At 40.3% G+C, this 72089-nt stretch overlaps 1 protein-coding gene and 1 pseudogene across 1 annotated transcript; one reads left to right on the plus strand and one right to left on the minus strand.

The window, feature by feature from the left end:
* Positions 1-10537: 10537 nt before the first annotated feature.
* Positions 10538-11186, minus strand: LOC102914792 (cell death-inducing p53-target protein 1-like; annotated as a pseudogene).
* A 14206-nt stretch (positions 11187-25392) lies between these two features.
* Positions 25393-42587, plus strand: Ccdc195 (coiled-coil domain containing 195). Its single transcript, XM_042260464.1, has 3 exons — positions 25393-25624; positions 36857-37082; positions 42455-42587. The coding sequence occupies exons 1-3, from the start codon at positions 25393-25395 to the stop codon at positions 42585-42587; spliced, it is 591 nt and encodes a 196-aa protein (XP_042116398.1).
* Positions 42588-72089: the final 29502 nt, after the last annotated feature.

Below are 72089 nucleotides of genomic sequence, written 5' to 3' on the forward strand. Positions count from 1 at the left end.
GAAGACATATCATAGGACACAGAAATGTCGTCCATCCAAACACTTACACACATGACAGAATAAGACCTAAGAAATAAAAAAGCGCTCTGGAGGCTGAGGAGTTGGTAAGGTGAGGTTGGCTGTGGCTTGTTCTATTGCTCTGATATCTCAGTTTCCACCCCAATATCTGGCTCTGGGTTTTTTATTAATAAGACCCACATTTGGCAATTCATCCTACATTTTGTGAATTTTCCACCCTGCTTTTGTGGGCCCCACATCTCTCCATTAATGGGATGTCTCATTATTGTTAAGCATTTGATTGCTCCCTTAAAGAGACTACCAAGAACTATATTTTACTGTGAACAATATTTAAAGACTATGTGAGCTTTGAGCTAAATCTTTGGCAACAGACTTTTCTTAATTAAATTCTTAAAAAAAAAATAAAATATAAAAGCAAGACAACATGACCTTAAAGAGATGGCAACTCTTTAACCTTTAGATTGTGAATTGTTAAAAGTCTAGCTTTTACAATAATCCATGTTCCACATCTTCAAAAAGGACTTAAATAAACAAACAAATGAAGCTATCAATTCAAACCTAGATGAGAAATTCAGCATTTTTCTTTCATGCAAAGTTCAACAAAAAGACAGATGCTAAAGGACAAACATTGAATCTGGACCAAGAAGCTCAACAGCTCAATAAAACTCAGTGGAAGGGCCCCTAGTGGATGAACCAGACAAGGGAAGAATGGGGGGGGGGGGTGGAAGACGGGGCTGAGCAACAGTCAGAAAGCATAGAAGAAAAAATAAACAATCCTGAACACAGCGTTCAAGACCTCTGGGTCACAATTAAGAGACTCAGCTCACAAGTGTGTCACAAACAAGGTAACTTGGATACAGACTAAAGCCAACTCAGTGAAATCATAAAAAAGTGGCGAATCTAGGAAGGGACACAGACATCAAAGTACAGGAGACATCTAGAACCTTAAGCAGGCTCAACTAGCAAAGAACCTCTCCACATCGTAGCTACAACACCAAGAGCACAAAACACAGAGGAATATTCCAAGCCGTGAGAGAATTTTTAAGTCATTTGCAGAGGCAAACCTATCGCATGAACATCAGTCCTCTCACCGGAAATCCTAAAAGCCAGAAGAGCATGCTCTGAGAAAAAAGTCAATCAGTAGTATCAGTTTCAGCATGGCATTGTTTCAGTGGAAGGAGAAACAAGGACTTTTCTGTATAAACATTAACTAAAGCTATCTGTGACCACTAACCCAGGATTGCACAAGACACTTAAAAATAGTACTTCCTTTATTTGTTGTGATATATATATAATAATTCATACACATATATAAGTATATATATTATTTAAGTATCAGAACAAATATTATGTGAAATGTATAGTATATAATTATATATTATATAAATATATAAATAGAAACAAATATATATAACTAAATATGTAAATACAACCTGCTCAGCGCATATAATGTTATTTGTATGCATATGAATTTGAGAGAGAGCAAAGAAGGAGTACATGGAAGAGGCTTTAGGGAGCAAAAGGAATGGGAAAGTAATGTAATTATGTTTAACTTCAAGAATAAAATTATATTTAAATAAAAAAGTAGTTACTCCACAGAGACAACAACAATCATCATGGAAATGACAGAAAATTTTTTAAAAAGGAGAAGGAGAAGGAGGGATAAGGAAATAGAAAGAGGAGTAACCCAGGAGTAAGTGTGTGTTTCCAGTATAATAGATAAACAAATGAGAATTATAAAAGATCCAAGCATTATACAGTCAGTCAACTAGCAAGCCTATAAAAGGAAAAGAACAAAAATGAGTAACTATCTCTCAGGAGCTTGGCAGAATAACAGAAGAGAGAATAGAGCAGCTGGGCACACCACATCTACAATCAGAAAACAGAAACTGATGAATGCATGCTGCTCTGTTCCCTTTCTCTGTTTACACAGCTAGGACCCTAGCCAGGAGAATGTACTGTGTATGGTACAGGTTGGTACTCCCCCTATAGTATGTCCAGAGACCCACCCCCAGAAAATTCTAGATTCATTAAATTAAAATTTAACATTAACCATCGCACTAGAGACAGAAGTTGGATGCTCATCATGATAGATGCAGGAAAGGCCTCTGACCAACTTAAACATCCCTTCAAGCTAAAAGGCCAAAGGAACTAGGAATACAAAGAACACAGCTCAGCCTTATGAAGGCTATATAGAACAAAACTACAGTCAATATCATAATATAGGAAAAAATAAACACAATTCCTCAAAATCAAAGCTGTCCACCCCCTCTACTCCTATTCAGCATAGCACCAGAAGTCTTAGTTAGAGCAACAAGACAAGATAAATAACAATGATACAAATAAAAAAGTAAGAAACAGAATTATCCCCAAGGGACGACAATAAGACCCCATACTTATTAGTCCCTAAGTACTCTACCAGAAGACTCTAAGATCTCATAAATGCTTTCAGAAAAGTAGAAAGATACAAAATCAACACACAAACAGCAGTAACTTGTTTATACCAATAATGAACAGGCTAAGAAAAAAGGCAGAACAAGAAAGCTTTTCGCAACAGCCTAGATAGATAGATAAATGGATGGATGGATGGATGGATGGATGGATGGATGGATGGATGGATGGATGGATGGATGGATGGATGGATGGGTGGGTGGGTGAGTAGGTGGAAGAAGAAAGGAAGAAGGAAAGAAAGAACCCAGGGATGAGCCTGTCAAAGGAGGTGAAGGACTCTCAGTGCAGACTTTAATATACTTAATAATGGAAGGTACTAGGAAATGGAAAGGTATTCGGTGTTCATGGATCAGCAGAATAAGCTTTGTGAAAATGGTGATGTTACCAAAATCAATCTGCCAATTCAATGAATTTTCTATGCAAACCTCAATGGCATTCTTCACAGAAAAAAAAACCTAAATTCATGTAGCTGTACAAAATATTCCCAAATGGCCAGTGCAATCCTGAAGTAACAAATGTGAGTGGATCTGAACACGCTGTTTCAAAATACACTGCAGATATCGAGGAAGGAAAACAGCCCAGTACTGCTGCACAGGCCAGTGGAATAGAACAGAGATCCTGAAATCAAGTGATCAGCTGTGGGCCTCTGATTCTCAATAAAGGCAACAAAGCATGCATTAGAGAAAAGACAGCATCTTCTGCAATCAGTGCTGGGAAACCTCTTCAGATCTTGCAATACATACACTTGACACTCATTAAACAATAACTTCCCATATACTTCAGCCCCTAGCAACCACTCTTCTTCTTTCTATTTCTTGAGTTTCACTGTTTTAAGTACCTCACGGGGAATAAGTCGATTACACATCATATATATTATAGATCCCATTTCTGTTCAGCAAGATCAGAAAACTGCAGAGATTCGTTCCACAAAAATATAGCAATACTTAGCAGTGCTGAACCACACAGTTAAAAATGGTTAAGGTGGTAAATTTTATGTGGTTTTTGCTGTAACAAAAAAAATAATTTTAATAAAGGGATTTCTTTGCCAAGTCTAATAGATTTGGGGGGAACCTGATATAATTGTTTCAAAGGTGCCAGTTGTGGAGCTGTGGAATCCAAAAATGAGATAAAAAGACAGATACATTTTACCTTGCAGACTGATGAGTCACTCCAGAACCAGTGGGGAAGAAGGACCTTTTATCCACATGAGTAGAGCTGAGAAAGTTCACAGACAAAGTCAGACTCTGCAGAAAGCCTCCTGATGTGAGGAATAATGAGTGTGCTCTCTGGTGCTGGAAATACAAAGGGTTAGAATTTTATCTCCTAAAATGACAACAAAAAAATTTACATTTTAGGTTTTAGACTTGTTAAAAAAAAAAAAAAAAAAAAAAAAAACATGTGCTTAAAAAAATAATAGCTGAGGTCAGAGGTTTAGTTCTATGAGTAAAGTTCTTGCATACCACACAGGAAACCCTGGGCTTAATCTCCAGCACCATATAAACCAAATGTGGTGGTGCACACCTGTAATCCTAGCACTGGAAAAAAGGAGGTAGAAGGGTCAGAAAATCAAGCTCATCCTCAGCTATGTAGTGCATTTGGCTGCAGCCTGGGCTACATGAGCAGGTACTATAGTAAATAAATGCTTAAATGAGAACTCTACCTATTATCATTAACATAAATCGAATATGGAAACGGCAGAAAACATATTCTAGGACAGTTCATCCATTCTTGTCTTTTGAGTTTCACAATCTAGCTCTTGGATTTTAATTATCTCCTTGTTGTACATTAATTACTCCTGCTCATAAATCCTAGAGATTGCTCTTGGAACGAGCAGCTCATATTGACCCAGTTCTGTCTCCACAGGGTAATCAATCTTTGAGGAAAAGCAAGATCAGTGTGCCACTAGCCAGAAAGGTAGTCCTAATGTAAAGCACCCCATGATGATTTTGTAATAACAGGTCTACTGTCTCTGGGTAAATGTGTCTGTGTGCTGCAAGTATAGACGTCACTTTATCTCACCAGCTTTCCACACTGCCACGGTGTCCCTGAAGAATGTCAAGGGAAGAGCCGTTCTGTGAACTTGCCAAATGCACCTTAATAAATCTGAGTTTACTTTGCTGGAGAAATTTCATTTGGCTCTGCTCTATCAGTGTCTCATGGCCTCACTTCTCTGTGCACACTATTGAGCTATAAACAGTGAACATGCAGGATTATGAAATGGAAACTGGAATCCATCCAGGAAACAGACCAGTGTAGTACTCTAGGCCAGGCCATCCTTGAATTACAAAGTGCAGACTCCATTGAGCATGACAAAGGAGCCGAACAGCTGCATTGACAGACATGGTCCTGAAGTAAGCACTCTTTAAGGGTTGTGAATAATGAAGAGGGAGTTTGTGGAAGAGGATTTTAAAGCAATGCTATCAGAATTTGCCTTCATGAAGTTTATTTTTTTAGTCAAGAGGATAAACACTACCTACAGGATTCTAAAATGGAGTAATAAAGTGTCAAACTTTATGGTATCTGTTCTGTTTTGGAATATAATTCAGAGGAGGAAAAGATCATGTTGATATACAGTGTCGAAAAGGGTTAAATAAATTTAACGGAATTTCCAGTGGATGTAGTAGGGGAAAAAAGTTAAATAGTGGAATTTGATTGAGAGATTGCTCAATGGGTAATGCTCTTACCACACAAGCATGAAGGCCCGAATTCAGATCCCTAGAGTTCATGGAAAGCCAGGAGGGGTAGCATCTGAAATCTCAGTGCAGAGGCGTCCTCAGATGCTTGAGGGACAGAAAACCTGGAGTATGCAGCACAGGAGCAAACAACAGAGACCCTGCCTCCAAAAACGGGGATGTCGGGCATTGTCCTCTAACCTCCATACACACATGATGGCATGTGAGAGCCCACACTCTCACACAGGAATGTGCATACACACACACACACACACACACACACACACACTAATAGTAAAAATAACCAGGGTGAGCCACCCATATGCTTCAGTATATATCCAATTACAAATATTTTTCTCTATTTGCTTTTTATCTTACTTCTGTCAATTTTTACATTCCTGTAACAACCTATCATCATCTCAATTTTTAATATTTCTAAGTTGGGCCTGGAGAAATGGATCAGTGGTTCAGAGCACACACTGTTTTTACTGAGGGCCTGAATTTGGTTCTAGTACCCACGTCAGGCATTTCGCAACCACCTGCTACTCCAGTGTCCAGGAAATCCAATAACCTCCATGGCCACCTGCACTCCCATGCGCATACCCACTCACAGAGTCACAGGCACACACATAATTAAAAATTTTAAAAACAAATCTTAAATTGCTGGCATCAGCATGGCTCACCCTTAAGAAACTACAACCTGGGTGGTGGTGGTGGTGGTGGTGGCGGCGGCGGCGGCGGCGGCGGCGGCGGCGGCGGCGGCGGCGGCGGCACACGCCTTTAATCACAGCACTCAGGAGGCAGAGGCAGGTGGATCTCTATGAGTTCGAGTCCAGCCTGGGCTACAAAGTGAGTTCCAGGAAAGGCACAAAGCTACACAAAGAAACCCTGTCTCTGGGGAAAAAAAGAAAAGAAAGAAAGAAAGAAATAAACTTCAACCTGGCCAATATTAGAGTTTAATATTGGTTTATAGTTTTGGGGAATAAATTCTACATGATGGGAAGAAAAATCTTAAATGTATGCCAATGAGTTTGACAAATGATGATCACCCTGCTTCAAGATATATAACACTATCATCACCCCCAAAACGTAGCAAAGATAATGTAACACCTTCCCAGGTTGTCAAAAAAAACCAGCTGACAGTCATAATGGACTTTCTAGATAGCTCAGAGCAAGAGAGTCAGGTGAAATGCTGGATATTCTCAACTTTCCACCTAGCATCTGAAAAGCAACTAACCATGAGCAGAAAAGTCTCTGTTCTGTGCTCTGACAGATACAGATGACCACACAGAGCCTCGGGAAGTTCCCCAACAGTAGGCCGACAAGAACAAAGGATCTGCAGGTTCAGGGCTCAGGCTACAGCACAGCAGTGACACTCTAAAAGCCATAACTTTCATCTGTTTTCTTGCTGTTTCATCTATCAATTGAGAAAAGTCGTCTGGCATCTGTCGTGGCAGATGAATTCATAAATCAATTGGTGGTAGAAGGTATTTAGGTATTTTTGGCATTTGGTACAAGGTGAAAGAGCATTATTATCATGACTATTTTCTATGTTCAGGCCCAGGAGAACACTCTCCCTTCTTGGTACTACGTTCCCCCAGGGTAATGGAAGTTATTTAATATATAGCTTCTGCAGACTCTAGATCTGGTAATTATAATGCCACATGGCTAGTAAGTCTCTGTTGTTGAGATAAGAAGGAAGAGTGTTAGGCCTGGGACCTAGAAGAACCTACAACCACCAGGACACCCTAGTCACCTTGTCCAAGAAGAGGAAGCCACCCTAGAATTCAGAAAATGTGGAAGAGGTGCATCCATCCTTTACCAGACTGATGTTGCCTACTGACTGTGTCAGGGATGCCCTGACCTGAGTCAACCAAGCAGAAGACACGGGCACTGCACCTACAACCAGGACAGGTATACCAAAAACTGGACAGTCACCCAAAGGCAAGCCTCTTTACCTGGCCTTGTGTACAGCCTCAGGCACAGTAGGAGGCTCCCTGCTCTGTTGAACCCACACATCTGAGCAGGCTCCCTTGCCTTCAGGTCACCAGCAGGCTGGAAGACACCATTTGTGCACTGACAAAGAGAAGGTAGCCTCTTATTTTTCACTTTTGACACAAGGTCTTGTGATGTTGCCCAGGATGGCCTTAAATTTTATAATTCTCATGCCTCAACAGCCTTCAGAGTACAGCAATTAGAGACTCTTTCATCCCTGGCTTCACGTTCCTATCCACAAATTCATTTCCCCCCATTTTAGAACACCGTGTAAGCAGAATTATACTGAATCTTTGTTGTAAGGCTTATCTTATTCAGCATAAAATTTCTGACATTCATTCAAGTGCTTGTATGAATCAGCAGTTCGTTTTGTTTTATTTTGTTTTGTGTGTGTGTGTGTGTGTGTGTGTTGTTTGCTTAGTGCTGTACTAGTCCACTGCAAGAACATATTGTACTTTATCTTGTTAATAATCACACAGCTTGTTTCCAGTTCAGAGTTGTTATTAGATAAAACTGCAATAAACATTGGCTATAGTCTTTTCGTTCCTTTATGTCAGGACCTAGAAGTAAAATCACTGGGTCAAGTGACAAATTATACATCCATCTTAGTTTTACAAAAACAGTCAGACCTTTTTCCAAATTAATTGTTTCATTTCACAGTCCTAACAAGAATGTAGGAGAGCCCTGTTTGTCCCACAGCTTCATCAACACCAAGGCTGGCAGTCTCCACACATATAAATAGATGGTTTCTGTCTTTTGCTTCTCTTCTTAATGATGTTGTTAGATCCTGGACCAAAAGAAGAGAAAAAATAACTCCACAGATTACACCAGCATCCCATGACAATACAGAACAGAGAAAGAAAACAGGAAAACAAGCGACAAATATTCCTAACAGTCTTTAATTAGATTTTACTCTATAACACCTTTGTGGATAGCCATTAATTTTATGTGTTTCTGAGAGCATGTTGAGGAAGGCATATTCGACAACTACTCAGACACATGACTTCTATTTATTTTTGCTTCAAAACAAAAAGCCAGAGAATCCTGTGCAAAGACTTATTGGCAAAACTGCATTTCATCAGGGAATGCTGGGGAAAACAGGATCGTGATTCAGTCATTAAGAATCATTACTACTTATTTGTCCACATTGTATTCAACCACTCTCAATGTCTGAAAATATAGCAAGATGACAAACTATGACATTTAATCTTGATTCTATGTTTCTGCTGAAAATAAGGAAAGCCTGGATGTATGAGAATCAACATTGCACTCAGAGGAAAGAGTCATTTTTTTATCTGAGATAAATACAAGTAAAAATTTCTCTAATGATGTCCAAAATATCTCATCAGGAAAGATTCCACTTGTCTAATTTACCAGTGATTTTTCTAAGGAAAAAATTATTAAATATTTTTCTAAATTATTGTACTGTGTCATCAATTTCATAGGTTAAAAACTTCAGGAAGATCTGAGTGTCCTATCCTCAGAGTTTATGGGTATCTCATTTGCTTTATGATAAGATCAATACATTCACTAGAACACAACATCTCTTCTGGACATTGATCCCTTGATGAGAAATGAGGCCCCTGAATCCATGTCTTATGTTTGTAAACAGAACCTGCATATTAATTCTTACTCTAGAGCAAGTTCTGGGCTTCCAAGAACCCACCAGGAATATAGTAGACAGAACATCCAGAATTCACTAAGCCCACCACACCTCTGTTTGTCTCCCCACCCAAGGGCTCAAGGACTTTCTGTCCTTGTTTGTGAAAATAAGTAGTATCAATTAAGTTAGAGATGTGAGTCTTATCCTTTCCCTGCCCTCAGAACACTCCAGCAGCTGCACACACACAGACTGAGAATAGACAGACTGATGGGAGGCACATCTAGTAGAGGCAAGCCAACATGCCACAAAGTCACACAGTTAATGACCAAGACTCTAGACAATAATGATGTGTTTTTCTCCTTAAATCTGGAGTTGACCTGAACCTTGGTTGAGCAGATGAATAGTTATCTATACAAACCCATGGCCATTTGCTTAATTTATAAACATGTCCAGAGACTAAGCATTTGAATTAAATGCAAACAAGAATAAACTGTTAATTTATGGGAGGCACTTTAGTACATCACAAAGACAGTGAAAGTCTGTATATCCAGTTAACTTTAGCTTATACATCTCCATAATCATTACCAAAATTTCATAGAAAAGCCCACTGAACCAAAACTAGAACAAAATTAATTAAAAGTAAACCAGAAGTGAACCAAAAACCAACTCTTTTCCCTGATTTTTAATCCTGGATATTGCGCTTTTTTTTTTTTTGAAGTTAAATATTTTTATTAGACTTTTATTCCTGTAAAAGTCTTGTGTGAAAAAAAATGGTAAAACAGCAAGGAAACTCTTGAAAGGGGAGCTCACCACCTTCACAGCTGAGATGGTTCGTTTTCCCAAGGCCAACCTGGTTCAGAGCCTGAGTGCCAGTCAACTATGGCAAAAAGACTGGCACCTACTCCAGAGACCAATGACCCTACAAGGAGGCTCTTCTGATCGGCCCTCTGTCAGTGAGCCACCAGGCAGAAGTTTCACCTAAACACAGCACAGACATAAAAGTAACCAGGACAGGCTCATGGGCATTCATTCCTTTTGGCCCCAGAAGATGTAAGGGTTCACAGAGCACATTGACTGACTCAAAGTAAGCTAGGTGAGAATAAGGGCAAGTTCTTCTTAGCTACCAGGGCTTTAACTAGCTCAGTGTTGTTTTTGCCTTATACTAGGGAGCTCTTGGGTAGCTCCTGGACAGTGGTAGAAGTCCTGGGTTTCCATACCTGAGAGTTCTGAGGCCCAGAGTTGACAGTCATTATTTCTTTCTTAATCCACCTTTGGCACCCCCAGACAACATACTCCACATAAACCCAGGCCTTATGTCCCTGTCTTGCTTGGGTCCACTTAACTCTAGGTGATGCCCTGACCTCATTCCAGCAGGTCAGAAGCAACTGTGGTTCCAGGCACAACCCTCACTGTAGGCCCTAGTCTGGGACCTATTAATGCTCTGGGTGCTTTTGTCCCAGGAAGAGGAAGGACCAGGCCTGGACCTTATGCAGAAAGGAGGAATGAGGACCCCAGTGAGAGACCCTCTCCAGCTTATCTTCTGGATTACAAATGCCCAAGCAACACTCAAGATCAGTGCCACCCCCATGCCAACCCCTGGCTCTTGGCCTTAAATCCAATGGAATTTTTGCTGGAAGAGTTGGATGCTCAGGGAAGGGCAAGGTGAGGACAAGATTTCCAGGGGACAGTGGCAGAACCTCCAACCCTAAGTGGGGTCTGAGGGTTAGTGACCACTGAGCATGGGGGCAAAAGCACATGGGGCCAGACTGATAGATGGGGGAGTCTAAGTCTAGCTCCGTTAACACAAGCACTTGTATGTGTAGATGTAGGCTTTGCAGCTGGGACACATGTGCGTCACATCCTTGAAGTCACTGATGAGGCAGGGGATCCAGCAGCAGCCCAGATCACACCGCATGAAGCAGCAGAAGAGACCCAGTACAAAGTTCACCAGGCCAATCTCATAGGAGATCTTGGTGGTGATTGCCTGCTGGCAGTGGGGGTACACTGTTTGCATGGGTGCACCTTCAAAGATCTCTCCCTGTAGCACTGTCACCGTGGTGGCTGCCCCTGATGGGACCAAGACTGTGGCCGTGTGGCCCCCAAGGCCAGGATAGAGTCCTGGTGGGTAGGGTCCTGATGGATAATAGCCCATAGGTGGGTGAGGGCCTGGAGGAGGGTAGAAACCTGCAGGCATGTAGGCTCTATTTGCATTCATGTGAGGGGGTACAAAGCCAGGCTGAGGCATTGGATGACCCAGTGGCTCATAAGGTGGGCGAGCAATGTCAGCAGAGGGTAGTAGCATGCCTGGTGGCGGCTGCATCATCACTGGGGAGGTACAGCCTGAAGTAGGTGGGGCTTCACTTTATCCTCCAGTGGGGCTATAGGGCCTCCAGGATAAGGAGGGAGTGGTTAGTTAGACATCTTTGCTGCTGATACTCCTGGACCTCAGATTCCTAGTACATGGAGAATGAAAGCAGGTGAAGTAATTCAGCTACTGGCTGAGACAGGGATCCAGGAGGCTTGGAATCCAGGAACCCAAGGATGGATAAACACAGAGACCCACGCAGGTCCGGCCGGGTGCTCCCGAGGAGCCCCTCTATCGGCGGACTCGGAGCGCACACCAGTTCCCCCCACCCAATCCTGGATATTTCAAAATGAGAACTCTGCCCAGCTTGTCAGTGTGTATAACAGCCCCAAGGCCAGATGACCCCACTGCCCTGTGAAGCCATTGCCATGTCTGGTTGTTTCTCACACAAGATCTACGAGACTAGAAACTGTCCAAGGACTTCTAGCCCAGACAGACTGTGTGACACCTCATCTCAGTGACAGCATCAGCTTGGGCTCTGGAGTCAAATGCTTCCCCCGTTTGTGTTATTCCTGCTTTCAGAAGAAGCAGATGCAGGGCCTGTTTGTAAGCACACTAGCCGTCCCTTTCAAGAACTGAATGAGCGGGCATTCTTATTGCCTTTTCTACCAGCAGAGTATCTGCTCTTTATTTTTTTAAAATAAATTCAGAGAAAACTGCTGCTCCATTTTGCTTTGTTCAACACGCCCTAGTAGCCTAGGGAACGAACAACTTTCTTTGTTCTAATACAAAGCAGCAGACAAAATTGCAGTTCATTTCGAACAGTCTCTTGTAGAAACCAATGAAAGAACCAAGTGTAATAGTTCATCTCTTCTTTTTGGGATAAGAGTTCTGTGCCACAGCAGGGATTCAATCAGAAATCTCAATTAGACAGTTCATCCTCAGATAAATCTAAGGGTGTCTCAGCACTTAAAATAATCAACCATGGTTAATACTTCTTGAAAAGAAAGTCTGTTTTCCTACTACAAGCAGTGAAGTTGTCCGGCAAACAGGATCCTTGCAAAGAGAGCATAAAGGGATGGCTGCTAAGTTTGGTGTTGAAAACTACTAAAATATTACCTCTAGCAGAAATTCCCTTCTTGACTCTACATTTCATGAGCTGCAAAAACTATCCTAAATCCTCCCTTTCCCTCAGATTTCTTACCAGCTACTTATCGTCTACTCCAATCCACTCTCTACTTTATAGCCCCAAACACATTTTTTAAACCTTAAAAAATGAATAAATACAAACAAACAAATAAAAGCATTTAAGACAATCACCCTTGGGAGGTTTGCAAGGCCTTTGACAATCTGACTGACTCTGACTATCATCTCCAAAGAACATTCTCTCAGTAGTTTCTTCCTAATGTTAATCACCATCTAAATTTTTATGATTTTATCTGTTTGATGGTTGTGGTAGTCTGAATGTAGTTGGCCCCCATAAGCTCATAGGAAGTGACACTATTAGGAGGACTGGCTTTGTTGGAGTAGGTATGGCCTTGTTAGAGGAAGTGTGTCACTGTGGAGTTGGGCTTTGAGGTCTCACATATTCTCAAACTACACCCAGTGTCTCAGTTCGATTCCTGTTGTCTGCAGATCAAGAAGCAGAACTCTGAGCTCTTTCTCCAACACCATGTCTGCCAGCAGGCCGCCATGTCCCACCATGATAATGGACTAAACCTCTGAAACTGTAAGCCACCCCATTAAATGTTTTCCTTTGTAAGAGTTGCCATGGTCATGGTGTCTTTTCACAGCAATAGGAACTCTAAGACAGAGCATAGCAACAACTGTGCGCATCCTATCAGTTGAACTCCACCACATAGTTACACTTGTTACACTCAGGGACAACTTGGAACAGTTTGTCTGTGAACCAAGGAGGAAAATTAAGTAAGATTAGTAAATACATTTAAATATATTCATTTGAGGTATAGATTTCCATTTGAAGATTGTTATGTCAGTTCCAGAACTTTGTCAATACTTTTTAATAATTTTATTTCCTCTTAGGGACATGGGTGCTTTGTAATTCCAATAGGGTCAGCTTCTTTGCAGTGGGAACGGAAATCTCTGCTCTTGGTAATTTACTGTCTTGAGAGACTAAGAGCTACATGTCTCTGCTATCTTATTGTCAACCTTCAACTTCTCATTCCTTTATAATCTTTATTATTTTAATAAACTATATGGTTTACTAATACTATTCTTCACATATTCTTTCAGGCATGTTAATTAAAAATATTTGCCTTCTTGTCCCTTTATTGTTTAATCTCATTACAGGTATTTTTATTCTTTTTCATCTCTTGCCTTTCACAATAGATTTCCCCAGTTTTCTCCTTATTTCTTATGCAGGCAAAGTCAAAGTGAGGTATTATGGACTCATGTTAAATTCAGCATATGTACAATTATATGTATGTGTGTGGGAGAGAAAGACGGAGACAGTTGGAGACAGAGAAAGAGACAGGTACAGAAACAGCACAAGCCTCTTCATTGGTGGGTTTCATTACTGAGTGACCCCAAACAGGTGTACATACCATACATTGGGTCATGCCATATCTGCATGGCCATGGCCATTGGATGCTTCCTAAGTCACAGGTCCTGCTGTTGAAGGAACGGTTTCAAGGACTCCATCTAGAGTTTTGATCTCAGCTTCCATGTGAGCTTTCCTATAAACTGCCAGGTCGGTTGTCATTTAATTAATTTTTAATAAATTAATTTATTTGTTAATTTAATTATCTATTATTGTATGTGAATGGGGGTGTTGTCTACATGTATGTGTGTACTACATGCATGTCTGGTGCCCTCAGAGGTCAGAAGAGGAAGTAAGGTCCTCTGGGACTAGAGTTATAAATGGCTGTGAGCTATACCATGTGGGTTCTGGGAATCAATTTTAACTTGATTTTTAGCTTCAAAGTTCTGTCACCCATTTCTCTTCATGGTCTTTCTAGAACCATGTGTCGTTCCCTTTAGAGTAGCTTTGAGGACAGTGCAGAGAAAGCGTTTATGTTCATTCTGTTGTGCTGGGCTGCAAGAACTGGGACATTGCTGTCTTCATTCCTGTGGTTCGGTTGTCTGTGCCACTTGGTTTTTTAATAATTTTTTAAAGTTTTTAAAAATTACAATATAATTACATCATTTCTCCCTCTCCTTTTTTCCTCCAATTCTTTCTATGCATCCCCCTTTCTCCTTTCAAATTCATGGCCTCTTTTTCACACACACACACACACACACACACACACACACACACACACACACATTTCTGAATACATAAATACAAACTCTCAATCTATTACCTATGTGTATATGATCACAGGGATGACCGGTTGGTGTTAGATGGCCAGCTGAGGGGGTTTTATCCCTGGGGAGACTATTTCTCCTGTATGTAGTTCTTTGTCTAAGATTGAGGCCCCAAAAACTTTCTCCCATTTTAAGCCTTTCCACTGTAACCGACATTTAGCTAGATTGAACTACTCACCCCTCAACAAAGCCCCGTTTTAAGCAATGCTGTGAAAAGAGTCCATAACGAAGGTAATAAAGGCATGATATAGACCTACTTTCCTGGGGTTATCTTTTGTTTTCTAATTACCAGCATTTAACCTATGATGGTATATATTTTATTTCTGTAGTTTAGAACACATGAATCTTGTTGTGTTTTTCCAGTGCTGACCTTTACATGTTTATCAGATTTTTCTGCATCTGTATCTTTCTGTAAATGTATGGAATAAGTCATACCTGCATTTTCCCAAAGCGAGAAAAGACACTTAGCACTTCATCATCCTAGAATATTTAATGTCACAGTTATGGGATTTTAGTTCCAGATAAGTTGCTATTACTTTTTTATATTGCACACCAAAAATTAATACAATAGTTCAGCATCTCACTGGTTTAATTACCTGCCAATTCTTACAACTCAGATTTTACTCTATTCTGATTCAGTTTTTCAATTGTTGCAATATATCCTTAACTCAGTCTTTCTCAGAACACTTGTAAATGATAATCTTTCAGAGTCTTAGCAGGTCTGAAAATCCTTTTTTTTTTTTTTTTTTCATCACTGTCTCATACATAAATGAGTGTTGGGCTGGATCAAGAATTCAAAATTCAAAATTACTTTATCCCGGGACTTGGAGGATCGTTTCTTTTCCTACAAGCATCCAGAATCTTGGGATTCCTTCTTCACCTGGAGCTTTTAGGATTTCTCTTAAGGGTTCTGACCATGAACACATCAAGAGGCATCTACATATATAAACCCTTGAAGGCATTTGTCCTACTGAACACACAGAGGGTTATGTCATTCTTCAGCCCGGTGAAGCTTCCTCTCTTGATTTCTGGCCTCTGTTGTAACTGTTAGTTACCTTCTGCAGCATGATGAACTACTCGAAAATGTCATGGCTTAAAATGGTGCTGCTTTGCTTCTCTCTTCCCCAATCCTCTAAGCTACCTGGTTGGCTGCTTCTGGAAAGATGATGGGACTTCTGGATTCTATCCCAGCGCCTAGTAACAGAAAGACATGATTAGGCTTCCAGAAGATCTGCTGCCTTCAAATGATCTAGACCTTACCCAACTTCTGATTGTGTCTATGTCCTTGTGCTGGTGCTCATGTGTTTTGTTTAGGAATTCTCAATAGAAAGGAATTAAGTCGCCAGGCGGTGGTGACGCATGCCTTTAATCCAAGCACTTGGGAGGCAGAACTCTGTGAGTTCGAGGCCAGCCTGGGCTACAGAGTGAGTTCCAGGAAAGGCGCAAAGCTACACAGAGAAACCCTGTCTCAAAAAAAAATAAAAAAGAAAAGAAAAAGAAAAAAAGAAATGAAGGAAGGAAGAAAAAAAGGAATTAAGTCAATGATTGATGCTTAAAATACATGAATAAAATTTCAGGTTAAACGCCCTCCCTCCCTTCATCATGGCTACTGTAATTTGAGGATAATCTGTAAGATTCTATTCATGTATATCCCACTAATCCTATCAGAAGCCATTTAGTTAACTAATATTCATTGAAACTTACTGTGAGGCAGCTACCTTCCTCACATTTGTGGATCCACAAGACCGACCAAGCCCACAATCACAGTGTCTATGTTCTACTAGAAAAGGTACATAATGAGTAAATAAACAAATAAGCTTTCTGTCATATGGACCTTCATCAGGAAGAAAAATAAACCAAGGTGAAGAATCATGGTATGACAAGGACAGCTATTTTAAACAGTGATGATCTCTTTGAAGAGTTCACTGCCCAGCAGAACACTGAATAAAGCGAATGAACAAAATATGACTTTATTCCGGTTATCAACATGGTACAGATGTGTCTCCATTATTAAATGATATAACCATGTCTTTAAAAATAACTTAGAGTTAAATTTCAACACAAAAAAGTGATGACTATAGCACATGGAACTCTAAATGTCTATCCAAAGCCATTCTATTAAAAACATATATAATTACATGATTGTAACACTACTAATCAAAGAAAAAGAAGCTATCAACTTCAGAGTTGTGTATGTTAGGCAAGCATTTTGCAAAATGAGCCACATCCTCAGCCCTTCAAAAACTGGGAATCCAAATTCTGCAAGATATCCACATTTTAAACAACAGGGAAGGGGTTCAAGGGAGGGTAACTAGAGGAGATTAAATGGAGGAAGCAGGGGAAGTGATGTAATTCTATTGTAATTAAAATTATATTAAAAATGAATCCGCTTTCAATAAGAAAATACCACAGACAGGGTCTCTCATTAAAGACACTGAATTTCTTACAGGTTTGGAAGCTGTAAAGCCACTATTAAGGTGTTGGAAATTTTTGTTTTTGCTGATGATCTCTTTTTTTTTTTATGTCCTCATGTGGCCTTTCCTCATTCTGTAGACAGATAAAGGAGGCATGAGCTCTCTGGAGCCACTTCTAACATGAGCATTAATCCTATAAGATCAGAGCATCACCCTTATGATCTCATTGACTTCCTTAAAGGCCCTATGTATTTCCACATAGTACAGCTATACCAGGAGTTTGGGTTTCAACATATATATTTGGGGGACATTCAATCCATACGAGCTTTACACCTAGGAAGTGCCACACATGCAATTTCAGCCCAAAGATATCAGTCTGTAAAGCTCATTCATTTTCTATCATGACACAAAATAGCACCCAACTGAAAAAGATGTCTAGCAGATAAAACAAAACAGTGTATTTAAAATGCTTTGTATTGCATTAGTGTACTGCACAAGCATAAAAACAGTGATATTACTCCCAAGATTGTTGTTATTTCCCATAACTTAAAGTCTCTTGAAGCACTGGAGTTTCATTTCATACTTTTGTGTATGATACATAGGTGTTAAGAAGTAAGAGACCAATATAAATCAATTTAATATTTAAGGAAATGCTAATACGCAGCAGGTTGGCATGATAGTCTCTGGGTAGGGGTAACACACACACACACACACACACACACACACACACACACACACACACACACACACTGCCTGGGTCCCCTACCCTCCTACATGCAGCTAAAGAAGAGATTTGTCCTTTATCTCTCAAAGGTCTCAACCTCTAATATGGTCAGAACAGTAGATAGAATTTCAACATATGAATTTAGTCATGGAAGAGGAACAAACATTTAGTCCATTACGTATCTCATAGGGAAAATGAAGTTACCTACCTCCTGGAAGTCTCCAATAGGAAGCCATGAGACTTAATCCATCCCCATTAACTTGTTTTATAGGCTTTCTGCAGTATACTGTAAAAGGGTGAATAAGTTGCCTGTTGTTTAAAATGTGGATATCTTGCAGAATTTGGATTCCCAGTTTTTGAAGGGCTGAGGATGTGGCTCAATTTGCAAAGTGCTTGCCTAACATACACAAGGTCCTATGTTCAGTTTCCAGAACCCGATAAACAAGGCATGGTGGTATGTGGTAGCACACACCTGTGGTCACAGCACGCAGGATTTGGAGGTAGGAGAATTGGAAGCTCAAGACCATTCTTAGCTATATGGTGAATTCCAAGCCAGCCTGAGCTACATGAGACCTCATTGGAAAAGGGGACAGGTGGGGCTGGAAATAATAGAACTTCATTCCTTCATGGTAAAGCCTAGTTGGGGCTCAGTAGCTGTCTAGCTCATCATTCCCATTAATTTATCTTATTCGCCTTGTTTCTGAGGACATTTGACTCATGCTTTTTCCAATGCTTATATTTTAAGCTATGGCCTCAGATCTCCTCACTTTCCTATTTTATCCCTTCAATATTTTTTCCATGTGTGTCAGTCTCAGAGTGGAGACTGAAACACTTATTCTTTATACAAACTCACTGCAGGTCACAGCTGTCTATCACTGAATACTTGTTCTTTCCATGCCTATGTCCAAAGAAGTCTCTTTAAATGCCAAAAGCTGCCCAAGCCAAGACCATCTCACATCTGGCTGCACAGGGAGATAGCTAATCTCTTTCATGTGAATTGACCCAGGCCAACCTTAAGCATCTCTTCCGCTGACTTATCCCCAGGTCATGGACATTGTGTCCATCAAACGCTTGCTCTTTCCATTTTCTTTTCCACATGATCGCTTTGCCACTGTGTAGACTTCAAATGTCTAAATGACAGCAGAATGGCAAACTGTCAAATGTGGTCCTGAGTCTGCACTCACTGCAACAGCAGATGCTTCTGGTCACCAGGGAAATCAGTATGACAATAGCTGTGTATCAAGTTCAAGGTCACAGTGAATCCTCAGCAATGACCGTACAAGTAGAATTTCTCAGGAGCTGTTTAAATATTTTATGGCAGAAAGATAAGTGTCTGCTTGAAAAGGAAGACATACAATTTCATGCAAGCGACTTTTTCCTACTGTGTCATCGAGGTTAAGGCAATTGGATATCTCTGTGTGGAAGTTGATGTGACTGAATGATAATGATCCAGTCAAAAGCCCTATGTTCTCTTCTGAACTTGCTTGTCTTCTGTTAGTGATTCACCTGGAAGGTTCTGGCAGGTAAGGAAACCTCTAGTCAACCTTATTCCCAGGATTTTGTGAGGCATGATTTATTTTCAGTAAAAGGAAATTTTACAGCATAATTTATTTGAGGCAAGTAGGAAGAAAGACACTTTTGGTTTCAAATCTCTCTCTCCACTGAAAAACCAGACATCCCAAAGCAAGGAAGTGCCCACTAAAACTTTGCCTTTGGATCTGAAAGAGCTGAACATCTACTCCCTTCTCATGGAGCTAACTTATGCTAGAGACTGAGGGCAGGAGGCTCACTGAGTAACAAAGATAAGGGGATTGGCTCTATGGGTATCTGAAGGTGACATGGACATCTATACTATAAGATATCCACATGCTTAAAAATAAATAGCTCGTGGGCTGGAGAGATGGCTCAGTGGTTAAGAGCACTGGCTGTTCTTCCAGAGGTCCTGAGTTCAATTCCCAGTAACCACATATTGGCCCACAACCATCTGTAGAGAGATCTGGTGCTCTCTTCTGGCGTCCACGCATACATGCAGGCAGAACACTGTATACATAATAAATAAATAAATACATAAATAAATAATCTTTAAAATAAATAAATAAATAAATAAATAAATAGCTCTTAATCATAAGATCCTAGATCTAAAGATCCTATCTATCTAAAAATAGATAGATAGATAGATAGATAGATAGATAGATAGATAGATGGATGGATGGATGGATGGATGGATGGATGGATGGATGGATGGATGGATGGATGGATGGATGGATAGATAGATAGATAGATAGATAGATAGATAGATAGATAGATAGATAGATAGATAGATAGATAGATAGATAATAGACAGACAGTTAACAGATCAGTAGAATCTGCATGTCCAGTGTTTGTAGAGTAAGATGTAAACACTCTCCCCTCTCCTCCCCCCTCCCCCTCTCTCCCCTTCCCCTCTTTCCCCCCCTCTCCCCCCTCTCCCCCTTGGAACTTCTAGCCATGGATCAGTTCTCCCACGTGCTCAAGGAATACAAAAAAGACGTTGAAACAACAGGAGCAGACAATTGAGAGGTGGGCTGTGGGTCTCCAGCCAGTGGCTCCAGCCATCTTGCAGTCCATACTCAGGGGCCCTGATATTTGCATCTTGTCCAGAAGGCTGGAGGAGTAATTGGTGCTGCTGTACTGCCTGACCTCACTCATCAAGCCCCTAAACTGGTATCTGCCATTTTAGAAGGCTTGTTTCTTTTAGTCTTTGCTAGCTATTTTATATGCAAAAATGTTTTTAAGGTGGTGGGAGTGGGAGGGCCTAAAGAGCCCTGGAGGGGTAAAGGGAATTCCCTGGATTCCTTTTTAGATGGCTTTGCTTTATATTCAGCATTTAACAAATATCACTCTCTCAAAAAAAAAAAAAAAAAAAAAGATGTAAGCACTCAGCTACTATTGCAGCACCATGCTTGTCTGCCTGCTGCCATATTCCCCACCGTGACAGTCATGGACTCTCACCCTCTGAAACTGTAAGCCCCAAATAAATCTTTTCTTCTATAAATTGTCCTGATAATAGTGTCATTTCACTATAATAAAAAGTAAATAGGACAGGTGACATACATGTATGCATAAAAACCATACAAAATCCTATCACACAGAGACAAGAATGATTTTCCTTTGGGATATTTCTTTTCAATCTTTTTTACAAAGTTTAGGTTTTACTCTATATACCATTGGGTACTACATTTTTCATTCAGCATTTTGAGGTCCAGAATACTGTTTTGTTGTATAGCTACATTTTAATTATTTATTATCATTGTTTGAACATTTAGATTATTTCCAAGGCTTTGCTATTGATTTGTAGTGCATCCAAAAATTTTAGATGGAATTTAATACTTTACAGTTAAGAACTTGTGCATATGTAGGTGTATGTGCTATATATACATGGGCGTTGTGCAATTATGTCTTTATGATTCCACAGTATACACTTTACTGACTGAACCAACTCCCTATTCCTAATGAAACTTCTTTAAATGCTTGATATTTATTGCTAAATTGTTCATTTAAAAAACACTATATGGGCTGGAAAGATGGCTCAGAGGTTAAGAGCACTGACTGCTCTTCCAGAGGTCCTGAGTTCAATTCCCAGAAACCACATGGTGGCTCACAACCATCCGTAATGAGATCTGGTGCCCGCTTCTGGCCTGCAGTCATACATGTTCTATACATAATAAATAAATAAATCTTTTTAAAAAAACACTGTAACTATCAAGTCTGTGGAGGGTTTTTTATTTTCTTTTCCAAAATTTTTACTAACTTCTTAGGCCCCTCCAAAGATAAGTATTTCATTACTTTAATATCCCAAATTACCCAAAAGTCTGGACTTCTTCCACATTTCTTCTCATGTATTTTTTTTCTCAGAATTGTTTTTAACTTTATCTTGACTGTGAACTCATGAATATTACTGTATGGTCATCATGGTTTTGTATTGTGTTGACAATCTAACTAGATAAGTCTCTGGAAAAAAAAAAAAAAGGCTTCACTAGCAGACGCTGCATAATGATTGTCTCCAGATGACCCTCAGAATGATTCTGTCAGTTTTTCAAGTCCCATTGGGATTTTGGTTGGGCTCTCATGAAATGTGTGAATTATTTAAAATCTACAGTCTTCTTGCCAGGAACAGATTCCATTTTCTCGTGTTCTTTTGTAAGCCTGTAAAATGCTAGCATTTTCTTCACTGCACAAACATCAAACACTATAAAGAAAATCCTTTTGTGTTTTACATGTGAAGAACTCTTGTCACTGGGAGACTTTTCAATTGTTTTTTCTACATAGCTATTGGTAGTACTTAGGAAAATTACCGACTTTTTAAGTATTTATTCTGTGGCAGAATAAAATTTGGGATTCATTTTTTCCTGTTTGTAGAAATATTATCAAATTGTCTATGACTATAACTCTCTTGTAATTTCCAATAGTTATACATTATTTTGTGTCCTATGTTGTTGCTGAAAACAAAGTGAAATATAATTTCAGTACTGGATATAATTTTACTGCTCACTTGTGTAGAATATTTTCTAGAATATTATTTCCTATAATACAATACAGGTTCTTGTGGTGGTATTGTGTTCTCCAAAATATTGTGCACCCTAATAAACTTATCTGGGGTCAGAGAAGAGAACAGCCACAAGACATAGAGGCCAGAAAATAGTGGCACACATGCCTTTAATCCTAGCATTCCAGAGGCAGAGATCTGCTTGGATCTCTGTGAGTTCAAGGCCACACTGGAAACAGCCAGGCATGGTAACAAGAGCCTTTAATCCCAGGAAGTAATGACAGAAAGCAGAAAGGTGTATAAGGCATGTGAACCAGGAACTAGGGCTGGTTAAGCTTTTAGGCTTTCAAAAAGCAGTTCAGCCAAGATGCATTTGAATAAGGACACAGAGACTTCCAGTCTAAGGGAACAAGATCAGCTGAGGAACTGTAAGGTGAGGAAGCTGTGGCTTGTTCTGCTTCTCTGATCTTCCAGCGTTGACCCCAGTATCTGGCTCCAGGTTTGTTTTTATCAATAAGACTGTTTAAGATTCATGCTACAGGTTCTATGATAGATGTCTTCAGAAGAATGTCTTTGCAGCTGGATAGCCTAGTTCAAGAGGCCTATTGATATATAGTGCATTTAAAAAGAGTGTCTACAATGCACTCAGTACCCTTGAAACCACATTAAACAACAAACAGCTGAAGAAATAGGCAATGTTGGTTCTGGAGAATAGAGACTCGTGAAACCTGCTGGCGCAGTGGTACTCAACCTTCCTAATGCTGTGATCCCTGGTTCCTCTTGTTGTGCTGACCCCCAACCATAAAATTATTTTTGTTGCTACTTCACAATCGTAATTTTGCTACTATTATGAATCATAATGTAAGTATGTGTGTTTTCTGATGTTCTTTGGCGACCCCTGTGAAAAGGTCATTTGACCCCCCAAAAGGGCCAAGTCCCACAGTTTGAGAACCACTGTACTAGAGCAAGAATTTCATAAAAACAAAGGTTAGATGCGTTACCAACTGTTTCCAAAAAGACTGTCTGAAAACAAGCACACAGAGGGTAGCTAAAAAGCAAGATACAGCTGGAGCTATAACTCAGCTGGTAGACTATTTGCTTAGCATCCATGATGTCCTATGTTTGATCCCTAGAACCTTTAAAGCCAAAGGTGGTAGTGTAATCCCAGTACGTAGAGGCAGGGAAATCAGGAGTTCAAGGTCACCCTCAGCTACATATAAAGTCTGAGTCCAAACTAGGCTAGTGACATACAGCCTCCATACCAAAAAACAAGTAACAAAAAAAAATACTCTCTTAAAATAGAAGTACTCAAAAATGGGGTCCATTACAGACAAACTGTGAAACAGATCTGATCATCCAGTGGTGGTTAGACTAGGCCACCATTCGAATCCCATTTTACTTTATGGTCATTTCCATTATCCACTTGTGTACTCTCTAGAGAGCCTCATACTAGTGTTTGCTAAAATTCATTCACATTAGAATAGGAAAAAAACATGTCAGGACAGCCTACTTGTTTTCATAGACTAAGTTTTGAATAAATATATTCTAAAATTTGAACATATAAAAGGATTTATTGGTTGGGACTATATCTAGTTAGTAGAGTGTTGCTAGAGTTTTCCTGCCTTGCCCACAGTCAGGACAAATCTCTGTCACCCGCCAGTCCCACAGCCACTCAGACCCAACCAAGTAAACACAGAGACTTCTATTGCTTACAAACTGTATGGCCGTGGCAGGCTTCTTGCTAACTGTTCTTATATCTTTAATTAACCCATTTTTATAAATCTATGCCTTGCCACATGGCTGGTGGCTTACCGGCGTCTTCACATGCTGCTTGTCCTGGTGGTGGCTGCCGTGTCTCTCCCCTCAGCCTTCCGATTCCCAGCATTCTCCTCTCTCCTTGTCCCACCTACTTCCTGACTGGCAACCTATTTCTTGCCTGGTCACTGGCCATCAGTGTTTTATTTATATAGAGCAATATCCACAGCAGTAGAGTGCTTGCCAACCATTCACAAGGTCCTGGGTTCAATCCCCAGTACTGGTAATACATAAATGAATAAAAGGTAAATTTGGGGTTGGGGATTTAGCTCAGTGGTAGAGCGCTTGCCTAGCAAGCACAAGGCCCTGGGTTCGATCCTCAGCTCAAAAAAAAAAAAAAAAAAAAAAAAAGGTAAATTTGTTTGGTAAAAAAGAGCAATAAATAAAACTTGGTTCATTCATCCCTAGCTAGAGTATTGGGTCAGTCAACAAATGTCTATTAGGATGGACAGAAATTGTCAACATACAGAGGAAGAAGAAGAAAACAGTGTTCTAATCAATTTTACTCAGTTGAGAAGCTCATTTATGTTCATTGAATTTCTAAATATTGCCATTAGAGACTATGCTATTTAGGACTGTACTTTTCATTCCCAACAAAGAAACCTGTTGAGAAAATGGGTAATGAAAGCTGTAGCTGCCTTATGCCTTTCCCATTCAAGATTAATGCTCATCTGGATTTTCTCATATTTCAAAATCTCCCTGGAAAACCTCTGCCAAGAAAACATCATAAAAGCCAATAACAGCACAAATGTATCTGTATGAACAGAAACCTGCCTATCTTGAGGAAGCTATACACAATTACCATTAACACATGTCAAAGATATCCCTATAGTTAGTTGATGTGTCACCCTGTGGTTGATGTCAGCTTTTCCTAACCAACATATGTCAAAATTAGTAATTTGCCCCAAAATGCAGATCTACAGTGTATTTTACAAAGCAAAGAATTGGCCAGGCTGTGGTGGCGCATGCCTTTAATCCCAGCACTCAGGAGGAAGAGCCAGGTGAGTTCAAGGCCAGCCTGGTCTACAGAGTAAGATCCAGGACAGGCAACAAAACTACACAGAGAAACCCTGTCTCAGAAAACAAAAACAAAAACAAAGCAAAGAATTGTTCGTGTGACAGTTTTGATGTACTTGCAGCAGCTGGTGATCATGTGACTATTTGATCCCTAATGTGGCAACAGAAAAGACTGAATGGCAATCATGATGGTGAATTAACGATGGAAACAAGAAACTCTGTCCTTTACTGGGAATTTTTTTTAAATATTCCATTATCTCAGACATAAACAGCATTCTATGTCTGTTGATTGATATGAAATGAAGAATAGAAAAGTACTGTTCTGGAAAACAAAACCCAGGATGAATAAGTCATGAAGATCCTTTACCTCCTTGGACAATCTTACCCAGGTGTTGAAAGATGGTACAGGGAGGCATGAGCTCCATTGTTCAAGTGGCATATATTGTTCATGGGCAGGATGCCCCTGTCCCACTGAGTAGATTATGTATCTGGCTCATGAGAAAAGGTTGGTCTGGGAGAGGAGGTAATGGAAGCTGGCATCCAACTCATGCAGGTTATCCAAGAAATGCGGGCAGAAATCAACAGACTACAGAAAGAGAATCATGCTCTCCGTGTGAAGCTGACTTCCAATAGTCAGACAGCCTCTGGATCAGAGAGAGAATCCGAAGACGAAAGGGAAGAAGCAGTGCATGGGCAATCTCCGGGGGCCCTTCCTGGTGGTATTCCCACTGGGTCTACACCAGCTGTGCAGGAACAAGGTACCGGAGCATGTGTGGTGTTTAGAGCTATGCTTACCTTTTCAAGTATCTCCCAAATGACTGATTTGTTGGGATGCTACAATAAACTCATCATTTGATACTTGCAGTGATGGCTTTCAGCCTCTGCCTCCTAGTAGACAAACTTTGAATCCCTAGTCAAATTTTCCTTTAGGTTCTCTAAGCCATATATTATTTCAAAAACAATAAAATGATTTCTGAGTATACCAGAAAAGATAAGAACAGATATGTAAAAATCAGTCTCATTCGGAAGTTTTTTCCACCTTCACTTTAACTATATACATTCTGCAAATGTGGTGCATGTTGATTGGCTTGATCATTTATTAAACTGGAATAACTTTTTAAGTGGATTAGTTTATGGCTCAAAATCAGATAAATATGGTTCTTGATGATTTGTTACTCAGCCACTTGACTCTGGGCTCCATTCTAAACCCCTTGAATCTTCTCTGCCTGGAAGTACTGCAGTGCATGCTTCTATGCTAATGGCAGCTATTTGCAATGATAAGTAGTACCTGAATGTATGCAACAAATAACAGGCACCATCTCTTCTCCTCTTTCTACAATGTGAGCATACATTACGCACAATTCAACCCAGATAGATAGATAGATAGATAGATAGATAGATAGATAGATAGATAGACAGATAGATAGATAGACAGAGACAGGTAAATAGATAGAATATATGTATATATATATATACATATACATATATATTCATATATTACCTTAAGATGCAAGGTCAGTGTTTACCATATTTTAAAAGTCAAATATCTCATTTTTCACAGGAGAGACTTAATTCCATAATTACTTAAAAGGTAGCAATCATCAGTAAGTAACATATTCTACATTTCAGTTGTCAGTGATCATCTACAACAACATACTCAAATAAAAATGATATACATAATTAACTACTCATAGCTCTTAATCAAAGATTTCAGGCAGTGCCAATTAGACATTGGCAACAGTTTGATAGTGGAACATGTCACATCTGCTGGTTGATCTTATTAGAGATGTCTCTTTCTAGTGATGAGGGAGAGCATTTCAAAGCTGCAAATACATTCCTATCCAGATCTGAGAAATTCTGTCTACTGAATATCTGAGAAAACTACAAAGGAATAGTCTATAAGGTTAGACCTCCTTATTGGAAAACAGGAAGAAAAGATATGGATATTTGTAATACATCTTTACTACAGGTTTTCTAATTCCCTACAATGGTGACCATTTTGTACTGATTAATTCTTCGTTGTCGAGGTCAGTCTAGATGTTGTATGATCTTCAGCATCTCCATGCTCTCTAACAACCAGTTGCTGTAGCACCCACCTGTCCAACCCGGTTACAACCCACAAGTTGTCTCCAGCCAGGCAGAGTGGCATATGTCAATGACCCCAGTAAGTGAGAAGGTGAAGCAGGAGAACCATGAGTTTGAAGCTAGCCTAGGCAACACAGTGAGTTCAAGGTGAGGCTGGGTGAGAGTGAGAATCTGTCTCAAACAACAACAACAAAATGTCTCTGAGCGTTGTCAAATGCTAGCTGGTGGATAGTGCCCTCCCTAGCCATCACAAGCCACTGACTGGCTCTAAAGGTAGATAGTATTGCCTCAATTCTCTTTTCTACATTGCTCATCGAAATAACAAAGCAAGTAGAGTCTTTGTATCTTAGCACCTTACCCTAAGAGAAATACTGCACCATTCAAAGCATTACTGTTTGTACTCTCAGGACGTAAATATTATTAAGTTTGGAAGATGTTAGAGCAGTCGTAAGATCTAAACACACAGTTGGAACTGCACTTCTTCAGCATGTAAACAAGAACTTCCAGTAAAAGTATTATCATTAAGTTTGAAGACTGACTGAAATACCTGTCATGAAAAATTAAGAACCTTTTTCTAATTGTCCCAACAAAACACAAAAAAAAAAGTAATGTAAAGGTCTGCTCGAGAGTCTGGTGGGATGTCTTTGAATTATATTTGTCAGCAAATGGTCAGCCCTGAACACATGCATACAAGTGGCACTATTACAAACTGAGGCATTTGTAGTTGTGTATTAAGAAATATATATGGCCGGGCGGTGGTGGCACACGCCTTTAATCCCAGCACTTGGGAGGCAGAGGCAGGCGGATCTCTGTGAGTTCGAGGCCAGCCTGGGCTACCAAGTGAGTTCCAGGAAAGGCGCAAAGCTACATAGAGAAACCCTGTCTCGAAAAACCAAAAAAAAAAAAAAAGAAAAAAGAAATATATATGTATATACACATCCATACACATCATATATATACAGTGTATACATAACAACAATTATGAATTAATTTAATTACAAAATTAATATAACAAAAATTAATGAAAAAGGAAGCTATAAATTTCACATATTAGTCAGGAGGGCTATATGGGAAGATTTGGAGAGAGGAAAGGGAAGGGAGACGTGATGAAATTCTATCATAACCTTAAAAAAATAAAAGAAATAATTTTAAAAGATATTTGTCTTTTATGTGCTATGCTTTTGCAAGAATAAGTGACTGAACTAGGGAGAATGTGGCTCTGAGCATGAAGATATCTGGGTTAGAGTTCTGGTTTTTGGAACAGTTGTTCAGTGTTGGGCAAGTCATATCAAATTGCTGATCTTCGCACCTGTTGTACAGCAATATCATAGGAATTGCTAGCTTCCTTAAAGGGAGGCTCGTTAAGACCCAGAAATTTCCAACTTGAAATATTTCATCCCAGGCTCATTAAGACTCAGGAAGTAAACAAGTCATAAGTCTTAGGAAGTCCTTAAAACTTATGAGATCTACAAGGGTCCTCTCTCCCCAAGTAAGAACTGTTGGGGAAAGAGGAATATCCTATTTTGCTTTCTGTTGCTTTGATGAATACCATTGTCTGTGGTGATATTATGTTCCCCAATATATTGTGTACCCTAATAAACTTATCTGGGGTCAGAGAATGGAACAGCCACTAGATATAGAGGCCAGAAGATGGTGGCACACACCTTTAATCCTAGCATTCCGAAGGCAGAGATCCATCTGGATCTCTGTGAGTTCAAAGCCACACTGGAAACAGTCAGGCATGGTGACACACACCTTTAATCCCAGGAAGTGATGGCAGGAAGCAGAAAGGTATATAAGGCATGAAAACCAGGAACTAGAGTCTGTTAAGCTTTTAGACTTTTGAGCAGCAGTTCAGCTGAGATCCACTTGGATGAGGACACAGAGGCTTCCAGTTTGAGGAAGCAGGATCAGCTGGGGAATTGGCGAGGTAAGGTTAGCTGTAGCTGGTTCTGTTTCTCCAATCTTTCAGCATTCATCCCAAAACCTAGCTCCGGGTTTGTCTTTATTAATAAGATTATTTAAGATTCATGCTACAATTGTCTAAAGCAATTTGAAGAGGAAAGGGTTTATTTGGCTTACACTTCCATATTACTGTCTATCATTAAGGGAAGCCAGGACAGGAATTCAAGCAGAAACCTGGCAGCAAGAACTGAAGCAGACACTGTGAATAAATGCTGCTTATAGGCTTGCTCCCCCTGGGCTGCTCAGATACTCTCTTATACAGCCCAGGCCCACCTATTTAGGGATGGTACTGTCCACTGTGGCCCAGAGTCTCCCACATCAATCAACAATTAAGAAAATGCCCATAACCAATCTGATGAAAACCGTGACTCACTGAGATTTCTCTTCCCACATATGTCTAGGTTTGTGTCAGTTGACAGCTGAGGCTGTGATCAGAGGACTATCCACCCTGTCAAGTTGCCCACTAGTCATGCTAACAGCTAACGGTTGCAGCTTTCATGAGCCATCACCAATGCTGGGGTGGGCTTTTCACTGATCCAGCTGCCTTGGGGTCAGCCAGGCTTCTCTATGTGATCCCAATGTGCTCTTTGGTTCCACAAGATGGACTTTGATAGACTTGTTTGTTTGGGGTTTGGTTTGGGTTTGGGTCCCCTATCTGGGGTGAACAAACAGTCGTTCACATCTCCTCAGGAAAACTCACACACTACTCCCTCACATAAAATCCATGATTATATCCTGCTCTCCAGCTAAAGGTTTTTAACAAATCTAAGTTCTCTGGTGAAATATGTAGTCTTTTAAGAACAGAATCATATCATCTACCATAGAAATAATTTGGCCCTTGTATAATAAAAATGAATAAAATTGTATCATTTTCAGGAAATGAATGGAACTAGAAATCATCCATTTAAGTGAAACAAGCCAGACTCAGAAAAGCAGATACAAAGTGTTTTCAATACTATGTGGAATCTAGACCTTTAAAAAAATCATGTGATGTGGAAACAGAAGGGAGTCTGTTTAGAAAAAGGAATAGGGTCTATGGGGTGGGGGGAGACAAGCAAAAGCAAGGAACAAGTTGGATTCAATACATATGAACTTATTAGAATCTCATAAGGATTGTTTGTTTTTTTTAATAGTTCAAATTTCTCTTTTATTTTTTATTTTTTTATTTAAATTAATTAATTTATTTATTTTTCTGTTATCAGCTTGATACAGTATAAATTCTTATCTTAATAGTGAAATGTTTCATTGAGACTTGCTCAGTAATTGAGTAAAACCAAAACTTATTATAAGCCACAGTCATCCTAGGGTCCACCATGTTATATATAATAGCCTCCATGGTTCTGTGGGTTGCAGTCTGATTGTTCTTTGCTTTATATCTAGAATCCACTTATGAGTGAATACATACCATGTTTGTTCTTCTGGGTTTGCGTTACCTTACTCAGGATGACTTTTTCTAGTTCCATCCATTTGCCTACAAATTTCATGCTGTCATTGTTTTTCTCTGCTGAGTAGTACTCCATTGTGTATATGTACTACATTTTCTTAATCCATTCTTCAGTTGGCGGGCATCTAGGTTGTATCCAGGTTCTGGCTATTACAAATAGTGCTGCTATGAACATAGTTGAGCATGTATCTTTGTGGTATGATTGTGCATTCCTTGGGTATATGCCCAAGAATGGTATGACTGGGTCTTGAGGTAGTTTGATTCCTAATTTTCTGAGAAACAACCATACTGATTTCCACAGTGGTTGTACAAGTTTGCATTCCCACCAACAGTGGAGGAGTGTTCCCTTTGTTCCGCATCCTCTCCAACATAGACTGTCATTAGTGTTTTTGATCACAGCCATTCTGACAGGTGTAAGGTGGTATCTCAGTCATTTTGATTTGCATTTCTCTGATGACTAAGGATGTTCAGCATTTCCTTAAATGTCTTTCAGCCATTTGTGATTCTTCTTTTGTGAATTCTCTGTTTAGCTCTTTAGCCCATTTTTTAATTGGATTGTTCAGTATTTTGATGTTTAGTTTCTTAAGTTCTTTATATACTGTGGAGATCAATCCTCTGTCAGATGTGGGGTTGTTGAAGATCTTTTCCCATTCTATAGGCTGTCTTTTTGTCTTATTGGCCATGTCTTTTGCCCTGCAAAAGCTTCCCAGTTTCAAGAGGTCCCATTTTCAAGAAGAAAAAGAGGGACCAAGAGGTCCCAGTTTCAACAAAGTAATGTATGGTAACTGCTTCTTCAAGTATGTTTGAGAACATGTCGCCCAGACACCTTGGAGATTAAGGATAACCCTGATGGTTACTGACCTCCATTTGTTAACAGTAGCATGCCAGCTAAGCCTTTTCATTTTCACAATCCTCTTCAAGCTGGTGTAGTACCTACTTTACAGGAGTGGCTCTGTGCAACACTTATTGTCCTCCTGAAATTCATTTAGCTGACTTTGAAGATACCTTAAAATTTATGAGCATGAATGTAGCCATTATGAGACCATTAGTTATGCTCCTTGTGAGCTGCCTGTTTTTTCTTTATGGTTCTTAGTTGTTGTTTGTTTGTTTGTTTGTTTGTTTGTTTGTTTGTTTGTTTTTAGAGACAGGGTTTCTCTGTGTAGCTTTACACCTTTCCTTGAACTCACTTGGTAGTCCAGGCTGGCCTCGAACTCACAGAGATCTGCCTGGCTCTGCCTCCCAAGTACTGGAATTAAAGGCGTGTGCCACCACTGCCCGGCGTTAGTTGTTCTTTTGCAGAGCTGCCAGCTTAAGTCATGCTGGGATCAAGAAAAATGGGCCTTGGCGGTTTGTCTTCCTGGAGTTGTATCCATGCCAGTGGATGCCCACACACTCCAGAAGAGAATTTGACATTGTTACTGCCATTGTTGCTGTTATAGCAGAGGCAGCCACAACTGATACTGTTTCTGGGATTACCATTTCATAATTGCTTACTACAGCTAGCACAGTGGAGACCCTGGCAACAAAAGTAACTACCACAGTTAGTTAATCTTTCATTCTATTGGGCATGATAAATTTAATTCAGTAGTTATATACATCTCGATTGGCTTTGAAAATTATAAATTTATAAACTCAAATTCCATTTACTTTTGGGATACCATCTTACAAAGACTCCAATTTGCAGTAAGGCTCGTTAAGGAAGGGAATGGCTCAGTTGCCTTTAGCCTACTGGCTATGGGTGGGTTAGGACTTCTGTTGGTCTTTTCTGTGTCAAACACACAGATTGCAAGCCCAGTGCCACTTTGAGATCTTTGGCAGCAGTTAACTCTACAGCTCACACGTGATTGAGTCTGTATGATAATGAGTATTCAGAGACGGGTAATACCTAGGGGGTGTTCACCAACCTAAGACAGAGCACCTGTGTGGCCCGGGCAGGCGTCTCCATGACAGGTAAGGTGACCTGCTGACGTCCCATACAACCTAAGTCAGAAGCTCATTTTTTAGTAAAAGGGGGACCTGTAGGGCCCTGCCCCCATTTTGGGTAACTGTTGCCTTGCTTGCTGACTTTGACCTTGATATCCTCCCTATGCTAATTCCCTGCTGGGTTCCACTCTCCTGAATGCTTAAGGTAAGTTCCTTGTCTGTGTATCCTGCATAATGGGCATTAACAGCTTAGATGCAAGATTGTAAAACATCGGTAGTGAACTTCTGCCCTCTGAGGTTCTCCCATTGTACTGTAAGCCTGTATTTAAGATCTCCCTCCTTCAATAAAGGACATTCGGCATTAACAAAAAAAAAAAAAAAAAAAGCTGGGTGGTGGTGGCTCACACCTTTAATCCCAGCACTTGGGAGGCAGAGGCAGGCGGATCTCTGTGAGTCGAGGCCAGCCTGGGCTACAGAGTGAGTTCCAGGACAGGCTCCAAAGCTACACAGAGAAACCCTGTCTCAAAAAACCAAAAAAAAAAAAAAAAAAAAATGAAACTCATTTTTTTTTTTTTTTTTTTTTTTTTTTTTTTTTTTGGTTTTTCGAGACAGGGTTTCTCTGTGTAGCTTTGCGCCTTTCCTGGAGCTCACTTGGTAGCCCAGGCTGGCCTCGAACTCACAGAGATCCGCCTGGCTCTGCCTCCCGAGTGCTGGGATTAAAGGCGTGCACCACCACCGCCCGGCGAAACTCATTATTTTGAACACTGAGTACACGATTTTTTTTTTTTAAAGTATTGAGACTTGAGAGACAGTTCAGTTGTAAAGTGCTTGCCTTGTAAGCCAGACGACCAGAGTTCAAGCCCTGGAATCTATGTAAAAAAAAGTCTCGTGTGGTGGAGTGCATTGTAAAACCAGCACTGGAGAGACTGTGGCAGGTCTGTGGGGCTCGTTGCCCAGCAAGCCTAGCTCACCTGGTGAGTTCTAGCCTGTCAGAAAGAAAGAGAGAGAGAGAGGGAGGGAGGCAGGAAGGAAGATAGGGAGGGAGGGGAGAGAAACAGATGGACAGCATCTGAGGAACAATACCCAAGATCATTCTTTGGCCTCCATATGTACACACACACACACACGTACATATACACATACACATGTACATATACATACACATACAGCCACACATGTGCACATACATGCACACACACACACACACACACACACACACACACATATACACAAACACACACACACACACACATACCACAAATTGTGGAAAAAGTCAGTTACACCAGATATCTTCCAAGGCCTCTTCCAACAGTAAAATTCTTGTTTCTATGAATGTGCTAACGTATATTCGACTCACCTGTACTATAAGGAGAGTGACAGACCTTATCTCATAGGCTCTGAAAGGATTAAATAAAACAATACAACCAAGATCAACGTGAATTTTTCAGTGATGGCCATCAGAAAAACAGTAGCTATGCCAAGAAAATATTACTACTTGACTTGCATACAAGTTTTTATTGGAGGTTTTCATGATACATTGCCAACATCATTTGAAATTCAAACTTGCAACTGGACCCTAGAAATGTATTACAAAGGAATCTTGGAGTTCATCCCATAAAAATCCCTTTATTTTAACAGATAAGACTATAAAACGCAAAACATTTAAGAAAGCAACATCCCCAATACATCTTTGAAAACAGAATCTTACAAAACTACCCTTGATAACTAGATATCATAAAACAGAAATATATGCCTTTCTTCAAGACAGGAATCAACGCACAGGACCTGCAAACAAATCACTGGGAACCACAAGTTCTTCCAAATGTTGTGTGATAGATACAGTGATAGAAAACAAAGGAGACCTTTTATGAGTTAGAGTCAGCTTCTTCTTTGGTTGCCTGAGGTCAAGAACTGAGCTACAACTCGGGGGTATACTTGTTGGCTGATAAACAATGTATATCACATAATGAGTCTACAGAGTGCCTACTCAGAATGAATTCTCCTTGAATAAAACATGTTTGCAGAAACATCTGCATTGCATGGGTTTTGATGGATACAAAAATCTTTTTTTTATGTTTTTTTTTTTCAAGATAGGGTTTCTCTGTGTAGCTTTGGAGCCTGTCCTGGAACTCGCTCTGTAGACCAGGCTAACCTTGAACTCATAGAGATCCGCCTGGCTCTGTCTCCCAAGTGCTGGAATTCAAGGCGTGCACCACCACCACTGCCCGGTGGATATAAAAATCTAACCAGCACTTTTGAGAATGCCTCCTTGTCCTTTCTGCTCTGTGCAGCCTCACATCGTGGCTACTATGAGTGTTATAATTTACAATGAGGAGGATGAAAGAAAAATCTCAGGGAACTCCCAGCACTGCAGGGTCCTAATTCTTTTCAATCTACTCATATCCTTTACTGGCAAGTAAACTGCATTTGGCAGTGAGCTTTGAAATTGGACTAATGATCCTGTGATGCTGTGTTGAATATTTCTTCCCTTGTGTTGAAAAGGAAAAAAAAAAAAAAGGATAATTTGTGACCGAGGAGATGAGCAAATAGCTTATTTGGTAATCGATCCCATATTAAGTGTAGGTCTCAAATAAAAATAAATTCAATTTTGCTATCATCAGCATAATTTCCCCTGTGGTTCCCTAGGACTTGGGATGGATAGATAGTTTTCTAATTCTTTTGAACAGAAACTTTTATGTTTCTGTTTCAAAAACTGGTTGTGACACAATTACATATGGTATTCACAACAGCTCTTGGAAGAACTTAAAGACAATTTATGAACAGCATTTATAGTTAATCATGTCAGATAAATTTGCACATATCTGCCTTAAACTCTTACCTAAAAATGCATCTTCTCATCTTGTAAACTATGCAAGGCCAGGTCAGCCTCCACTTTTTTGCAATGTCATAACTCTGTCTTCTTCCTGCAATGGCACGTGGCAAATTTAAATCAGTAATTGTGGTTCTGGCATTCTCAAAACATAAACCCATTGCATAGCTTTTATGTTTTTACATTTCTGGGCTAGCTAATAACAAAGTCATAACAAGCAACATAGCAGAAAGTGCCTTGAAAAATGAAAATCAACACATGAGGTAAATGCTTAGGTGACAACTGATATCCAAGCAGAAGTCAAATGACCAGCCTCAAGTCACCGAGTTAAGAGGGACTCAAAGAAATCAAGACGACTCCATAAAATAAAGTTCTTTGAACCACAGTTCTCAGTTTCAAAAAAAAAAAAAGATTTTGTTTACTTCAAGGGAAGTAATGTATTGGAAAACAGGACAGAAATTGAACTGCAAGTCCTCAGGAACTAAAGCCATCTATTTGCCATCAGGAAGAAACACTCAGTTGCCCATATAAAGCACTTCTGCTTGCTTCCATGTTGTCTTGTTCTTATATCTCAGTGAGCTGTCTCCTGTTGACCAAATAAAGCCAAGTCATGCAACCACAGGCCAGTTAGGAACCACCAGCTGAATTACTGTGGCCATCCAGGTGACCAACAACAGTGAATGAACCCATTTTTCTGGAGTCTAGGGTGAGGAGACCTTCAAGAATTTCTATCTCTAGAAGTTCCACGATATCCCTATTTTAAGGACTTGTTTTATAATTTGTTTGTATCTGAGCCTCTGTTCATTTTATTTTTTTTTTTATTTATTTATTTATTTTTTTTTTGGTTTTTCGAGACAGGGTTTCTCTGCGTAGTTTTGCGCCTTTCCTGGAGCTCACTTGGTAGCCCAGGCTGGCCTTGAACTCACAGCGATCCGCCTGGCTCTGCCTCCCGAGTGCTGGGATTAAAGGCGTGCGCCACCACCGCCCGGCTCATTTTATATTTAAAATTCTACTTACTATTTAACAGTATATATTTATGAAGTAAACCATGATGAATTTTATACAATTTTACAGACATGATGCTTAATATTGTCAGTATAATTAGTATTTATATCTCATGAAACACATTTTCAGTTTTATTAACACATAATAATTGTACATGTTTATGGGGTATAGCATGATATATCTATATATATATATGTGTGTATATATATATATATATATTATGTACACTGATCAAGTTAGGACAATTACCATTTCTGGATATTCATTATTACTGCATGTTTGAAGCATTTGGGCTCCTCACAGTGTTCTAGTTAACCATAAAATTCTACAATAATCTATTATGAACTAATTCTATGTTCCTGAAGCGTTTTCTCTGACCACACAGTCAAATGACCTCATCTCCTCTTCCATATGTCTCTATCCCTTGCTTTCATCAGTTTTGTCTTCCTGGAATCTGTCATCATCTGAATTACATCATGTGTTGCTTGCTTATGGTGTGTTTTCTACATAAGCCACACACCGTAAGCTCTATGCACGCAACATTTTCATGATGTCCACTACCTCCTCTCTTGAAAAAGTGTCCAGCATGTGGCTATGATCAGCTAATACTTGTAACACAAATCAGCAAATAGGTATCTTTTTTCAACATCAACCAAGTATGATCAACATAATTTTTCATCTCTAAGTCTGGTTAAGGGTAGAGTATTTTTCAACTTGAATTTTGTGCTTCCTGTACAGGCAATGTCATGATTGTTAGACGCTACTCCATTTCTCCATCAGCTCACTCATGTGCAGCAAGTGACCCCTGGAAAGCTAGAAACAGACTTCCAAACATCACTGGAACATCATCGGCACATTCTGCAACTAGAAATCAAGACAATGAAGAAAAGACATTGACTGCAAATGGTTACAACAGCAATAGCTCTAGCCAGAGAGCATCTTCTGATCACAGTTTTGTTTGCAGGTAATGCTCACTGTGCCTCTGGTTAATTTACAGGCACCGACTGAGGGATCATCAAGCATCCTTCTAAACAAGTCAGGATGTAATCACTGGAGGTAACAAAACCAGGGAACAAATAATTTCCATCTCATTGATGCCCATCTGGGGAATTAAAAGAACAACTTTTAATGAGGTCAAATGGCACCTTCCAACAGATGTCTGTAATGAGCAGAAAACTTAGTCTTTATTTCTTCCTCAAGCATTAATCATACTCTGAACCAAGTACTAACACAAGACGTTGCACAATAGGCCATTAGATGATGAAGAGGACACACAGGCAAACTGACCACTCAATAGTATAGTATGTCTCAGGGTGAAGAAAAGCTACTTTAGGAGCTAAACACACAATTCTTTTCAGAAAGAGAAAGTTCCTCATGAAGGCAAACGTCTTCAAGGGATTTGGGAGAAGATTAAAAGAATAAACTGTTTAGGCATAGTCCCAAAGCTCCAAGAGCCAAAGCAAAAGTGCCCCAAAACACACAAGTTGGTATTTAAAGAATGTCCTGACTTTTTATAAAGTGTCCCCCACAGTCCTATATGTTGTACACTTGGTATCCCAGATTGTGGCACTATTTAGGAAGGCTGTGGAAACTAAAAGATGGAACCTAGCTGGAGGAAGTGAATCACTGGGGTCAGTTCCTCGTCTCTTCCTGTAAGTTCTCTTTGGTCTACTTGCTGGGACGTGAACAGCTGTCCCTTGTCATACACCCCTGCCACCAAGATGTCCTACCCATGTAAATGTATAAACTGAGGGCATCACCACTCCAAGGTATGGTTGCCGAAAAGGTTTTTATTGTAGATATGAGGGAAGATACAGCCAGAGGTGTCTGCCTGAGTCCAGAGCAGGGGGAGAAACTATTAGATTGAACATGGCCAGCAGACTGGACTGGGCCGTAAGGGAGGATGGGGAGAGTGGGAGAGAAAGACAAAGGGTGACAAAAAGAGAGGGGCAAGAGAGAGGGGACCAAGACAAGAAGACAAAAAAGAGGGTGTACAGCTGATATAGTATAAGGGAATGAGATGCTGGAGGAGGGGAGACTCTAAGTTAGAAAAATCTAGAGCAGGGGCAAGGTAAGAACTGAGAAGAACCACAGGTACTTGTGGGACTGAGGAAGCCTAGAGGTCAGCATGTGCTTCGCTATGCTAATTGGCACCACAGATAGTGTAAGGAAATGGCATCTTTGGGAGAGGGAAATAGGTGCTGGAATTTGGGGAAGTGAAACTTTTCTTTGAACCTGACGGTAAAGATGTTCTGCCCACCAACACTTGACAAGAACCTATGGACTTAAACCCTCTAATAACTGTGAATCAAAATATATCTTGCTCCCTTAAGTTGTTTCTGTCACTTATTTGGGTTTTAGCTACAAAAAGTAAATAGTAGGAGTTGGGAGAAGCCTAAGAAGTAGAGGAAGTTGAAACAACTGACCGAGAAGCTTGGGGTCTTGAGGATGAAATACAGCTAGCAGTCACTGCATGGGTAGAGTCAAGGGCCCCTCCAGAGCAAGAGTGTCTACTATAAAGTCTACCACTCAGGAGTATGACTTCCCCCAGCTCTTCCGTCCTGCCCCCAGTAAAGCTCTGACTCTGGCCATGTCTCTACACATCTGTCTTGCATGAGTCAAGTAGAAAAATAAAGAAAAGGGAGTATGGGTTTCGTGACTGGCTTATCACAGTGAGGGGGGTGCAGTATTGCTGAAAGAATACATGAGTCACAGCATTTAGTGGTGGCAGGAAATCAAATCAAGAAATAACCACACGCCTGCACGAATTCTTCTAAGTATTGGAAAGAGTGCAGACTTCCCACTGGGTGTGGGATGCAGAGGCCAAGGCACTTCAATTTCAAAAGACAGAATGAAAATGGTGTGTCGCCTGTACAAAGTTCCACTAGAGAACAGAAAGTTACCCTGAGTCATAAAGATGGTTGGATTTAGTCAGACAAAGAAAAGTGGAAAAGTTAGACCCCATAGAACAATAAAAGGCATAAACTTGGAGATAGCACAACTTAGGGAAAAACTGTAGGAGTTGGAAAAAATGAAGGTGGACAGCCAACGGAATACATCATGGAGGACTCTGGGGAGAAGCTATGCAATACTTACTACCTTGCCCCCTTAATTATTGAAAATCTGGTTTTGAGAAATGTCTTGAAAATTTTAAAGACACAGGTCCTCAGTGATTACAAACACCAGTGAATTCATCAATGAGAGTTTAGTAAGGGGAAGGTCTTTTGTGTCTGCCCTCCATCCTCCCTAGGGGTAAATGTCATCATGAGTTCGGTTTTGATCCTTTCTGTCTATGGTTCTCTACTTTTGCTACACTCCTATCCACCATTCAACGAATGTGCCCTGAGGTATATCACCTTCTGGACAGGATTTTGGGCCCTGCTACACAGTAGGGAACAACTGTCAAAAATCCCTTTTGGAGTGTGTTTCTTCAGAAAACATAATTGATGAACAAAAATGCATAAACTATATATTATGTTAGCAACTACAGAGGGAAATAAGACAATAAAAGGAAGTGAAGGGTTGTAAGAGTGACCATTGCTAAAACGCTTGGTACTGTAGCCAAAACCAGGGAAGGGAGAAAGGGAATGAGCCCAAAGTATCTGAGAGGAGAACTCCCCAGGTGTTGAGAATAGCTGGATGCAAAAGTCCCAGTTAGGGGGATCAAAACTGCTGTGTTTCAGGAAGAGGTAACAGGATGAGCAAGCTCAAGGAAGAAGCTTAGCATGGCCAAGTACTCTCTTGCTTAATCTGATCCTTTTTTTTTAACAGATTATGTAGAAAGCTCTATTGTGAAAAGGCTGACGAGAATAGCAAAATAAGAAGAGCAGACTTCAGACTATAAAGTCACTGTAGATAGGGTTTCTAGATGCATCTCACAGTTGGAGACAGATAAGTCTGTTAACAAGTCAGACATGGGATATGGAAACAGGAGGTACACATTAAACAGTTGAGTTCCTGCGACCATGTATCTTCAGAGAAGAGGAGGAAAGAAAGATAGATAGAGATGGGCTATTTTCTTTTAATAATGCAAATTAACTTATACCATATACACATATGTAGTATATGCAAATACACACACATATGTATGTATATATGTATGTATGCATATATAACATTCGGTGCTTTTACAAAACTAGTTGATTATTATTCATTGCAAAAAAAATAATAAAAGGTAAAAGCATATAACTTGACCATTATAAAATATACTTGCAAAAATTTTTAAGTAAAATATGCCTGTACTGTACAAAGTATATTTTATACTTTGGCGTATACAGAAGGAAAACTGTTGATTACCTTACTAGCTGAATGAATGACTACTCTCTAGATTTTGATGGCTATCTTGTATCTATATATTTTGAAATTATATAATGACTGTTAGAATATTTAATTTTTGAACTTAAGAGGATCCATGGTGCTGAGCATTACAGTACTATTAGCTTTCCCATTTCAATTTGTTATAACAGTTTGGGGAGCCAGCCAATGTTTACAAAGTATTGTCTTTCTGAACCAAAACGGTTTCCAGCTTCCAAGCTGCCAGCTAATAAACTCTGGAGAACAGAAACCAGTTTGAATTACAAGTTAGTTAAATCTGAACTATTGAGTGTGGGGTTGTATTAAAAGAAGTGTGGGGTTGGCTTAAAAACAACATCTGGAATGGCACAAAAATCTTCTAGTGACAGACAATCACTTAATAAGAATTAATATATTTTATTATAGTTCTTTTAACTCTATCTCTTACATACTCAGGAATTAACTGGTAAAATGGAAGGTCATCATCCTTCTGATTTGGAAAGTTCACTTCCTTTCTTGCAACTTTCAGGGTTTTACAAAGATAAATTGAGGACCAACTTTTTTGTAGCTGGATTTTTAATATCAGACATTAAGCCTAATTTGCTTGTGATATTTTCCATTATTATACCATGAAAGTAATCCTTCTTCAGAACAATGCTTCAATCAACGTGCCTAAGAACCCAAGCTTTCCAAAATGAAAGTTGGAAATTTTAATTTTACTTTGATATGGAAACTCAATCTTTTCTTTCTATGTTTAAAGGATAAGTAATTTCAGGTTGTTAATAAAATTAAGGAATTGGGTCCAGGTAGACAATGAAAAGCAAAAATAAAGATGTTGTTTTATTGAATTTACTGGTTGGAGGGCCATTGACTAATCTCATAGGCACTTATTGCCAAATTCAATGATCTGAGTTCCATCCTCAGAACCCCCAAGGTTGAAGGAGAACACAGAGTCCCAAGTTGTCCTCTGGCCTCCACATGTGTCCCATGGCATACAAATGCATATATATGTACACACAGACACAAATATATACAATAAATAAATGTAATAATTTTTACTTAAATTTATTGATTTGAAAAAACAGACCTATCCTAATAAAAATAATCTGTACTTTTCCACATTGGTGTGGTTAGGAAGGGCAGCCTTTGGAATGAGATGGCTAAAATCCTAGCTTCGTCACTTTCGAATAGTGTGTTCTTGGAAAGAGTTATTAATGTGTCATTTGCCACAGTCTATTCTTTGGTGCAATGGGAGTCATTACAGCAGTTACCTCACAGTGTTTGTGGAGCACAGGGAAATAGTTGAGTGTGCAGGTCATGAACTGGCAGCGGTGGTTACTATTTTATCGATCCTAGCCCATGGAAGCCCTGGTCCACCTTCTTCCCAAGGGAAGGTGCAGATGTGTTCTGAGATGCAGGCCCTGAAATGCCATTCTGTGAAACTCCACCCTTAACCACCACAAAAGCAAACAACAGTGAAGACAAGGCAATCCTTTCAAACACTGCTCTTTAGACTGAGTCTTTAGAGAAATTTCTCCTGGGGAAGGTCAGAAACCTACATAAAACTGGGTGGGGGGGAGGTAAAAGGAGAAGGGAGCTAAATGGAGGGATCCTGTCCCTCAAATGACACCAGCTGTTGCTCTTTTCCCTTGTCCCTTTTGTGGTTAACACACAATGGACATTCTGTGATCTCAGAGTCAAAAGAAGTAGATTGATCTGTAGTTAATATGTGCTTCCACAGTTGGATATGTCTGGCATAATTAAACCACAGAACTGTGAGACTCTGCCTAAAACAGCATGATATTCAACATGACTTTACGTTTTTGTCAGCATTATACACAGGGCTTAATTAAAAAGCCAGTTCCAATATATATTCTCACGTTATTATTAAGCAACTAAGAAAATAAGTATTATGATACATTGAAATGAACTTTTAACACTGCAGGCAGTATTCAATGACTGGAAAAACAGAAAATGTTACGTATTAAGTTTCACTAAAATGTCTTTTTTTTCTCTCTCTCTCTCTTAATTTGTTCCATGTAGGGAGAAGACAAAGACAGTCAGTTTCCAGTTACCTAGGGATGGGTCATCAGTTCCCCAAAATTTGCATCCTTTGAAGTACTCAACAAATCAGACCACAGACCAGCTAAGCATCATTGCAGAAAAAGATGTGTGAAATGAGGAGTAGATGCCCAGGAGACTGGCACAGCACAGTCTGTGTTGGTGACCTTCCTAAGGAAGAATTCGGCCCAAATGTCCAGTAAGGCACACAAAACCTCAGGATTCCACTACTGAGTCCAGGAGTAGGAATGATCGTGTTGTCTTGTTGCTGAATGTGAAGGGCAAGTGTGTGTGCAGTGTTTAGCAGGTGACACTAGAACTTGTGTGTGCTGAGTGTGCAGCACTGCACTGTGTACCATCTGGAAACACTACCAGGTCACTTCCCAGATGAGGTCCCAGCAAACCTAGAAAAACTATTTTGGTTCATGGCAAAAAGGAGGAGGAGGAGAAGAGGAGGAGAAGGAGGAGGAGGAGGAGGAGGAGGAGGAGGAGGAGGAGGAGGAGGAGGAGGAGGAGGAGGAGGAGGAGGAGGAGAAGAAGAAGAAGAAGAAGAAGAAGAAGAAGAAGAAGAAGAAGAAGAAGAAGAAGAAGAAGAAGAAGAAGAAGAAGAAGAAGAAGAAAGTCATGGAGATCCTTACAATTCTTGCTGTATTGATAGCTCATTGTTACTAGCCGATTTCTTCTGTGATAGATACTCGTTGATTAGCAGTAGCCAGTCACTGGCATGTGAGCGCAAGCAAATACCCCAAAATACACTATGGACTCAGAACCACCATAGGCAAAGACACCACAGCTGCTTATGAAGAGAAAAGAAATTCAAATCATTATCACTCAAGGGTCTGAAATTCTCAGAGCACCCCAACTCCTGAGCTTTTGGTCAATAGACTCTCTCTTGTTCTTGTTTATAATAACTTTATTTATAAAAACACATGTCATTTTTCAAACAAAGATTTTGTTTTAAAATTGGCAGTGTTAAAATGCAGATCCATAGGCCCTGACTCAGATCTACTGGATGGGTAGAAAACGGAAAGGAGGTTGGAAGTTTTCCTTCTTAAATAAGTATTCCAGGGGGATTTCTGTTGTAACACTGTTGTTGTTAACACCTAAGACAGAGAGGCCCATGGTTCTCCAGTTCCAGCAGCGTGTTGAAGGAGAAGCAATAGCCAGGCAAAGGTAGGAATGATCCATGCTGATCCTGTGCAGAGGTCTCCAACAGTCACAGCTAGACTGCTGGAATGGAGAGAGAGCAAGCAGCAAACCGGAAGTGGAAGCAACATAATAGCATCAAATGTTCCCTTTATCGTTTTCATTCGGGATTAACAATATTCACTGTAACATAGCAGACTGGAGACCAGGACCAGGTTACAAGCGGAGGGGAAGGTACAGATGAGATATAAAAACACATCCACCAAGGAATAAAGACACACTGAGTAGAAGCTAAGCTGTTAACTATGAAGCTGCCATGAGTTGTTTTAGGGCATACTTACATTCACTGCATCCTTAGAGTCTCACATTTAGACTGTATTTGTTTTTGTTTTTTAAGAGTGAGAAACATTACTCAAACTCGGGACTTTTTAAAAGCAATGCATGACAGCCACTCACGTTCTGTCAAAATTAGGAAATTACAGTGACTAGCATAATGCCAGACTCAATAACTAGTGTGTGGCTATTATTTTGTTTATGGTCATTACCCCAAACCAAACTGACTGTTATATGAGTTTAATGTCACTGCAAAAGCAAGCAAGTAAACAAACATGCATAAAAAAGCCCATGCAGTCATCAAAATCTAAACTCTAAAATTAAACCCTCTCTTCCCTGACTTGCTAGAGTACTGAGTATTAAGATTTCTGAGAACATTTTTATATATAATGAGTGACAAGTGACATGAAATGACTTTCAGCCATACACTAACCAGTGAGTTATATTACAGGGTGTTATGTACCAGGCCTCCAGTAATCTGTATTTAAGTCAGAAAATCAAACGCCTCCAGGCGGTAGTGGCACATGCCTTTAATCCCAGCACTCGGGAGGCAGAGTCAGGCGGATCTCTATGAAGTCAGGCGGATCTCTATGAGTTCGAGGCCAGCCTGGGCTACAGAGTGAGTTCCAGGAAAGGCGCAAAGCTACACAGAGAAACCCTGTCTCGGGAAAAAAAAAAAACGAAAATCAAATGCCTACCAGGGACAGACAAGTAATGGAAATGAGTGTGGACTCCAGAGCAGACCCACATGAGCCCCACTGAAAGGGACCATGGTTGGTCATCTTTGTTACATGGTATTGCCATTTGGCCCCTTTGTCAAGAGGTGTTAAAGAATCTAGGTTCTATGCACAATCTTCTGATTCATAAGTACTGACATGTTCACTTTTTTAAGTCTGTGGAAGTCAAACACAGTATGTGTAGGAGCCAGATGTAAGCTCTAGGAGACCAGATTTCAACTCTGACTTAAACATAATTTCTCAAGCACAGATCCTAAAACAGAAAGTAGATCAGGAAGCTATATTTAGAGGATGCCAAGAGGATAAGGAAGTTTGGGGTTCAGAAAAAGATGGGTGCTAGGAGAGACGAAATCCTCTTGGACAGTGAAGCTCGGCGCCTTCACAGTCTAACTCAGAGCCGGGCATATGTCACCAAAGAGAAACAGAAGGTAAGAACACATGAACAGACTTTGTTTTAAAACTATTTCTGAGCTGAAGATGTGGGTTGCTCAGTAAAGAGCTCAACTAACATGCACCTTTCTGGGTTTCAGTACCACAGAAAGCTGAAAGCACACACCTGTGATTTCAGAACTCAGGAGATAGAGGCAGGTCCATCCCAATCTCAAGGCCATCCTGAACCATGAGATGCTGTCTGGGAAAAATACGTATACTACTGGTCTTGCTCAGTTTAAGGTCATTGTTCAAGAAGGAAAGATGATGGACAGGAACACTTGCAGACATGTTTAGCTTTTGTCAAATGCTGCCAGATGGGAATATGTTTGGAATATGTAGCCTGTATAATAGATTTGGACCTCTTCTATGGCCACTGTGCTAGGCTGTACATAAAGAACAAAAAACAACTACCTGGAGACTTCTCTCTCAAAATATTTTAGCTGCAGACAACGGAGAGGACACTTTGAAGGTTAGTCCATATATACAAACATACAAACATGCTGTCCCACTAACTGCTAACTCAGTGATGCTCCTTCCTAAAGAGACCGCCTCCTGATGCCCGCGTACTAGTTAACTTAAACATTCTCCATTCATTCAATCTGTGTAGAAAACACATACAGCCCAAGAACACTCTTCCTCCTCGTGTTGGAATAAATAAAAGGCCAGGTGAAGATTTTCCTGTGGTATCTGTCTCTGTCATTAATGCCACAGACACACCAAGCATTCAGTGACTACCACAGCCTTTTTCTAAAAGGAGAGAGAATGAGAACAAAGACTACTTTTACTGGGTTTCATATTTCTGGTTAATAATTTGGAATTGCTCAAACCCAACTGGAAGCGGTTAACTTGCAACACCATTCACCTTGAATTCAGAGAAAGAGTAAACTTTCTGTTGATGAGGATTTTCTAAAATATGATTCCCTGTGGAAGTCATATTTCCAGTCACATCCTCAATGGCCCCTTTTCTTCCTCTTTTTGGTTACTTCAAAATTATTTTTTATTTAAATCTTTGAAGAATTGTATACATAAGTACTGTATTTACAGCATTTCCATCTCTCCCTTTATCTCTTCCATTCCTCCTGTATCTCCTGTACTCCCTGTCAAATTATTAACCTCTTCTTTATTACTGTTACACACACACACACACACACACACACACACACACACACACAAACGTGCATGCTGTCAACTGCTTGGTCCCATGTTGTGAAACCCACGCAGACACTCATCTCTGTCTTAACATCCCAAGAAATACACCAACCATCTCCTGCAGGGATGGAATTTAGGCCTCAGTCCCACTCATTCATCTCCAATTCTGAGCACAATTCATCCCTGGATCCACATCTTTCCTTTTCTCCCTCAGTCTTAGGATGTTTAGTTTTGGCACAGTTGCTACAGACTAAGAACTCTCTCATGATGGAAAATTGGGGAGAACAACCAAAGCTTTCCATGTAGAAGAAAATGCTGGTCTCTGAAACACCCTTCATTTTTGAGGTAACATTTTGTCCAATGTCTTAGTTTCGTCTCCTGTTGCTGTGATGAAATATCCTGACAAACACGGCTTAAGAGGAAAAGGTTTTTGTTTTTTTTTTTTTTCATTTTTCTTTATTAAGAAATTTTCTACTCACTCTACATACCACCCACAGATCCAATCTCCCCCCTCCTCCCACCCTCCAGCCCTCCCTCTCAAGCCACCCCACATCCCTACATCCCCCAAATCAAGGTCTTCCATGGGCATCAGCAGAGCCCGGCACACTGAGCTTAGGCAGGTCCAAGCCCCTCCCCACTGCACCAAGGCTGCACAAGGTGTCACACCACAGGCACTGGGCTCCCAAAAGCCTGCCCATGCACCAGGGATGGTTCTCGATCCCCCCGTCTGCGTGCCCCCCCAAACACTTCAAGCCAAACAACCATCTTCCATATCGAGAGGGCCTAATCCAGTCCCATGGGGGCTCCACGGCCACTAGTCTACAGTTCATGGGCTTCCACCAGTGTGGCCGGTCATCTCTGCACGTCTTAGGGAAAGGGTTCTAATCTGGCTCATGGTTCAAGAGGGTGGTCCAGCATGGCAAGGAACCCAAAGTGAAAAAATAGGCTTGAAATAGCTAGTCACACTGCATCTGCCATGGAGACAGAAAGAGAAACGGATGCGCATGCTCAACTCTCCTCTCTTTTATTCAGTCCAGGATGGCAACCCCAGAGAATGGTGCTGCTCAGTTTGAGCCTGGGCCTTCCCATCTCCCTTAACTCAATTAAGATGACTCCTCGCAGGTGTGTCCCCCGGGAGAGCCTGTCTCCCAGGTAGTCTTTGATTCTGACAAGGTGACAGTTAATAGAAGCCATCACATCCAATCAACCCTGTTCTCTGCTACAAGAGATTCAGCACTGAGAAGTAAGAGGACAATGGCCGCACAGGAGGAAAACCTCTGTTCTCACCACTATACCTTTCAACACGCTGGAAGTAATCTGCTAAATGGCAAGAGTTGATGAGTATCCAAGAAGTAAGCCAATTACCGCCTGTCCAGTTCTAGTACCTTAGCAATTATGTGAATGGCTTCATATTGTCTGCACATATTGTCTTGTTTCATCTCTGTCATAACCTTTGCTTACGGTCACATCTGGACTGATCCTGGGGCAAGCTGTTGCTTCATCGCCACACATATTTCTTCCTTCTTGAAACAGGAACTCCTGTGGTGATATTTTATTTGTGCTGAAATGTGATATTTTATTTGTATGTTAATAAATAAAGTTTGCCTGGAGATCAGAGGTCATAGCCATAAATAGAAGTCAGGCAGTGGTAACCCACGCCCTTAATCTGATCACATGGCTGGCAGGAGTCTCTGTGTGTTCAAGGACACAGCCAAGCATGGTGACACACACCTTTAATCCTAGTACCAACCATAGAGACCTGGAGGTCTGTATAGACAGGCAGTGATGAGGAAGTGATGTGACTGAGCTTAGAGCCAATGGGAAGGCAATAAAGGTGCAGGTTAGACAGGAAGAGGTTCTCTTGGGAAGCTACAGGGCGGTGGTAAACTAAGGTTAGTTGGTGGCTATTGTTCTGATCTGTACAGCTTGCACCTCTGTATTTGGCTCTGTGTTTCTTATTTAATAAGACTGTTTAGAAACTTGTCTACAAACTCCCCCTGGCATTGACTCTATCCTGTTCTAAGCCTACTTATTTGAGTGGTCTTCCCAAATACTTGCTCCTTGGTCTTTCCACGTGCCTTCCTTCTATTTCTAGGGCCACACTAAAGGTTGGCCTCTAATCCAGAAACTCAACATTTAAAGTTACTCTTCCACAAGCTGTTCTAAGAAAAGCAGCATTCTGAAAGCTGGAGCTAAGATGAAAAGGTCTCAACATTCCCAGAAACTTCATGTAAATCAGTGGCTTCCAACCCTGGGTTCAACATGATGTCAAATGAACTAAGACACACTTGGAAGCCTCACTGTCCAAGTCCCACCTTCCAGGAGTTGATGTCAGCCTCTCCAGAAGTGGACCTTGGCTGGAGTAACCTTTGTGTTCCCTCCACCCACTCCTGACGGCAACATTCCAGCTGGACTGTAATTTAAGTTGTAAAGGTGAGAGGTTGCTAAGAAAAGCCTTACTGGTCATCAGTCTTGCAGAGGAAGGTACATGGGATTGAAACCAGACAGCCTTCTTCCTAACACATCCTTAAGGTCTTAAGCAACATTAACAGGTCCCTTTATGTCTCAGATCCTTGGTCTATAAAGCAGAGATATTCTGGCATTCTCTACATCTCAGAGACTTAATGAGCTAGATTATGCAAAATACTGAGAGTATCCTACCCCTAGGAAGTACTAAAGAGGTAATTTTCCTGAGAGAAGTAACATTAGGTACAAGATGTGGTTTTCACCTTCAAGGATAATAAAAGCAGAGATGCATTCAGGCTCCAAACCCGAAACAGGGAGTTAGAAACACCCTGTTTACATTGCAGAAACGCCATCTTCTGTTTCATGGTCCAATACCCTTTCTGCAGCTTAAATCCTACATAAGATGATTTCAGCCTTTTGTCACTATTCAGTGACTGAGAAAGATTTAAGCAATCAATGACACCAGACATGGCCTCAAAACTCTTCCCCATTTAAAAAAAAAAAAAAAAAAAAGTATGTGCTGGGTCTATTTTTTTTTTTTTTTTTTTTTTTTTTTGAGACAGGGTTTCTCTGTGTAGTTTTGCTGGCTGTCCTGAATCTTACTGAGATCCTCCTGGCTCTGTCTCCTGAGTACTGGGATTAAAGGTGTGCACCACCACCACCACCACCACCACCACCACCACCACCACCACCTGACTCTACTTTTAAAATATAACACGAGTACTTTTTCTTTTGTTTGAAGACCAGAGTATCTTTCAACAGTTTCAATTAACTTCCAGCCATTTCTCTTCAATTACGTTCCTACTAAAAAGGACTCCTTCCCACAGTGAGACTGTCAGTTACAGACAGACCTGCCAAGCTGCAGGCAAAGTCTTCCTCATGTTGGAATCGCCCTTGAGGACATTTCCAACCCAGTTTCCACACTGACTACTTTATACCAGTAAAGCTTGATATTCTGCCGCTCTCCTGGGCCTGGAGCAATCCTGAGGGGAAAGGCCAGGTAATTAACTGAATAAGCTAGTAAATGGAATAGGCCAATGGATTATATTTTCAAAAGAGAAAAAAATCGCTGTGATAAAGTATCAGTTTAATAGTTAATATGCACCGGAAGTTAGAGGGACTTGATGCCTGCCTTTCTATGTTTTACCCTTGCTTTCATCTGACGCTGCTATTCTGTCTCCCTTTGGCATGGGGTCCTGTGCTCCATGCCTTGTGTTATAGAGTATGTAAGTAGCTTCTTTTTTTTTTTTTTTTATTTCCTAGAGACACACAGCTAAGAGCTTACCTCTGTTCTGAGCAAAGACTCTGGACTTGAACTTTTGATCAGTGTAGGAACTGGTACAATTATGGGGGCTCTTAGAGATTAAAGCCATTTTGCATTATGAAATGGACATGAGCCTTTGGTTGTCAGGCAGAGGGTTGTGCTTTGGCTACTAAATGGCCCCTGATGCTCATGCATTAAAAGCTGGGGCTCCAGTGCAGTGAACACATTGATTATGTCATAAGGGTTTAGATCTAGTCAATACATTGATAGGTTGATGAAGGATTCATAAGGGGATGTTGTCATTAGGAGGATGTGGAAGTTGAAGTGGATCCTCGGTAGAGGAAGCAAGTCACTTGGGAGGATGATATCATGATGTACTGCTTTTTCATTGGCCTAGAAATATAGAACCAAATGACCATGGAGGGAAATTTGTGAACCAAGATAAGTCTCCCCTCATTTAAGAGGTTGTGTAGTCAGGTATTTTGTCATGGTAACAGAAAAACTATCACAGTGACAGTCTGGGTGGTTTAGGACATGGACTTTGGAGGTAGGAGAGAGTGTCATTACTCAGCCTGCTATTAACAGAGCCAGGGCAGAGTTCTTCAGACTACGTCACATTAGACAACAAATGGGTTACTACTGTGTGGAGTAAAACTACACACCTATATTAAATATGAATGAGAATGGTCCCTGATCTTTTTTTCTAATTAAGGAATGCATGTGCCATACCTATGGCTGCATTCTGTACCTGAAGTTGTAGTGGTATGTTCTTAGAAATGATACATTGTCTTCGGGCTGAAGATATAAACTGGTCAGTAAACTTCCTGCCAGACAAGTGTAAGAAACAGTGTTCTGACCCTGATACCCACGTAAAAGCTAAGCATGGTGATGCAGGTCTGCAACACTGGTGTCAGGGGAAAGCAGAGACATGCAGATCCCTGGAGTTCACTGGCCAGCCACTCCAGATGAATCAGTGATACCTGGGTTCAGTGAGAGAACCCACCTCAAGAAATAAGGTGGAGAATATTAGAGGAAGACACCTGACATCTACCTTTGGCCTCCACATGCATATTTTCATACATATACACATGCACACACATGTGCATACACACAAACATATTTTAAATTTTTTAAAAGAAAATATGCCCTATCTTGTCATATGTTGTCTACAAGCATCCTCTGGGATTCATCAACATATTCTGGAGCTACATTGACGAACTGAATGAAGACCATCACATCCGCCCATGGAGCCTTAAGGACAGCACTAATCTCCTCATGCTTCCTGAGGTGCCATGTTGTTTTGAGGTCTCCACCTCCTACAAGGATTAAAGGATAATGTAAGAGTTTTTGTCTGAATTTCCTCAGTCAGGATAGGCCTTGCTGCATTACCAAGGGCTCATGGGAAGACCCCTGGAAGAAAAGAAGAAAAGAATGTTGGGGTGATGAGGAATGTTGGAATGATATTAGCCTTATCCTTGGAAAAAATGAAATTGAAATATAGATCCTTTGTAAGGAATGGCCTTTTAGAGACTATATAGCAATCTCTTGTGTGAAAAGAAGCAATCTCAGCAGTGCCATGTTTGGACTCTTTGATTGCTATTTATGCTTTGTTTGGGGTTTGGGCTTTTTGTTTCATTCATTGTTCTAGTAGAGAAATGTCATTTCAAAAATTATAGATGTAAATAATCTTTAGTATAAAAAAATAAATTGGGTAAATTTAATGTTTAGCATGATGAAGTTAATCACAGCTATTTTATCAAATGCAAATGTTAGAAGAATAAATGAATAAGCACACATGTCTAGAGTTGCAGGAAGATGAGATGTCACCTGGCTTGTTATTGTTCATTTATTTCCCATGCTTTGTTGTGTAATCTTTATTATTATGCAAATTAGATAAGGCACCTGGATTTTATCATCTAACATGTGAGGATATTTGAATCACTCTTGTGTATGAATGATTCCTCTGTAGATACAACAAGCATTATCTTAGAAAGGCCATAGAAGGAGAAAAAGGTTTTAATTCTATCTGACCATTATAATCATCCAAGGAGCATGCCGGGACCACTGGAGAAGATCCAGAAGACAAGGGAGTATTAAAGGTCACCAGGTGTGTGTCCCACAGGTGTGGGATTATGTATTGTAATCATCACATCCCTGAGAATGGTCCTAGGTGACAGCTCTTCTGTTCTCCCTCCTCTACCATCTAATTTAAATTCCCTCTCAGCTATCTCCTCTGCTGATTTCAGTGGTTTACTTATGTAACCCTAGCTCTCATCCCTGAAGGGTCTAAAGTCCCAAAAATCAAATGCCACTCAGTCCAAGATCACTGTGCTTGCATGTTCACAGTGACAGGCAAGGGGAAAACAATCAGGGCACACCTGTAACTGCCACATTCTCTTGGATCACTACAGCTCTATTGCCTCTGATTTTATTCAGCACCCACTGTGGGTGCCACTGCTTGTACAGTTAACTGCCAGGTGGCAGGAATAGGGGTCTTTGCGTCATTGTCGCCTTAAGGCTTCTCCAACTAGCATAGTGTCTTGCATGTAGCAGATGTTGAATAAATGGTTTTGGTTGGCAAGCTCACAATATTTAATCTGGGGCTATTTTACGATCACTGAGTCTTCCAAGGGACTTGTTGACTGACAGTATTTATAATAAAACAACATGTGCATTTTTTACTTCTAACATAAATAAAAAACCATTTGGCTGGTTTAAATTAACCTTTTTAGAAATATTGAAACCTGAGGGGATGGCAAGAGAATCTGTAAGCGAACATGCAAGAGTGTGTAAACATATGTGAACGGGATTTTGAGTAGGACAGAGAATATTATTGAGATAACTGAAAATAAACGGGGATTGAACTCAAGGCGAATACTTCTGATCAACAACAGCAGTCCTCTTCAGAATATGACATTGTCTACTCAATACAGAAAAGGCACCAGCATATAATTTTATCATATGAGACAAGAATCAAAATATTGTCTGTTAATGCATAACTGAATAATGGAACAACTTCATGATGTTTTTCTACCTCTGAACAAGTAAAGACAGAATTCAAGTCCACGTTCATTCCTTTAGCTAGTCTGAAAAAAAAAAAAAAACTTTTCACAAAGACAAAGCATTGCCAAGGTTGGTGGTATAGCTCAGTAGTAGAATGTTTATATAGCATCAATGAGGCCCAGGGTTCAATCCACAATACAACCAAAGTTAAAAAAGAAAATTGCTTGGGATTGGTACATGCCTTGGTTGATAGGGTACTGACCCAGCATACAGGAATCTTTCGGTACAGCACCACATAAACTGTGTGGGCTTCATGTGCCTGAAATCACAGCACTGGGGGGTGGGGTCAGGAGAATCAGAAATTCAATAAGTGTGTGTGTGTGTGTGTGTGTGTGTGTGTGTGTGTGTGTGTGTGTGTGCACGCTGTTTAAATTGCAGTGCATTCCATCATTAAATGATTTCTTCACAATATAGCACTACTAGTCGGTTGGATCCTGGACTAGCAATGATAGAATTCTAACTTATCTTTTATTTATGGTCTATCAGTAAAATATGTATGATACTGGTAATGCAGAATTATTCTTAATATATTTATCTTTTAACAAGTTTTTTAAATATTTATTTTATTTTATGTATGTGGGTATTTGCCTGCATGCACAGATATGTGCACCACATGCATGCTTGGTGCCATGGATCCCTTGGAACTGGAGTTATAGACAGCTGTGAGCTGCCATGTGGGTGCTGGAAATTGAACCTGGGTCCTCTGGGAGAGCAGTCAGTGCTCTTAACCACTGAACCATCCATCTCTCCAGCCCAACAAGTTTTAATTGTTAACCATTTTGTTAACCATGACCTCCTTTCTTCAGCTTGACCCGCATTTATTAAATAGAAGGCAGCAGAATGGATGAGATCCTCAACCATGTCAATCCTTCTACCTATAGCTTCTACTGTCTTATTTGTAAAAGAGAGGGTTGCATTGCTAAACTTGTATGTCTTCTTGCCATTGAAAATCTATAATTCTATTAACATCACCATAAGATTGTTAGCTATTTGAGAGGGGGAAAATAGATATGCCAGTAAATACAAAGCAATAAGTCCACAAAAAAAAAAAAAAAAAGATTGAGGTGAAATCTGATTATAAATCTGAAGAAATTTCCTTAGAGCAAGAAAGAACCATCTGCGCTCCTTTTTTCTATATTGGTTTGGTAAATTTTGTTGTTGGGAACAATGCCAATGGAATCCAGAAATGATATTCTAGAGACAGTGTTTCTTGGTATACATTCATGGTAGTGAGGTTCTCTGAAGTTGGTGTGATGTACATTCGTGAATACTGAGCCATGAGGCTGAGAGAAATACAAAGTCAAGGTCCTGTGAAGCACTAGTCCCAATTACGTCACCAACTGATTTATACGATCGTTTTTAATGTGTGTCTCCACATAAAAGCGCTTCGTTTCATATGTGTGGGATTCATCACCGGTGGACTCGCAGTCAACAGTATCAAAGATCCCGTCCAAACAACCCCTTCAAACACTTGTACTTTCTCTGTAAGTCACCCTTGACATAGCCTATTTCATTCATAGACATTAGACAGCTCTTGAGCATTAAACAGTAAAATCGCTACCAACAACAGCAGCAAAAAGTGACAGGATACACTACAGAAGAGACAGAATTCACATCAAGAAACGTGAAATAAGATTGTTTTAAGAATTGAAGTCTTCTCAACCCAAATAAATAAGGAAATGTATGTACTAATCCTCTTGATTTCGGCATTATACAATGTATGCATGTACTCAAACATCATGCTGTATACTATAAATACATAGAACTTTTGTCAATTGGCAGACTTCAAAAGTAGGAAAATGTATGCATGAACACTAAAAATCAAGAAGGAAAGGGGCCACTTTGTGATGTTTATATATCTCTCTAGAAAGATTTTGTAGCTCCAGTTCGAATCATTGGAGAAATAGTCTGTATTTATTTGTTTGTTTATATATTTATATGTAATGATAGTAATTAAATAAAAGAGCCCAGGAATTTAAGGGGACTATGGTAAGATTTGAAGGAAGGAAATGAAATGGGGGAAATAAAATAATTACATTTTAATTAAAAATATCCTGTGATAATATAACTATTTAGTAGAGCCATTGGCAGACTTTAGTCACTATGCAAAATACCTATGACCACCAATTCTACTCCTAGAACATCCCCAAGAGAAGTAAATACATGCTGACATAAAGAACCTAACATAAAAAAGTTCAAAGGGCACTACTATTAATTCTAAAAGAAAAACTAAGAAAAAAGTAACTGAAGAAATTGTGATACAGTCATATAATGGAAAAAATAACAAAAACATGAATGGCATTAAAAGATGAACTTCAGAAATGTTACATTAAAAGAAAGAAGCCAGACACAAAGGAGCATGTTACATGGTTCTGTCTGTAAGACAAACAGAAAAAGTCAAAAGAAATCTATGAAACTAGAAATTGACTGTGGTTATTTCAAATGAGTGACAGCAGTTGGAGAGGGACATGATCCAGCTCTCTGGAACAGTAGAAATAGTCTATCTTGTTCTAGGAAACTGAGATACAGATTTGTACATAGGCAAAATTCATTTAGTTATTGGATTACATCTCTGTGGCTGCCATCACAAACTACCACAAACTTAATGGCTTAAAAACACAAATTGAGCCAGGCAGTGGTGGCGCACGCCTTTAATCCCAGCACTCGGGATGCAGAGGCAGGCGGATCTCTGTGAGTTCCAGGCCAGCCTGGGCTACCAAGTGAGTTCCAGGAAAGGCACAAAGCTACACAGAGAAACTCTGTCTCGAAAAACCAAAAAAAAAAAAAAAAAAAAAAAAAAAAAAAAACACAAATTGAATCCCTGATGATCTGTAGGCCAGAAATTCAGCAGAAGTCTCTCTGTCTAAAACCAGGGTTGTATCAAGGTTGTATTCCTTTCTGAAAGTTTTAGAAGGAGCACATTGTATTTGTTTTTGTTTTGTTTTGTTTTTTTCTGCTTCAAAAGTTTTGCCCATTCCTTTGATTCACGTCCTCCTTTCTTCAAAGCCAGCAATTGGGGGGTTCAGGTCTCCTCCCCACTGCCCCCCTTCTACTTTCAAGAACTTCTGCGATTGCAATGTGTCCATGTGGATAATTCAAAATAATATATCCCTGTCAAGGCCCTTCATTTAAGCTCATCTAGAAAATTCCTTTTGTCGTTCAAGGTGATATGTTCACAGGTTCCAGTTACTGAGATGTGGAATTTCTTCGGAGATATTATTCTGTTAACTTGGCACTTTGGGTGCATTCATTTTGCTGACGAGGTATAAATTGAAGGAAGGCTATAGAGAAAGTATACATACACTGGAGAGATGACTCAGCAGTTGAGTGTCTCCTGTTCTTGCAGAGGACTCACAGCCACACTCCAGCCCTGGGGAATCTGGCGTCCTCTTCTACAGTCCCAGGTGAGGGGCACCCAAATACATGGACACAAATCTTGGTCCTAAGAATCCTAAGCCTTGTGAAGAGATGTATCAAAATTCAGTACTGAAGCCAAACTCGTGAAAGTTAATCCATACCTAATCATTTCATGTAACAACAATAACCAACCTAATTTTGAAGTAATCAAAAGCCCAAACATAGGTCTTGATTCAACTGAGGGGCCTGTGGAAAGACTGAATAAGCAAAATACAGTAAGTAAAAGCATGCTGAAGCCTGACAACCAGTGCATCTGTGGTCACCTTGTACCCCTCACTATACCTCCAGGCGACTATTGACTGTTATTGATCATATGGCTTGTTTAACTGGTGGTTCATGTTGACTTTTAACTAGATAAACAATCCAAGAGATAAATCGTTACCCAGATCTCAAAGGCTTTTATTTTGAGTTGCCATGTGGAATTAAATTGAGAGGTTTGCTAATTTTAAATGATTTTTAAATGCGGAAACATGGGAAGATAATTTAAACATGGAAATAGATCCAGAAGAGCGCTCTCAGTCTTATTTTTCAACAGCAGTTTAGCTATTGCCTTGTTCACATCAAAATATAATCACAGCTGATACCTGCTGTGCAATAAATAATAGTATTTGCCTAATAAGAAAATAAATACCCCACCATATGGTCTCAGTCACATTTGCACTGTTTTGCCAACATGTATTATCACATTTCCTCGACAATTGCTCTGTGGATTAAGCTTCAAAAATAGCATAAAATGAAATACTATCCCTCTGGCCTTAATCCAGTCTAATCCTGCTTACCTGCATGTGCACCTGCTGTCCCCAAGAGCTCAAGGCCATCGTGGACCTAGCTTGCACCTGGGCCTGGATATTGTGCCAAAAATCTTTCACCAGAAACCCTATTCCTTCCCTGCAGACTATAAACAATGCTCACCAGAAAACTGAGGGTTTTCCAGGAAGGGAGAATACATGTCTACACAATGTTCTAGGCTATTTCTAACCGTGTCTGGGCATGGGAAATGTCTTCTGGTGTCAGAAATTTGGAGAGAAAGGGGCTTTTATGAACATGTAATTTAGCTTCTAGCAGTAAGAATCCAGACACCAATATTGGTAGGCAATCTCTCAGACAGGAAAAGTCACTGTCTGCAGTCACTTGGGCTGCTATAACAAAATGACATAAACTAAGTGGCCGGTAAGTGACAGGAATTCATTCCTCTTAGTTCTGAAGGTTGGGCAAAGATCAGAGAAAATTCAGTGTGTGATGATGACGACTCACCTTGGGCTCAAAGATACGTGTTTGTCTTCATATGGCCGAAGAGCCAAGGATCTCACTGTGGTCCCTTTTACAAGGGGATAATCCCTCACATTCATATCCTAATTAACCTCTCAAAGACCCCAAACTACGGCTGGAATGACCCCTTCCAAACCCATATTGAAATTGCTATTTTCTCAGTATTTGTATGAAATGGTAAAACCTTTTAAGGGCTACTTAGGCAATAAGGATGCTAGCTTCATGAATGGGTTAATGGATTTCCTATGAAATATTGTGTTTCAGCACAATTCTGTGCGCGCGCGCGCGCGCACACACACACACACGGAACTCTTAGCCCTTCTTGTTTTATGCCATACAGCAAGAAGTTCACTGTTAAATGTCAAACATCTTCATCTCAGACTTTACAGCCTCCAAACTGTAAGAAACAAATTCCTGTCATTACAGATTATCCAGTCCCAGATTCTATGTTATCACATTGTAAACAGACTAAGACACATGCCACATCCAACGGGAGTTCAACATTTGAGTTAGGAGGGACACAAACCTTCAGACCATCACAGTCGCTCTCCCAAAGTCTTGCTGACAATAACAGAACTGGAATCTGAATTCAGCCAATCTGATTCCCATGAAATTCAGCACTGTTGGATGTCATCCCCCAAGCCACAGAACTGTGATCAGACATGTACTCCCCTTAGTACTTACTAAGCATTGAGAAGAAATCTACTGACTGCTACATGGGAAGAAACTGGAGCTGAAACTGGAGGATGTGGAAAAGCCAGCTTTCAAAGGAATGAGAGAAGTAAAATTACTTCTATCCCACCCTTAAAACTACAGGTATTATTTATGAACTGCCAGAGCCTCTGGGTCTTTAAGGAAAAGAGACTAAAGAGCCTGAAAGATGATTTTAAATAAACTCAGAACTTTATCTTTGTGAGATCTCAGCACACAATCTTTACATACACATCTGGACCTCAATACTAGGTGAAGACCTGAATATGCATGAAGCCAGAGCTTTCCTTCTTCCTGGAGTGTGCCTAGTAGACTGTGTGTCCAGTCACTCAGTGAGGTTGCACTTCCATAAACTGTTATTAGATTACACAGGCTCTCTCATCACAAGCTTGTGCGGTCCCTTACTCATTTTTTATCATATCACATAAACCACATCGTATTATAGTTTCTAGTCCATATAGTTACTGGCTTTAAAGAGCTTGTCCTGGTGGGCAAAACAGATGGAGCAGGAAAGCACACCAGTTTCTCGGCCTCAGCATCCGAACTAAAACAGATTCTTGTTTCTATAAATGTCCTCCATTGCACTTTGCTTATCAAAATCTGTCATCAGAGTGAGCTAGATTCTCAGTTTCCCGCATTATTAATTTCATCCGGTATTGTCTTCTGGCTTTGTTCATGTGTTCTGAAGATGTCTCCTTTAAAACTTTACCTTGACATGATTTTATTTGTCTCCAGGCAGATGGTTCCACCTGTCACTGGCAATATCTGGAGAAGTTTAGTCCATACCTGGTCTATACCATAGTTCACAAGAACAGTGGTTTAGTCTCAGATGTAAGGGCCACTAACCTATTCCATTTCCCACCAAACTCCTGTATGATTGAAAACAGGGCACGGTTTTGTTCTTACAATGGCATTTTTGTTTTGTTTTGGTTTGGTTTGGTTTTTGGTTTTTGGTTTTTTTGTTGTTGTTGTTGTTTTGGTTTTTTGTTGTTGTTGTTGTTGTTTGTTTGTTTGTTTTCTAAACTTACATTAGGTAAAAACCAGATAAGACTCTGCAGCAAAAGGTGGAAGTCAGGAGAGTGACTACCTCATAATAAGAGAAATGAGCAGGGAGCAAGAGGAGCAGCTGATGGGATGCTGGGACCAACAGTGTACTGCAAATGAGCAGACTTCACTGAACGGCTCACTGAGCAGCACAATTATGATGTGCTGCTAACACGAAAGACAAAGCAGGATTTGAACTCTGACTCAGTCACCACCCTTTGTAATCCTCTGCCAACACAGTCAAGGTTTTCCCTGATCCACAGTCTGGGTGCTTTTCTGTCTACTAAGCTTTGACTCCCTCCAAATGAGCTTAGCTTGTTTATCTCAATTTAAATGCTGCCTTCTGGCCCTGGAGAGATGCTCTGTAGTGAGGAGGGCTTTCTGACCTTCCAGAGTACTCAAGTTCAGTTCCCAGCATTCATTTAGGTGACTCATCAGACTGTAACTCTACCTCCAGGGAACCTGACATCCTCTTCTGGCCTTCACAGATACACATGGCATACACACACACACACACACACACACACACACACACACGCAGAAAAATAAAAATAAATAAATGCTCTGACCACTCTGTACAAAGTAGGCACCTCCCATCATTAGCCTCAGCCCTTCCTTGATTTACTTTGCAAGATTCAACTAATTCACTATCAATTAGTCTGCCCACCTGTCTTCATCTGCCTTCACCAAGCATAGCTAAGTACCATGAAGGTAGATGTCATGATTATCTTATTCACACTATTTCTCTGCTTCCCAGGACACAGCAACCCTCAACACATACCATTAATAGATGGATGAAGGATACACACTTTATACACTGGATGATTATTACTATCAAATCAGAAAGAGTTAACAGTGCATGAGCCACTGATTTTTAAAATACTTTTATTTAGTAGTAGAAAGAGTTGTTCTCATTCTTGTTTTCTATGTGTCTCTTAATCTTATTATATTAAGTTTATTGTAAAGCGTAAACTTGTGAAATCTGGAGTGCTTAACATGGAGATACTTATCTTTTAATTAACAAAAATCCTCCCAGGAATTTTCTGATAAAACTGACAATTCATCTTCCTGAGTTGAGGAGATGGCTTATTCGATGATGTGCTTGCCATGCATTCCTGAGGACCTGAGTTTGAACCCCAGAAGCCACACTTAAAAACCCCCAGCATGGTAGCACACGCTTGGAATCCCAGAACTAGGAAGGCGGTTCTTGGGACTGCAGAACTTGGAATGTAGAACCTTGTGTCTCTCTGTTATCCCACCTGACTTGGTCTGCTAGCCTAATCGGGGTGCTCCAAGTCCCAACAAGAGACCCCATCTCAAAAACAAAGACAAAACAAGATAGACAACTTCTGAGAAAATATACTCAAGGCTGACCTCTGACCTCTGGCTTCCACCTACACTCCCACACATGCATCCACATACGCATGAAATCACACATGTACACACACACACACACACACACACACCTGACTGCTCACATGAATACTAACTATAATCGTCTATTTCTCAAAAAATTATTTTTCTAGGAATGTTATTGGAAATAAGCGATGCATCTCTCCTACTCTGGTAAGTAAAATCTTCATTGCTTAAAAGAAAACCACACAGGCTTTCAGTAATAAGGCTATGTTTACTCTTGCAAGTAAGCCTAAATCCCTTCCTTTATGAAGGAATTCCTAATGACTACAAACAGCTGTCTGCCACAAAGTTGCTTTGAAAAAGCATAATGCCACTTGGCTGGGCTTCACCAGGTTGTGTTTGCTCTGCTTTGTGAACATAGAAATGCATATGTTCACAGAGCTCAACGTGCTTGGTTGCTTTGAAGCTAACCTTTTGGAACAATCCTGGGGGATGCTTTGACCCCACATTGATGCAAACAATGTCATTTCTGATTACTGATTTTTTTTTTTACTACTTTTCTTCGCTCTACTATATTTACTAAACTGGCTTTTCCCATGCCAACATTTTTCTTTCTTCTGCAGCCCAGGCTGGCCTGGAACTTTATGGAGCTGAGGCTTACCTTGAACTGCTCCTCCTGCTTCTCTACCTCTTGAGTGCACCACCACCCTTGGTCTTGGGTGGTGCCACATATTAAAACCATAATTTGGGGAATGCGAAGCAAGCACTCTACAGACGGAGCTACATCCCTGAGCCTTTGTTTTTATTATTGTATTGTATGCATATGCACATATATACACACAGATGTGCACATGCTACAGCATGTATGTGGAGGTCAGAGGATGGCTTGTAGAAGTCAGTTCTTTCCTCCCACTATGTGGATCACAGGGATCAGAGTCGACTCTTCAGGCTTGGAAGCAAGCGCCTTTCCCACTGGGCCATCTCCATAGCCCGCGCCGCTGGCTCCTTACACTTACAATAGAAACAGGAACTATAAATGATTGCTACCAATATGCTATCTGGATTCAAACATGTTGAGAAACTCAGTATATGATTTTTGTCCAGTGAATTCAACATTATAGATCACCGAGTTAGCCATAAGTCACGGGGGGAAAAGGATATATGAGGAAAGTGTCTGTAATCTAGTGCTTTTATTTAAGGAGTTGGAGGCTTTGATTCTGGATCAGTACTTCACAAACTGTAGTGTATGTAAAAATCACCCAGGGAGCTTCTTAAAAAACCAGCTCCTGGCCCCTGCCCCAGAGATGTGATTTAAATTCAGTAGGTCTCAGGAGGAGTCTGCAGGGTAATGCTGATGTTGCTAATCCCAGGACCACATCCTACATACGGCTGTCCTCCTCTTCCACTGTAGATGTGAAAAGCGTCCACATGAAAGGACCCTTTGCAATCTTTCAGCTTCATTAACTGATAACACATGGGCACTATGCAAACATATCCTGTATATGTGATAAACTGTGACCCTCCTTTCGTTTGTTCTGTGAAGCAACCTCACTAGTTATTGCCAAAGTCGATTCTATGGCAATTTGGACTTTCTGCTTGTTGTTACTTTGTTTATATAGTTCTAATGATAGCCTTTGGTATTAAAACATGATATTAACTAAAAAAAAAAAAAAATAGTGGCAGCTTGTTATAATGCTACTGTAGTAGAGTACTTAAAAGCCAGAAATTTCCCCCCACCACATACAGCAGACTTAGCAGTGAAACTCTGCTACTTTTCCCATGCAAGACTGGAGTTCATTTTTCAACCACCATGAATTTGATCTGCCTCTGTGGCCTGCTTTAACTATACGATGTGCTAGCAGTAATGATATGCAAGTCCAAACCCCCAAGAGTATTTTGCTTTCATCTTTTTTGGAAAGTGGTACAGAAATTCTATTAGAGGATACATGCTCAACCTAATGGGGAGGAGATGGTCATTGAGGAGAATTGAGGGACACATCCCAGCTATCAGGTAGTTTGCACAACTACCAGCTTTGCAAACAAGGAGCCCAATGGATCTCCTAATGCCACTGCATGGATATCCCCAAACAAACCAGCAGATGGCCTGTCATACCCACCCTTAGAAACATGAAAAAAAAATAAGTCATTGCTTTTAAGCCACTGACTTTTGAGGTGCTTTGTTGAGCAGCAATAACTAACTGACATACCCATTCTTCATGTTTCAGTGAATCCTAGTTAAGGCAGGGTCCTGAGGTCTATGGTAAGAAAAATGGTGGCAGACCTGGGATTTAAATCCAGGCAAATGAATTGACAGCCTCTGTTATACTCTACCATCATCTCTTACATTTTAGTTCACATGAAGCATTTTGAAGTGTAAAGAAATCACATGGTTTTGGCTGGGTGGTGGGGGCACACGCCTTTAATTCCAGCACTCAGGAGGCAGAGGTAGGCGGGATCTCTGTGAGTTTGAGGCCAGCCTGGTCTATAGAGCAAATTCAAGGACAGGTACCAAAACTACACAGAGAAACCCTGTCTCAGAAAAACAAAAAACAAAAAAAGAAAGAAGGAAGGAAGGAAGGAAGGAAGGAAGGAAGGAAGGAAGGAAGGAAGGAAGGAAGGAAGGAAGGAAGGAAAAGAAATCACATGGTTTTTAAATTAAAAAATGAGTTATCCTGCAGAGCCAAGTTAAATCATGTGTCCTACCCGTCTAGGAAAGGTTGGGTTGTTACTCTGCCTGAGACTGCCCCCCGTGCAGTCTAATAGACTACAGTGTTTCTCTTCTGGGTGAATGCTGGCTGTGATAACAGAGTGAGGAAATTTTTATATAACTTGCCTCCTTGAAACTCAGAACGAAAATTGAGTGTAACATTATATTTGTTATGACTACAGAACCCGAATGCTCAAATCCCCACACCAGATAATGAGAAATACTGCATGGCTGAAAAGCTTGCCTGAGAAACACAGAGCCTGGCCAACCGAGAAGTGGGTGCTGGGAATTCCCCACACAGTAAGACAGACATTGCTGTGGGTAAAAGGGAGTAAATCTTTCCAGAGCATTAGCACTGAGAACTTAGCAGTTACTCCTTGAAAAAAAAAGAAAGAAAGCAAGCAAGCAAGAAAGAAATAGATAGGATTTGCATCTTCCATAGTCCCAATCAAAAGACTTAATGAAGGTGCCTCATATGCCTGCCTGTTTACTTTATAACTTTAACTTCAGTTTTAAGGTATTTGATTTGATCCTTGGAGGTACAATGAGGTCTGTCTGAATGTCACCACTTTATGAAAGTAAAAACAGACATAGAGGTCCAGATTAAGAACTTGGCCAGCTTCTAGCTTATGAATCATCCCAATTTCAAGAGATCATAATGAGATGGCTGAGGCAGCTGATAATTCTGTACAAAGTAAGTAGTAAGAGTATTTATTTCAAGTTTTTCTTTCTTCCATGTTTTCCTCAGTTATGTGTTCAGTACATCTGGAGTGAGTCCCTGCATTTTTACCTTTAACAACAATTCCCAGAGATTCTTACATGAGTGGTCCTTGAACTGGCTATTGGGAAATAATGAATTTTAAAACATGGTGTGTGCAGCAACCCCTGGTTACTGTTTGATTCTGGAAAAGTTTATCTCTAAGCTTAGAATCAATAACTCTGAGATGGGACTCATGATAGTACCTTACTGATATGCTCTGGCTGCCATCACTCAGTGACCCTCCTGAAACAACAGAAATGTATTATCACCATTGAGGACCTTGTACATTTGAGATCAAGGAGTCGGCAGAGTGGATTCTTTCTTAAGCCTACGGAGGAAAGTCTGTTGCAGGTCTCTCTCCTAGATTCTGGGAGTTTGCTAGCCATCTTTGGCATTCCTTAGCATGTGAATCTCAATCTTCCCCTTCACATAGAATTCCCCTAGGTGGCTGCATCCAAATTTCTTTTCTTGGGGGCAACAATCATATCCACATAGGGAGCCATCCTACTTTAAGACCTCATCAGAATTAATTGTACTTGCAGCAATCTGTTTCAAATAAGGAAACATTTGAAAGTCCTGGAGAGTAAATCAAGACATACGAATTTTGGAGGAACACAGTTCAACTCATAGCAAGGACCCACCTTTACAAAGCTACACTCAAACTTTAAGGAAATAATAGATAACTTAGTTAGCCACATAGCTGGCATTTATAAGCCATATTCAGAACTGTGAATGCAGCTCAGTAGGAGTAGAGTGCTTGTCTGGCATGTGTGAGGGCCTGGGCACTAGAAATGACAAAATCTTGGGCAGGGCATTGTAGTGCGCTAAGGAGACAGAGGCAGGCAGATCTCTGTGAATTGGAGGCCAGCCTAGTCTACAGGGAGACTTCTAGGTAAAAGCCAGGGCTACATACTGAGGCCCTGACTGAAGGGGAGGAAAAGAGGAAGAGAGAGAGACAGATACAGACAGAGGGACAGGGTGGGGATGTGTGTGGATAAGACAAGAGGGGAAATGAGAGGAAAGAGAATGTTAATAAATGATACCCAATTATTATGATATTATTTCATCTCCCCCAATGTTCTCCCCTACAAAAGAACAACATACATGTTTTACCAAATATTATGCATACCGTACCGATGCATGATGGGTCCGAAAGCTTTTGGAAAACAGCATCAGCCTTGATGATCTTCTTGCTTTATAGGGCAAGTTATTTTTTTAATGCTGCTTTTAATTATATTGCTTAGGCCCCAGGATACTAAGTCTTTTCTAATCCTTTTCCTGTTGTATAATGGTTTTCCAATTGTTTTTCAGGTTTTATTTACTTATTTATAATTCAACTAATAGGATTGTTGAATCTTTTGGAAATTAAGGTAATTTAAAGAGTTTATTGTTTAACTTAATAATTAAATTCCCCATGTCTTCCCATAATGTGGCACTCCTTACTTCTTGCAAAGTAAAGACTTGCCATTAAAAAGTAAGTAGAATTGCATAAGAGCGATTCTCAGAATAACTATCTCTCATTATCCCCCAGCCAATTATCTACTTTGCATAGAAACAGATAGGTAGGATACTGGCTTTGCCTTTAACCCTCTAGTAGCTTTTTGCAAGCCTGAAACCTCTCAAAATACATAACTTCTTGCCTGTCTGATCAGTCAGATAGGAGCAGGTATAGTAGCTTGTTTTGTATGTGGACTTAACTAACTTGGTGGTGCCCACATTTAAAAAAAAAAAAAAAAACTTTCTGAGCTGGGGCTGTAGCTTGATGGTAGAATGTTTGCTTAGCAAACCAGAGACCATTGGGTAAATCCCCAGGGTAAAAAAAAAAAAAAAAAATTAAAACTAAAATTATTTCTGGTTGTATTCATAAGAGTATTTCTGGAGGAGATTTGCATTTGAGTCAGTGGACCCAGTAGAGCGACTTGCACCCCCATCACGGATGGCCATCATCTAATCCACTGAGCATTGAGAGCCTGAAGAGAAGGGAAGGTGGGGGTAGAGGAGAAAGTTGCTCATTTTCCCCTCCTCATTGCTTAAGCTTGGACATCTCATCTCATCCTTTCCAGCTTTCCTGTTGGCAGTTACAATTGGTGCCCTTGATTCTCAGGCCCTGCCTGCCTTCCTGGACCTGAACATCTCAGACAGTAGACCATGTGACTTTACCACCATAACTGCATAATCCAATTTCTCATAATAAATTTTCTTTTTTTCTTTCTTTTTTTTCTGGTTTTTTTTTTCTTTTTTTTTTTTTTTTTTTTTTTTTTTTTTGGTTTTTACGAGACAGGGTTTCTCTGTGTAGCTTTGCGCCTTTCCTGGAGCTCACTTGGTAGCCCAGGCTGGCCTCGAACTCACAAAGATCCGCCTGCCTCTGCCTCCCAAGTGCTGGTATTAAAGGCGTGCGCCACCACGCCCGGCTCTGGTTTTTTTTTTCAAGACAGGGTTTCTCTGTATACTTTTGGTATCTGTCCTGGATCTCACTCTATAAACCAGGTTGGCCTCAAATTCACAGAGATCCACCGGGTTCTGCCTCCTGAGTGCTGGGATTAAAGGCGTGTGCTACCACCGCCCAGCTCATGTCTCTCTTACTGAATCTGTTTCACTAGAGAATCATAACTAAATGAAATGTGTTTAAAGTTTCCACCAAGTTATATATAGATTCCAGCTAAGGTCATTAGCACGTGGTCTAAGTATATGTACTCACCAAATTCTTGCTATGCTATATTGGCATCTATATTGGTAAAATAAAGAAAACTAGCAATTATTTGCATTTTATTAATATCTTCCTACATAGTCCCTTAGCCAAACAACCTGGTAAAATAATTTAGGATGTTAGCCTCCCTTTGCTCCTTTATAATGTTTGTTTGTTTGTTTGTTTGTTTTTCAAGACAGGATTTCACTGTGTAGCCCTAGATGTCCTGGAATTCACTCTGTAAACCAGATTGGCCTTGAACTCACAAAGATCCACCTGCTTTCTGACTCCCAAGTGCTGGAATTAAAGGCATGTGCCATCACCACCCAGCTCCTTTATAATTTTTTTTACAGTTCAATTAAGGGATTGAATTTGGTTCTGTTTAGTAAGACAAGACATGTTTTTTGTTCCCCATTGCAAATCCCAGTAGATTTCAAGGACCCCTCCCATTAAGGACCCCATTATCACTTTGTCTATTTTCATGGAACCACCCCTTCCATGACCTAGGTCATGTAACTAGATAAACTGATCCCTGACCACAATAATTGACTCAATTATTGATTCTAGAAATCAAGAAGTTTCTAAGAGAATTGTCTCTAGTCCTTTGTTTAGAAGCTATGATGCTAGCAGTGTGCTGTCATTGTTACCACAGAGAGAATCCTGAGAATCCAACACAAAGAAAAATAGAACCAAGAACTAAAAGTGACATATTACTAATGGTGGTGTTGGATTCCTAGATCCAACTGGTCCTGAAACACCACTATTTCTCAGATATTTGTGGGCAATGGTCTGTGGCCTGAAATAATTTAATGGATGTTAACATTAATTTGTGAACATATCTGTAACATACATATAAACATGTATGTATTGTAGCCAGACATTTTCATTTCAATGTATACTTTGCTTTTCCTAATTTTGGTTGACTAATTTTCCATTTGTAAATAAAATATAGTCACCTCATTCCTCCACTATATTAACTAATAATTTTACTGATTATCAATAAGATATTAACAAGGATGTGGTGATAATCTAATTGTACTGAATTATTATTTTGATTGTATGTTAATAAATAAAGTTGTCTGGGGGTCAGAGCTATTAGAGCCATAGCAAGAGTGTGGCGGTGGTGGCACACGCCTTTAATCCCATAAGATCTCTGTGTGTTCAGGGATACAGCCAGCATTGGAGACATATGCCTTTAAGACCTAGGGGGCTGTACATTCAGACAGTGACGAGGCAGTCATGTGTTTGGGTTTACAACCAATGAGAAGGCAGAACAACATACTTTAAAAAAACGAACCGACAGGAAGTAGGTCTCTTTTCGCGAAGCTGGGACAGCAGGAGGAAGGGTGAGGTTTTAGCTCTGAGCTCTGACTTCTCGGCTTTCTCTTTTACATTGTTTCTGTGTTTCTTATTTAATAAGACAGTTGGTTACATCTACACAAGGACACTCAGATAAGAGGCAGAGATACTGAATTATAATATTTTTTGAGTGTGTCCTGTCATAGAATGTTATTTTAAGATGTGTTACATTTGTTTATGCTGTGGAACATTTGTTAAATGATGCAAAAATGGGGGCTGGAGAGATGGCTCAGTGGTTAAGAGCACTGGCTGTTCTTCTAGAGGACCCAGGTTCAATTCCCAGCAGCCACATGGCAGCTCACAACTGTCTGGGACTCCAGTTCCAGGGGATCTGACACCCCCACCCATTAAATAAAATTTAAAAAAAAAAAAAAAAAAAAAAAATGATGCAAAAATGTGTTGTATTCTTTTATGTTACATTTGTTTAACACTGTGAAGCTGTGTTACTTTGCCTGTCTAAAACACCTGTCTAATTCAGGTTGAATAAAGAACTGAATGGCAACTGGGTGGTGGTGGCACACGCCTGTAATCCCAGCACTCAGAAGGCAGAGGCAGGTGGATCTCTGTGAGTTTGAGGTCAAGAACTGACTGGCCAATAGCAAGGCAGGAGAAAGGATAAGTAGGGTCGGCAGGCAGAGAGAATAAATAAGAGAAATCTGTAAGGGGAAAAAAAAAGAAAGAGAGCAGGAAAACAAGGAGAGGAGGATGCTAGGGGCCAGCCACACAGCCACACAGCCATCAATGGAGTAAGAGTAAAAGTAAAATATACAGAAGTAAGAAAAGGAAAAATCCCAGAGGCAAAAGGTAGATGGGATAATTTAAAGTTAAGAAAAGCTGGCAAGTAACAAGCCAAGCTAAGACCAGGCACTTATAATTAAGAATAACCCTTCATGAGTAATTTATTTGGGAGCTGGGTGGCGAGCCCCCAAAAGAGGAAAGAGCCAAAAGAGTAAAGAATAAAAAAAAAACCAACAACAGTATCCCCACTGCTATGATTGTACAGTGACTTCATAAAATATCAGTAAAGGTCTAAAAAGGTAAGTGTGCTGGGGAAAGCCATGTGATTTTACAAATCAGCTCATCTCCTTTCCTTTCTGCCTTTACTGTCTCAGATCTGGTCCCCCAGAAAAAGACCTCAAGATGGGGCTTCATGTACAGTAATTGGCTTAGATAGAAAGGAAAATGATTAGAAAAAAAGAACTGTGGAAGGAAAGCAAGCAAGGTGCAATTCCAGTCAGAGACTTGTGGGTGGGGGCTATAATTTCAGCCTAATCCTACTGAGACACTCTGGAGTGTAGGTTACAGGTCATATAGCTACTGTTGGAGTCAAGGTGGTTTGGTTTTTCAGATTCTTCCCTCTTTTTATGATACTCCACAAGGGTCATGAGTTCTAAAAACAGGCAAAGTTCTCCAGTACCTCCAGGATGATGGCTCTGCACATCAAAGTTGCTGGACACAAAAGTACACATAGGGAAGAAAAGTTTCAGAAATAGTATAGTACAAAGGGATCCAATACCATCTGGGCAGATCCAAATGTCATCTTTTGCACCCACCAGACTTTTCTACCACCAATAGCTTTAGGGGAGGCGGTTCTTAAAGTTATACTTGAAGCAATGAGGAGACAGAATAGCATTTGCATTGATCAAACATTGCCCTTAATTTTCTACAATCAATCTAATGCCTACTCTTCAGCAATACTACAAGAAAAGTCAGTATTCTAAACTTATTGGAATGTTCATAGTCGGCTGGGCTTCAGAAATTCAATAGAAGCATTACAACAAAAATCCTGATCCCTCCATCGCTGCCTCTTCTGGCTACTGAGGTCACGAACATTGAAAAGCTCCCAAAGTTATTCCAGGGCTGTAGATGTAACCAACCGTCTTATTAAATAAGAACACAGAACCAATGTAAAAGAAAAAGCCAAGAGGTCAGAGCTCAGAGCTAAAATCTCACCCTTCCTCCTGTGGTGGTCCTAGCTCTCCGAAAGAGAGCTACTTCCTGTGTGTACGTCTTTTCATAGTCTTTTTGTTCTGCCTTCTCATTGGTTGTAAACCCAAACATGTGACTGCCTCGTCACTGTCTGTATGTACAGCCCCCCAAGTCTTAAAGGCATATGTCTCCAATGCTGGCTGTATCCCTGAACACACAGAGATCTACCTAGCTCTTCTTTTTTGAGTTAGGGTTTCTCTGTGTAGCTTTGTGCCTTTCCTGGGACTCACTTGGTAGCCCAGGCTGGCCTCAAACTCACAGAGATCTGCCTGGCTCTGCCTCCCGAGTGCTGGGATTAAAGGTGTGCGCCACCACCGCCCGGATTCTACCTAGCTCTTCTACCAAGTGCTGGGATTAAAGGCGTGTGCCACCACCACCATACTCTTGCTATGGCTCTAATAACTCTGACCCCAGGGCAACTTTATTTATTAACATACAATCAAAATCACATTTCAGTACAATTAGAATACCACCACACAGGGCCTTGTCTACAAGTCACAAAATTCTCTGGGGGGGAGGGGTCTTAGATGGTTCCCACCTAAATTATAAATGGAGAACATTTTTATGCCATATTCTACCTCAGCCTTCAATATTTTGTACATATGAGAACACATGTGTTTAGATCATCACAGACCGTTGTACATTTACCATGTACCAAAAACTATGAGTATATTTTAAATCATGTCATGCTTGACCATAACCTGAAGGTATGATAAAGAAAAATGTAGATTTATGTATACTCACATACTTTTCTAAGGCAATGGTCAGTTTTTTCTCTCTTGCGGAAGAATTCAACCTTTATGCGTAAGATCCATCTTTCAAGCATTATACTCTACATAAAGAAGAGCAGAAAAAGCACAAGGTGGAATAAGGAGACCAACAGAGCGACTCAGGTAATTCTTTTGAAAAGCTTTCTTTCTTTGGGTAAGTCTGGTTGGAATAATAGGATTCAAGTACACACTGCCGATCTCCGTTTCCTGAAAAAGTGAAGACATTTGCAGGAGTGAGGAGCAAATGTCAAGTGAGAGCTGCAGGTCTCCACTGAGATGGAAATCATAAGTAGGAAAAGAATAGCCCCTTAGGCTATTGGGCCTTTGAGTGCCAGGGGCTTGCAAGCTGGGCTTCCAAAGCCACCAGCTTAGAACAACAAACACTGAGAAGCAGAGGCTCATGGCTCTAGGCTCTGAATGCCAGAGGCTTACGGCTCAAAGCAGCAGTTCTAAACCTGTGGATTTCGACCCCTTTGAGGGTCAAGAGGCTCTTTCACAGGGGTTGCATATCAGATATCCTGCATATCAGCTATCTACAACACAATTCATGACAATAGCAAAATTGCAGTTTTGAAGTAGCAACAAAACAATTTTATGGTTGGGGGTCACCAACTGTATTAAAAGAACTGTATTAAAGGGTTGCAGCATTAGGAAGGTTGGGAACCACTGCTCTAGAGGCTAGAGTCCAGATCTTGAGTGCCAGTGGTCAGTACCCTGTAGCCAGAGTTACAGCTCCAAGCTCTGGGGGTCAGATCCTCTCGGCCACCCTGGGTGACTTGGTAGGTCTATGCATCTCTTCTAGCAGCTAGAGTTTGTGGTTCCTTTGCAATCTTGGCTACTTTGCAGTTCTTTAGTCCCTCATAGTCTCCACAACCTCCGCTTCCTGAAGATCTCTAGAGCTCTTCAGTTGTGGGAGCCCACAGAGGCTTCCTAGTGAGAAATTACTCAGGGTCTGAGAA

The sequence above is a fragment of the Peromyscus maniculatus genome, chromosome 13 (genome assembly GCF_049852395.1).
Source record: "Peromyscus maniculatus bairdii isolate BWxNUB_F1_BW_parent chromosome 13, HU_Pman_BW_mat_3.1, whole genome shotgun sequence".
NCBI lineage: Eukaryota > Metazoa > Chordata > Mammalia > Rodentia > Cricetidae > Peromyscus > Peromyscus maniculatus.

What these genes read in the sequence shown, in the direction of transcription:
- Ccdc195 (XM_042260464.1), top strand. Translation starts at nt 25,393, where the DNA reads ATGGAAGCTGGCATCCAACTCATGCAGGTTATCCAAGAAATGCGGGCA. An exon ending in ACCAGCTGTGCAGGAACAAG is followed by an intron (nt 25,625 to 36,856) that starts GTACCGGAGCAT and finishes CTTCCTGTACAG; the next exon opens with GCAATGTCATGATTGTTAGA. An exon ending in GATCACAGTTTTGTTTGCAG is followed by an intron (nt 37,083 to 42,454) that starts GTAATGCTCACT and finishes TGTTCCATGTAG; the next exon opens with GGAGAAGACAAAGACAGTCA.